The 70,225-nt window shown below is 46.2% G+C and overlaps 6 protein-coding genes across 7 annotated transcripts; all 6 read right to left on the bottom strand.

Moving 5' to 3' along the window:
- Nucleotides 1-2,180: 2,180 nt before the first annotated feature.
- Nucleotides 2,181-4,678, bottom strand: LOC144596093 (gamma-crystallin M2-like). The gene is made up of 2 exons (XM_078404257.1): nt 4,580-4,678; nt 2,181-2,456 (listed from the first exon to the last, which is right to left on the bottom strand). Exons 1-2 carry the CDS (start codon nt 4,676-4,678, stop codon nt 2,181-2,183), a joined length of 375 nt encoding a protein of 124 aa, XP_078260383.1.
- Nucleotides 4,679-12,668: 7,990 nt separating this feature from the next.
- LOC144596091 (gamma-crystallin M2-like) lies at nt 12,669-15,162 on the bottom strand. The gene is made up of 2 exons (XM_078404254.1): nt 15,064-15,162; nt 12,669-12,944 (listed from the first exon to the last, which is right to left on the bottom strand). Exons 1-2 carry the CDS (start codon nt 15,160-15,162, stop codon nt 12,669-12,671), a joined length of 375 nt encoding a protein of 124 aa, XP_078260380.1.
- Nucleotides 15,163-22,940: 7,778 nt separating this feature from the next.
- LOC144596092 (gamma-crystallin M2-like) lies at nt 22,941-25,431 on the bottom strand. The gene is made up of 2 exons (XM_078404255.1): nt 25,333-25,431; nt 22,941-23,216 (listed from the first exon to the last, which is right to left on the bottom strand). Exons 1-2 carry the CDS (start codon nt 25,429-25,431, stop codon nt 22,941-22,943), a joined length of 375 nt encoding a protein of 124 aa, XP_078260381.1.
- A 6,175-nt stretch (nt 25,432-31,606) lies between these two features.
- LOC144596089 (gamma-crystallin S-1-like) lies at nt 31,607-37,393 on the bottom strand. Of its 2 annotated transcripts, none has more exons than XM_078404252.1 (3): nt 37,376-37,393; nt 34,001-34,247; nt 31,607-31,875 (listed from the first exon to the last, which is right to left on the bottom strand). In XM_078404252.1, exons 1-3 carry the CDS (start codon nt 37,391-37,393, stop codon nt 31,607-31,609), a joined length of 534 nt encoding a protein of 177 aa, XP_078260378.1. The 2 variants fall into 2 exon arrangements, with proteins under 2 accessions (XP_078260378.1, XP_078260377.1); XM_078404251.1 differs by having other exon boundaries at nt 31,607-31,882; nt 34,005-34,247.
- A 10,291-nt stretch (nt 37,394-47,684) lies between these two features.
- Nucleotides 47,685-50,175, bottom strand: LOC144596090 (gamma-crystallin M2-like). The gene is made up of 2 exons (XM_078404253.1): nt 50,077-50,175; nt 47,685-47,960 (listed from the first exon to the last, which is right to left on the bottom strand). The coding sequence occupies exons 1-2, from the start codon at nt 50,173-50,175 to the stop codon at nt 47,685-47,687; spliced, it is 375 nt and encodes a 124-aa protein (XP_078260379.1).
- Nucleotides 50,176-58,160: 7,985 nt separating this feature from the next.
- Nucleotides 58,161-65,602, bottom strand: LOC144596087 (gamma-crystallin S-1-like). The gene is made up of 3 exons (XM_078404250.1): nt 65,594-65,602; nt 60,554-60,796; nt 58,161-58,436 (listed from the first exon to the last, which is right to left on the bottom strand). The coding sequence occupies exons 1-3, from the start codon at nt 65,600-65,602 to the stop codon at nt 58,161-58,163; spliced, it is 528 nt and encodes a 175-aa protein (XP_078260376.1).
- Between the last annotated feature and the right edge of the window lie 4,623 nt (nt 65,603-70,225).

The following is a 70,225-nucleotide window of genomic DNA, read 5'->3' as shown; positions in this document are numbered from 1 at the left end:
TAGCAATTCCCTTTTTTAAACATGTAGCAGGTGGAGCTCTGGAGCGATACAATTTCCCTTGTTGGTGGGTGTCCCCAGCAGTGAGCCCCTCAAAGTCCAGCAACAATGTCCTCTCCCACTTCAAGTCGGCTGCACCGAACTTCAGTGTGGAATTTACAAGGATGAGAGGGGATCTTATAGAAACATTTAAAATTCTTAGAGGATTGGACAGGGTAGATGCAGGAAAATGTTCCCGATGTTGGGGGGAGTCCAGAACCAGTCGTCCAGAACCAGAGTCCAGAACTATGCGTCACAGTTTAAGAATAAGGGGTAGGCCATTTAGGACTGAGATGAGGAAAAACTTTTTCACCCAGAGAGGCCAATTCACTGGATGTTTTCAAGAGTTAGTTAGATTTAGCTCTTGGGGTTTAGGGATATGGGGAGAAAGCAGGAACGAGGTATTGATTTTGGATGATCAGCCATGATCATATTGAATGGATCGAAGAGCCAAATGGCCTACTCCTGCACCTATTTTCTGTTTCGATGTCTCTCAGCACGTACTCCTGCAGTCTGGAATGTGCCAGTTGGCAACTGAAGAAGGGTCTCGACCTGAAACGTCACCCATTCCTTCTCTCCAGAGATGCTGCCTGACCCTCCACTGACTCTATCCACGTCTCACGCTACCTCAGCAAGGCCGCAAACATAATCAAGGACCCCGGTCTCACCACGGTCACTCCATCTTCTCCCATCAGGCAAGAGGTACAGAAGTTTGAAAACGTATATCTCCAGATTCAGTGACAATATCTTCCCAGCTTTCATCAGGCAACTGAACCATCCTCCCATCATCCCGAGTGCGGTCCTGACCTCCAATCTACCCATTGGAGACCTTTGAACTATCTGTAATCTGACTTCAATGACAGGAAGGGCATGGAAGATCAGTCAGGTCAGTTGCCAAAGAGCATGGCCTCACTCTTCACGCAATTTACTTTTAGTTTAGCTTAGAGATACAGCGCGGAAACGGGCCCTTCGGCCCACCGGGCCACAGCGATCCCCGCACATTAACACTCTTGTACCCACTAGGGACATTGTTTACATTTACCAAGCCAATTAACCTACAAACATGTACGTCTTTGGAGTGTCGGAGGAAACCGAAGATCTCGGAGAAAACCCACGTAGGTCACGGGGAGAAAGCACAATCTCCGTACAGACAGCACCCGTAGTCGGGATGGAACCCGGGTCTCCGGCGCTGCAATCGCTGTAAGGCGGCAACTCTACCGCTGCGCCACCGTGACTGCCGTCCTCTGTCTCACTGATCCACCTCAAACTGGTCGGAGATGCTGATCAATCTGTGACCGACCGTAGATCTGAGTAGAAGACGGCGACATTGTCCATGTACAGGGTGGTTTTGTTCTGAGTGCTCCCACTGCCTGGCAATGTCACCCCTCTTAAGCTCTCATCCTTCCTGTGTAGTGTGTGGGTAGTGTGTGGGTAGTGTGTGGGTTGTGTGTGGGTAGTGTGACTGGGCAGTGTGTGACTGGGTAGTGCGTGGGTAGTGTGTGACTGGGTAGTGTGTGTGTAGTGTGTGGGTAGTGTGTGACTGGGTAGTGTATGGGTAGTGTGTGGGTAGTGTGTGGGTAGTGTGTGGGTAGTGTGTGGGTAGTGTGTGGGTAGTGTGTGTGTAGTGTGACTGGGTAGTGTGTGGGTAGTGTGACTGGGTAGTGTGTGGGTAGTGTGTGGGTAGTGTGTGGGTAGTGTGACTGGGTAGTGAGTAGTGAGTGACTGGGTAGTGAGTAGTGAGTGACTGTGTAGTGTGTGGGTAGTGTGTGACTGGGTAGTGTGACTGGGTAGCGTGACTGGGTACCACAAAAACTAAAAACTTGCCAATGTACCTCGGTTCACGTGACAATAATAAACTATACTAAACTAATAGTACTCCCCTCTGAGAAGTGTAATTCAGATTTCATTGGACACCCGTGACCAATGCGACCATTGAAATGGAGGGGAGGGGGTGGGGGGGGCTAGGAAATGCATCATCGATCTGGCAGGATATGCAACTTCCTATTAGGATTATCATTCCCACCACTTTTCATGGAAATCGAGTTATCAATGAGGCGATTACCAAAATAAAATCAAGTGAGTAGCATTTTATTTGTGTTTCAGAAATACTTCAACGTGACAAATTCATATTTTCAGGCAACAATCTAGAAGTCCCTCATGCGCCTGAAGGACCCGATGGTGGAGTTGTAGCCGCCCCAGTCATTGTATTTCCTGTACTCTCCGGGTCTCATGAAGTACTGTCGGCCTCTGTAGTTGGGCTGTTCATAGAAGGTCCAGTAACCATCCATCACGTGACAGGAGTGGATGTCACGGTTACGGAAACGATCGTAGACGGAGGGACAGTCGTCCATGAATTCCATCATCTGCCCTCCAAAGTCAGGCCTCTCGTAAATCTTCATCCTGTAGTTGCCCCCTCGGTACTGGAATGGAAAGGCAACAAATCAAAGCATTCGGCAAAAAGTATTTTTATTTATGCTCGTGATTGTATCTATCTCCCGTTAGGTTATTACAGTTGCAGGTGAGATCTAAGCCCAAGAGCATTCAATAAGTGGACAATCCAGAATGATAATACATCAATGGAGATAGAAGCTAAGTTGCATTTGACAGTGGATTATTATTCATTCATTAAACGCAAAACCTCTAAGATAAAATTGAAAGTAATTTGGAAATGTTGTAAACTGTAATTGTTTTCTCGAAGGTGCGTAGATTATCAGTAAGATTACAACTAGAACACTATTAATGGTTCTCAGGTTGTATTGTCCAGATATTTGAAATGCTTTGGCGAGCTTTCAGAAGAAAGTGGAAGCTTTCATTGCCGAACCTGGGCATGGAGAAAGGCATCCCAAACCGAATATAGAAAGAGATGACTTCTTCGAGCTTTAAAGGATCAATCATTACAGATCCTCCCATGTTACGACCGGGAGCAATCTCAATGCAACCAGTTCACATCGGTGATGGAGCAGGTAATATATTTAAAGGAAACATAGGCCAACCAAGGGCAACTAGGGTGTTTAATTCAACCTTCAGGATATTGGTGTCAACCAAATTTCCAGCAAGTGGAAGAAGCTTTGTTGCCCAGCCACTGTCTGCAGATCCATCCCAGTTCTCTCAACAACACTGAGTTGGATCCTGATGTTTTCGAGAGAGTGATAGATATAGATCTTAGGGCCAAGGGATGGGGGGAGAAAGCAGGAACGGGAAAGACTGGAGCAACTAGGCTTGTATACACTGGAATTTAGAAGGAATTTGAGAGGAGATCTTATCGAAACGTATAAGATTATTAAGGGGTTGGACACGTTAGAGGCAGGAAACATGTTCCCAATGTTGGGGGAGTCCAGAACAAGGGGCCACAGTTTAAGAATAAGGGGTAGGCCATTTAGAACTGAAATGAGGAAAAACTTTTTCAGTCAGAGAGTTGTGAATCTGTGGAATTCTCTGCCTCAGTAAGGCAGTGGAGGCCAATTCTCTGAATGCATTCAAGAGAGAGCTAGATAGAGCTCTTAATGATAGCGGAGTCAGGGGGTATGGGGAGAAGGCAGGAACGGGGTGCTGATTGAGAATGATCAGCCATGATCACATTGAATGGCGGTGCTGGCTCAAAGGGCCGAATAGCCTCCTCCTACACCTATTGTCTATTGTCTATTGTCTATTATCAGTCATGGTCACATTGAATGGGAGTGTTGGCTCGAAGGGCCAAATGGCCTACTCCTGCACCTATTTTCTATGTTTCTATGTTGTGTTGTGCATTGTAACACTCCTCAACACACCTATACACATCAATGTAGAGGGGCTGCACATAAATCAGGCATCCATTACCTGGGAAGGACCTGTATTCCAATATTATCTTGGGAATCGGGGGGAATCTGCTATTTAGATTCAGTCTATTTAGTGAATAGAAACTTTGATTTAGTTCCAAGCAGAATGTGCACAAGGGTTAGATGGCATAATAATTTCAAATAATTTCAACACTTGCTAATTCTAAAAGCCCATCCAAAATAGGATTTGTAGGACAATATTTGCAGCTCTGCATGTCCATGACAAGAGTACAAACCCACCCAGTACTGTCCATGCCAAGGGAAATGCCAGTTAAATCTGCCCCAAATGTGAAAACTCCACATGAATGCAATAAACACTTGTGCAACGTTTAAAGAGAAGTGTGTAGGAGGGAACTGGTTTAAACCGAAGATAGACCCAAAAAGCTGGAGTAACTCAGGAGGTCAGGCAGCATCTCTGGAGAGAAGGAATGGGTGACGTTTCGGGTCGAGACCCTTCTTCAGAAGAGAACCCCAGCTAAGAAGCGAGAAGTGTTTTAGTGAAGCCTGCTGTTTCATGCTTCATTTCAAACTTACACCAAAATTTGAAATAGCATAAAGCAGGAAGATTAAAGTCACGAACGACAGAAAAAAGGAAGAACAATAAAAACCTTAACTTTGATATAAAAAATAGTTTAGTGATGGAGATTAATCTCCAAGAAAGAACATTGTTAACAGGTCCCAACACAACGGAGTTACAGTACATTAAAGTTTATGTGTCTTCCACTCACCTGAGGGTAGGTGCGGCAGGACCTGATGTTGTCGTTGAATCCCATCCAGCGCTGGTAGTCAGGATACTCCCCCCTGTTCAGGACATACTGGTACCCCATGTAGTTGGGTCTCTCGTACGCCACCCACCAGTCACTGTCCACACGGATGGAGTTACAGCGGCTGAAGTAAGGAGACAGATCAGCACAGTCAGTGCTGCACTCATAGTGCCGGCCCTGGAAGTTCCTGTCCTCGTAGAAGATGATCTGTGGGGAAATTAAACAGGTGAGTTATTATTTTTCATCTGGTTGAAACATTATTGGCAAATCCTGAACACATGGGGAGCTGCCTTGCCTTTCCCATTTTGAGCTTCAGTCTGGAGATCCACCTGTATACAACACTGCCTCATGCAGCAGGGTATTTATATGCTGAACCAAAATGCCACTGTTGGAAATACCTTTGTTATTCTAATGGTTTCAGTAGTATATATCAGCAAAAAGACAAAGTTAACATAAAACCTTCTAGCACGGCAGACAAAGGCCCCTGATTTCAGGTTTTTAGATGACCTCAGATCCTTTTTCATTCTGCTTTGACTCTGTTTAAATGTTCTGGGCCAAATTGGTGAGACCACACCTGGAGCATAGCTTACAGTTTTGGTCTCCTAATCTGAGGAAAGACATTCTTGCCATAAAGGGAGTACAGAGAAGGTTCACCAGATTGATTCCTGGGATGGCAGGACTTTCATATGAAGAAAGATTGGATAGACTCGGCTTGTACTCGCTGGAATTTAGAAGATTGAGGGTGGATCTTATAGAAACTTACAAATTTCTTAAGGGGTTGGACAGGCTAGATGCAGGAAGATTGTTCCCGATGTTGGGGAAGTCCAGAACAAGGGGTCACAGTTTAAGTATGGTTTAAGGATAGTTTAAGGATGGCTGCAGAGGGTATGAGGCGTGAATTGTCAAGGGTATGTGGCGTGAATTGTCCAAGATAGACTGGCAATTGATGCTGAAAGGGTTGACGGTGGACATGCAATGGAAGGCATTTAAAGGTCGCATGGATGAACTACAACAAGTGTTCATCCCATTTTGGCAAAAGAACAAACCAGGAAAGGTAGTGCATCCGTGGCTAACAAGGGAAATCAAGGATAGTATTAAAACAAAAGATGCAGCATACAGATTAGCCAGAAAAAGTAGCATACCAGAGGACTGGGAGAAATTCAGAGACCAGCAGAGGAGGAGAAAGGGCTTAATTAGGAAAGGGAAAATAGATTATGAGGGAAAACTGGCAAGGAACATAAAAACTGACTGCAAAAGCTTTTATAGATATGTCAAGAGAAAAAGATTAGTTAAGACAAATGTAGGTCCCTTGCAGTCGGAAACAAGTGAATTGATCATAGGGAACAAGGAGATGGCAGACCAATTGAACATATACTTTGGTTCTGTCTTCACTAAGGAAGACATAAACCGTCTGCCGGAAATAGCGGGGGACCGGGGGTCTAATGAGATGGAGGAACTGAGGGAAATCCAGGTTAGTCGGGAAGTGGTGTTAGGTAAATTAAATGGATTAAAGGCAGATAAATCCCTAGGGCCAGATAGGCTGCATCCCAGAGTGCTTAAGGAAGTAGCCACAGAAATAGTGGATGCATTAGTGATAATTTTTCAAAACTCCTTAGATTCTGGAGTAGTTCTGAGGACTGGAGGGTAGCTAATGTAACCCCACTTTTTAAAAAGGGAGGGAGAGAGAAAACGGGGAATTATAGACCAGTTAGCCTAACATCGGTAGTGGGGAAAATGCTAGAGTCAGTTATTAAAGATGGGATAGCATCACATTTGGAAAGTGGTGAAATCATCGGACAAAGTCAGCATGGATTTACAAAAGGCAAATCATGTCTGACGAATCTTATAGAATTTTTCGAGGATGTAACTAGTAGAGTGGATAAGGGAGAACCAGTCGATGTGTTATATCTGGACTTTCAGAAGGCCTTCGACAAGGTCCCACATAGGAGATTGGTGTACAAACTTAAAGCACACGGTATTGAGGGTTCAGTGTTGAGGTGGATAGAAAATTGGTTGGTCGACAGGAAGCAAAGAGTAGGAATATACGGGTCCTTTTCGGAATGGCAGGCAGTGACTAGTGGGGTACCGCAAGGCTCAGTGCTGGGACCCCAGTTATTTACAGTGTATATTAATGATTTGGACGAGGGAATTGAATGCGCATCTCTAAGTTTGCGGATGACACGAAGCTGGGTGGCAGTGTTAGCTGCGAGGAGGATGCTAGGAGGCTGCAGAGTGACTTGGATAGATTAGGCGAGTGGGCAAATGCATGGCAGATGCAATATAATGTGGATAAATGTGAGGTTATCCACTTTGGCGGCAAGAACAGGAAAGCAGAGTATTACCTGAATGGTGAACGATTAGGAGAAGGGGAGATGCAACGTGACCTGGGTGTCATGGTGCACCAGTCAATGAAAGCAAGCATGCAGGTGCAGCAGGCAGTGAAGAAAGCGAATGGTATGTTGGCATTCATAGCAAGAGGATTTGAGTTTAGGAGCAGGGAGGTTCTACTGCAGTTGTACAGGGCCTTGGTGAGACCGCACCTGGAGTATTGTGTGCAGTTTTGTGCTCCTAATCTGAGGAAAGATGTTCTTGCCTTAGAGGGAGTACAGAGAAGGTTCACTAGATTGATCCCTGGGATGGCGGGACTTTCATATGAAGAAAGACTGGATAGACTAGGCTTGTACTCGCTGGAATTTAGACGACTGAGGGGGGATCTTATAGAAACATATAAAATTCTTAAGGGGTTTGAGAGACTAGATGTGGGAAGACTGTTCCCGATGTTGGGGGAGTCCAGAACCAGGGGTCACAGCTTAAGGATAAGGGGGAAGTCTTTTAGGACCGAGATGAGAAAACATTTCTTCACTCAGAGAGTGGTGAGTCTGTGGAATTCTCTGCCACAGAAGGTAGTTGAGGCCAGTTCATTGGCTATATTTAAGAGGGAGTTAGATTTGGCCCTTTTTGCTAAAGGGATCAGGGGGTATGGAGAGAAGGCAGGTACAGGTTACTGAGCTGGATGATCAGCCATGATCATATTGAATGGCGGTGCAGGCTGGAAGGGCCGAATGGCCTACTCCTGCACCTATTTTCTATGTTTCTATGTTTCTAAGGATAAGGGGGAAGTCTTTTAGGACCGAGATGAGAAAGTATTTCTTCACAGAGAGAGTGGTGAATCTGTGGAATTCTCTGCCACAGAAGGTAGTTGAGGCCAGTTCATTGGCTATATTTAAGAGGGAGTTAGATGTGGCCCTTGTGGCTAAAGGGATCAGGGGGTATGGAGAGAAGGCAGGTACGGGATACTGAGTTGGATCAGCCATGATCAAATTGAATGGCCGTGCAGGCTCGAAGGGCCGAATGGCCTACTCCTGCACCTATTTTCTATGTTTCTATGTCTATGTTTCTATTATTAACACATTTTTATTGCTGATCCTTTTTACAGAAGATGAAATATGACTTTGTCCTGGATTTCAAAGACAGTGTCCGGGCCTTCAGTGTCCGGGCCTACAGTGTCTGGGCCTACAGTGTTCGGGCCTACAGTGTCCGGGCCTACAGTGTCCGGGCCTACAGTGTCCGGGCCTACAGTGTCCGGGCCTACAGTGTCTGGGCCTACAGTGTCCGGGCCTACAGTGTCCGGGCCTACAGTGTCGGGGCCTACATTGTCCGGGCCTACAGTGTCCGGGCCTACAGTGTCCGGGCCTACAGTGTCTGGGCCTACAGTGTTCGGGCCTACTGCGCTGTCCGGGCCTAATATGGGACAAGGGTCCCATACGGGACAAACCAATTTATCCCAAAATACGGTATGTCCCATCTAATAAGGGACAGTTGGCAACCCTAGTTCTCAGGATTGTGGTGTGGCAGTTCCAGAGACAAAGTCCAGAGATCACAATGACAAATTTTGGACAATCTGCGAGTTCTCTAATTTATGTGGAATTGCGGTGCATTTATTGACCTGTCTTTTGGAGGTGTATGAATTATAATTGTTATAAGTCCATTCGGAAGAAGGCAACATGTTTAAGTAACTGCTACAGTAAACAACACATCAAAGGAAAATTGTGGATATAAGGAGCAGATGGATGTTTGTTATGGGAATACTCTCAGTGATCACTGTAATTGACACTCTTTAATAAAGTCTTGATTGTCTTACCCGATCTTTGTGTTGCCATAAGTCATAAGGTCATAAGGAATAGGAGTAGAATAAGGCCATTCGGCCCATCAAGTCTACTCCGCCATTCAATCATGGCTGATCTATCTCTTCCTCCTAACCCCTTTCTCCCGCCTTCTCCCCATAACTGCTGACACTTGTACTAATCAAGAATCTATCTATCTCTGCCTTAAAAATGTCCACTGACTTGACCTCCACAGCCTTCTGTGGCAATGAATTCCACAGATTCACCACCCTCTGACTACAGAAATTTCTCCCCATCTCTTTCCTAAAAGAACGTTCTTTAATCCTTTAATTGGAGTGAAATTGTGTGCGGTTTTGGACACCCAACTGTAAGACGGTTGTCATTAAGTTGGAAAGGGTGCAGAAAATTTTCACCGGGATGTTACTGGGCTTCAGTTACAGGAAGAAGTTGGATAGACTAGTACTTTATAAGAGTGAAAGAGGTTGAGGCAAGACCTTACTCAAATATAGACAAAAATATGAGGAGCATGGATGAATTGGAATCTGCCTTTTTCACAGTCGAGGATTCTAAAACTAGAGTGAATGGGCTTTGTGTGAGAGGGGGGAGAGATTTAAGAGAGATATCGGGGAGCTTTTCGACTCTGGGGGTTGCCCAGATGTTGCCCACATCTGGAATGACGTGCCACAGGAGGTTACAGTAGTGGACAAAATTATGACTTTCAACAAATATTTGGACACATTTCTGGAAAGGAAGGGTTCAGAGGCATAATGGCCAAATACAGGCAAATGGGATTAGACAGTAGCCAATAGGCCCGGACTAGCCCAGAAAGACAACTTGGGCAACATGGGCAATTTCCCATTCTCCTATACACTATGACTCTATGGAACATAGACACCAGGCCTACGATTGTAGATAATCCATTGTTTTCCATGCTCTCCTGATGGGCTGGTTGGATTATCTAGTGCATTGTCAAGTGAACAACAAGCTTATTACTTGGAGACCTGTGACACGTATTAGAGAGAGCTCTAGGGGCTAGTGGAATCAAGGGACATGGGGAGAAGGCAGGCACTGGTTACTGATTGTGGATGATCAGCCATGATCACAATGAATGGCGGTGCTGGCTCGAAGGGCCAAATGGCCTCCTCCTGCACCTATTTTCTATGTTTTCTATGTTTTCTTCCAGGCGTGGCAGTGGCTAAGTTAGTATGATAATAGATGTCCCTAAATGGTTCAACTATGCATATTTGGGGTGGAAATAAGAAATGGACAATTGTTTATTTCAAAAATAGTTTATTTTGCAAAAGAAATGTGGAAAACCAAAACCGTGCAAAAATGTTAATACATTTCTGGTGTCATTATATTTAATATTGCTCGTGTTACACACAGCAGTGTTAGCAATTCCCTTTTTTAAACATGTAGCATGTGGAGCTCTGGAGCGATACAATTTCCCTTGTTGGTGGGTGTCCCCAGCAGTGAGCCCCTCAAAGTCCAGCAACAATGTCCTCTCCCACTTCAAGTCGGCTGCACCGAACTTCAGTGTGGAATTTACAAGGATGAGAGGGGATCTTATAGAAACATTTAAAATTCTTAGAGGATTGGACAGGGTAGATGCAGGAAAATGTTCCCGATGTTGGGGGGAGTCCAGAACCAGTCGTCCAGAACCAGAGTCCAGAACTATGCGTCACAGTTTAAGAATAAGGGGTAGGCCATTTAGGACTGAGATGAGGAAAAACTTTTTCACCCAGAGAGGCCAATTCACTGGATGTTTTCAAGAGTTAGTTAGATTTAGCTCTTGGGGTTTAGGGATATGGGGAGAAAGCAGGAACGAGGTATTGATTTTGGATGATCAGCCATGATCATATTGAATGGATCGAAGAGCCAAATGGCCTACTCCTGCACCTATTTTCTGTTTCGATGTCTCTCAGCACGTACTCCTGCAGTCTGGAATGTGCCAGTTGGCAACTGAAGAAGGGTCTCGACCTGAAACGTCACCCATTCCTTCTCTCCAGAGATGCTGCCTGACCCTCCACTGACTCTATCCACGTCTCACGCTACCTCAGCAAGGCCGCAAACATAATCAAGGACCCCGGTCTCACCACGGTCACTCCATCTTCTCCCATCAGGCAAGAGGTACAGAAGTTTGAAAACGTATATCTCCAGATTCAGTGACAATATCTTCCCAGCTTTCATCAGGCAACTGAACCATCCTCCCATCATCCCGAGTGCGGTCCTGACCTCCAATCTACCCATTGGAGACCTTTGAACTATCTGTAATCTGACTTCAATGACAGGAAGGGCATGGAAGATCAGTCAGGTCAGTTGCCAAAGAGCATGGCCTCACTCTTCACGCAATTTACTTTTAGTTTAGCTTAGAGATACAGCACGGAAACGGGCCCTTCGGCCCACCGGGCCACAGCGATCCCCGCACATTAACACTCTTGTACCCACTAGGGACATTGTTTACATTTACCAAGCCAATTAACCTACAAACCTGTACGTCTTTGGAGTGTCGGAGGAAACCGAAGATCTCGGAGAAAACCCACGTAGGTCACGGGGAGAACGCACAATCTCCGTACAGACAGCACCCGTAGTCGGGATGGAACCCGGGTCTCCGGCGCTGCAATCGCTGTAAGGCGGCAACTCTACCGCTGCGCCACCGTGACTGCCGTCCTCTGTCTCACTGATCCACCTCAAACTGGTCGGAGATGCTGATCAATCTGTGACCGACCGTAGATCTGAGTAGAAGACGGCGACATTGTCCATGTACAGGGTGGTTTTGTTCTGAGTGCTCCCACTGCCTGGCAATGTCACCCCTCTTAAGCTCTCATCCTTCCTGTGTAGTGTGACTGGGTAGTGTGTGGGTAGTGTGTGGGTAGTGTGTGGGTAGTGTGTGGGTAGTGTGACTGGGCAGTGTGTGACTGGGTAGTGCATGGGTAGTGTGTGGGTAGTGTGTGACTGGGTAGTGTGTGACTGGGTAGTGTGTGGGTAGTGTGTGGGTAGTGTGTGGGTAGTGTGTGGGTAGTGTGTGGGTAGTGTGTGGGTAGTGTGTGGGTAGTGTGTGGGTAGTGTGTGGGTAGTGTGTGGGTAGTGTGTGGGTAGTGTGTGGGTAGTGTGACTGGGCAGTGTGTGACTGGGTAGTGCGTGGGTAGTGTGTGACTGGGTAGTGTGTGGGTAGTGTGTGGGTAGTGTGTGGGTAGTGTGTGTGTAGTGTGACTGGGTAGTGTGTGGGTAGTGTGACTGGGTAGTGTGTGGGTAGTGTGTGGGTAGTGTGTGGGTAGTGTGTGGGTAGTGTGACTGGGTAGTGTGTGGGTAGTGTGTGACTGGGTAGTGTGTGGGTAGTGTGTGACTGGGTAGTGTGTGACTGGGTAGTTGTGACTGGGTAGTGTGTGGGTAGTGACTGTGTAGAGTGTGGGTAGTGAGTGTGACTGTGTAGTGTGTGGGTAGTGTGTGGGTAGTGTGTGACTGGGTAGTTGTGACTGGGTAGTGTGTGGGTAGTGACTGTGTAGAGTGTGGGTAGTGAGTGTGACTGTGTAGTGTGTGGGTAGTGTGTGACTGGGTAGTGTGTGACTGGGTATTGTGACTGGGTAGCACACAAACTAAAATCTTGCCAATGTACCTCGGTTCACGTGACAATAATAAACTATACTAAACTAATAGTACTCCCCTCTGAGAAGTGTAATTCAGATTTCATTGGACACCCGTGACCAATGCGACCATTGAAATGGAGGGGAGGGGATGGAGGGGGGCTAGGAAATGCATCATCGATCTGGCAGGATATGCAACTTCCTATTAGGATTATCATTCCCACCACTTTTCATGGAAATCGAGTTATCAATGAGGCGATTACCAAAATAAAATCAAGTGAGTAGCATTTTATTTGTGTTTCAGAAATACTTCAACATGACAAATTCATATTTTCGGGCAACAATCTAGAAGTCCCTCATGCGCCTGAAGGACCCGATGGTGGAGTTGTAGCCGCCCCAGTCATTGTATTTCCTGTACTCTCCGGGTCTCATGAAGTACTGTCGGCCTCTGTAGTTGGGCTGTTCATACAAGGTCCAGTAACCATCCATCACGTGACAGGAGTGGATGTCACGGTTACGGAAACGATCGTAGACGGAGGGACAGTCGTCCATGAATTCCATCATCTGCCCTCCAAAGTCAGGCCTCTCGTAAATCTTCATCTTGTAGTTGCTCCCTCGGTACTGGAATGGAAAGGCAACAAATCAAAGCATTCGGCAAAAAGGATTTTTATTTATGCTCGTGATTGTATCTATCTCCCGTTAGGTTATTACAGTTGCAGGTGAGATCTAAGCCCAGGAGCATTCAATAAGTGGACAATCCAGAATAATGATACATCAATGGAGATAGAAGCTAAGTTGCATTTGACAGTGGATTATTATTCATTCATTAAACGCAAAACCTCTAAGATAAAATTGAAAGGAATTTGGAAATGTTGTAAACCGTTATTGTTTTCTCGAAGGTGCATAGATTATCAGTAAGATTACAACTAGAACACTATTAATGGTTCTCAGGTTGTATTGTCCAGATATTTGAAATGCTTTGGCGAGCTTTCAGAAGGAAGTGGAAGCTTTCATTGCCGAACCTGGGAATGGCGAAAGCCATCCCAAACCGAATATAGAAAGAGATGACTTCTTCGAGCTTTAAAGGATCAATCATTACAGATCCTCTCATGTTTCGACCGGGAGCAATCTCAATGCAACCAGTTCACATCGGTGATGGAGCAGGTAATATATTTAAAGGAAACATAGGCCAACCAAGGGCAACTAGGGTGTTTAATTCAACCTTCAGGATATTGGTGTCAACCAAATTTCCAGCAAGTGGAAGAAGCTTTGTTGCCCAGCCACTGTCTGCAGATCCATCCCAGTTCTCTCAACAACACTGAGTTGTATCCTGATGTTTTCGAGAGAGTGATAGATATAGATCTTAGGGCCAAGGGATAGGGGGAGAAAGCAGGAACGGGAAAGACTGGAGCGACTAGGCTTGTATACACTGGAATTTAGAAGGAATTTGAGAGGAGATCTTATCGAAACGTATAAGATTATTAAGGGGTTGGGCACGCTAGAGGCAGGAAACATGTTCCCAATGTTGGGGGAGGCCAGAACAAGGGGCCACAGTTTAAGAATAAAGGGTAGGCCATTTAGAACTGAGATGAGGAAAAACTTTTTCAGTCAGAGAGTTGTGAATCTGGAATTCTTTGCCTCAGAAGGCAGTGGAGGCCAATTCTCTGAATGCATTCAAGAGAGAGCTAGATAGAGCTCTTAAGGATAGCGGAGTCAGGGGGTATGGGGAGAAGGCAGGAACGGGGAACTGATTGAGAATGATCAGCCATGATCACATTGAATGGCGGTGCTGGCTCGAAGGGCCGAATGGCCTCCTCCTGCACCTATTGTCTATTGTCTATTGTCTATTATCAGTCATGGTCACATTGAATGGCAGTGTTGGCTCGAAGGGCCGAATGGCCTACTCCGGCACCTATTTTCTATGTTTCTATGTTGTGTTGTGCATTGTAACACTCCTCAACACACCTATACACATCAATGTAGAGGGGCTGCACATAAATCAGGCATCCATTACCTGGGAAGGACCTGTATTCCAATATTATCTTGGGAATCGGGGGGAATCTGCTATTTAGATTCAATATATTTAGTGAATAGAAGCTTTGATTTAGTTCCAAGCAGAATGGCACAAGGGTTAGATGACATAATAATTTCAAATAATTTCAACACTTGCTAATTCTAAAAGCCCTTCCAAAATAGTATTTGTAGGACAATATTTGCAGCTCTGCATGTCCATGACAAGAGTACAAACCCACCCAGTACTGTCCATGCCAAGGGAAATGCCAGTTAAATCTGCCCCAAATGTGAAAACTCCACATGAATGCAATAAACACTTGTGCAACGTTTAAAGAGAAGTGTGTAGGAGGGAACTGGTTTAAACCGAAGATAGACCCAAAAAGCTGGAGTAACTCAGGAGGTCAGGCAGCATCTCTGGAGAGAAGGAATGGGTGACGTTTCGGGTCGAGACCCTTCTTCAGAAGAGAACCCCAGCTAAGAAGCGAGAAGTGTTTTAGTGAAGCCTGCTGTTTCATGCTTCATTTCAAACTTACACCAAAATTTGAAATAGCATAAAGCAGGAAGATTAAAGTCACGAACGACAGAAAAAAGGAAGAACAATAAAAACCTTAACTTTGATATAAAAAATAGTTTAGTGATGGAGATTAATCTCCAAGAAAGAACATTGTTAACAGGTCCCAACACAACGGAGTTACAGTACATTAAAGTTTATGTGTCTTCCACTCACCTGAGGGTAGGTGCGGCAGGACCTGATGTTGTCGTTGAATCCCATCCAGCGCTGGTAGTCAGGATACTCCCCCCTGTTCAGGACATACTGGTACCCCATGTAGTTGGGTCTCTCGTACGCCACCCACCAGTCACTGTCCACACGGATGGAGTTACAGCGGCTGAAGTAAGGAGACAGATCAGCACAGTCAGTGCTGCACTCATAGTGCCGGCCCTGGAAGTTCCTGTCCTCGTAGAAGATGATCTGTGGGGAAATTAAACAGGTGAGTTATTATTTTTCATCTGGTTGAAACATTATTGGCAAATCCTGAACACATGGGGAGCTGCCTTGCCTTTCCCATTTTGAGCTTCAGTCTGGAGATCCACCTGTATACAACACTGCCTCATGCAGCAGGGTATTTATATGCTGAACCAAAATGCCACTGTTGGAAATACCTTTGTTATTCTAATGGTTTCAGTAGTATATATCAGCAAAAAGACAAAGTTAACATAAAACCTTCTAGCACGGCAGACAAAGGCCCCTGATTTCAGGTTTTTAGATGACCTCAGATCCTTTTTCATTCTGCTTTGACTCTGTTTAAATGTTCTGGGCCAAATTGGTGAGACCACACCTGGAGCATAGCTTACAGTTTTGGTCTCCTAATCTGAGGAAAGACATTCTTGCCATAAAGGGAGTACAGAGAAGGTTCACCAGATTGATTCCTGGGATGGCAGGACTTTCATATGAAGAAAGATTGGATAGACTCGGCTTGTACTCGCTGGAATTTAGAAGATTGAGGGTGGATCTTATAGAAACTTACAAATTTCTTAAGGGGTTGGACAGGCTAGATGCAGGAAGATTGTTCCCGATGTTGGGGAAGTCCAGAACAAGGGGTCACAGTTTAAGTATGGTTTAAGGATAGTTTAAGGATGGCTGCAGAGGGTATGAGGCGTGAATTGTCAAGGGTATGTGGCGTGAATTGTCCAAGATAGACTGGCAATTGATGCTGAAAGGGTTGACGGTGGACATGCAATGGAAGGCATTTAAAGGTCGCATGGATGAACTACAACAAGTGTTCATCCCATTTTGGCAAAAGAACAAACCAGGAAAGGTAGTGCATCCGTGGCTAACAAGGGAAATCAAGGATAGTATTAAAACAAAAGATGCAGCATACAGATTAGCCAGAAAAAGTAGCATACCAGAGGACTGGGAGAAATTCAGAGACCAGCAGAGGAGGAGAAAGGGCTTAATTAGGAAAGGGAAAATAGATTATGAGGGAAAACTGGCAAGGAACATAAAAACTGACTGCAAAAGCTTTTATAGATATGTCAAGAGAAAAAGATTAGTTAAGACAAATGTAGGTCCCTTGCAGTCGGAAACAAGTGAATTGATCATAGGGAACAAGGAGATGGCAGACCAATTGAACATATACTTTGGTTCTGTCTTCACTAAGGAAGACATAAACCGTCTGCCGGAAATAGCGGGGGACCGGGGGTCTAATGAGATGGAGGAACTGAGGGAAATCCAGGTTAGTCGGGAAGTGGTGTTAGGTAAATTAAATGGATTAAAGGCAGATAAATCCCTAGGGCCAGATAGGCTGCATCCCAGAGTGCTTAAGGAAGTAGCCACAGAAATAGTGGATGCATTAGTGATAATTTTTCAAAACTCCTTAGATTCTGGAGTAGTTCTGAGGACTGGAGGGTAGCTAATGTAACCCCACTTTTTAAAAAGGGAGGGAGAGAGAAAACGGGGAATTATAGACCAGTTAGCCTAACATCGGTAGTGGGGAAAATGCTAGAGTCAGTTATTAAAGATGGGATAGCATCACATTTGGAAAGTGGTGAAATCATCGGACAAAGTCAGCATGGATTTACAAAAGGCAAATCATGTCTGACGAATCTTATAGAATTTTTCGAGGATGTAACTAGTAGAGTGGATAAGGGAGAACCAGTCGATGTGTTATATCTGGACTTTCAGAAGGCCTTCGACAAGGTCCCACATAGGAGATTGGTGTACAAACTTAAAGCACACGGTATTGAGGGTTCAGTGTTGAGGTGGATAGAAAATTGGTTGGTCGACAGGAAGCAAAGAGTAGGAATATACGGGTCCTTTTCGGAATGGCAGGCAGTGACTAGTGGGGTACCGCAAGGCTCAGTGCTGGGACCCCAGTTATTTACAGTGTATATTAATGATTTGGACGAGGGAATTGAATGCGCATCTCTAAGTTTGCGGATGACACGAAGCTGGGTGGCAGTGTTAGCTGCGAGGAGGATGCTAGGAGGCTGCAGAGTGACTTGGATAGATTAGGCGAGTGGGCAAATGCATGGCAGATGCAATATAATGTGGATAAATGTGAGGTTATCCACTTTGGCGGCAAGAACAGGAAAGCAGAGTATTACCTGAATGGTGAACGATTAGGAGAAGGGGAGATGCAACGTGACCTGGGTGTCATGGTGCACCAGTCAATGAAAGCAAGCATGCAGGTGCAGCAGGCAGTGAAGAAAGCGAATGGTATGTTGGCATTCATAGCAAGAGGATTTGAGTTTAGGAGCAGGGAGGTTCTACTGCAGTTGTACAGGGCCTTGGTGAGACCGCACCTGGAGTATTGTGTGCAGTTTTGTGCTCCTAATCTGAGGAAAGATGTTCTTGCCTTAGAGGGAGTACAGAGAAGGTTCACTAGATTGATCCCTGGGATGGCGGGACTTTCATATGAAGAAAGACTGGATAGACTAGGCTTGTACTCGCTGGAATTTAGACGACTGAGGGGGGATCTTATAGAAACATATAAAATTCTTAAGGGGTTTGAGAGACTAGATGTGGGAAGACTGTTCCCGATGTTGGGGGAGTCCAGAACCAGGGGTCACAGCTTAAGGATAAGGGGGAAGTCTTTTAGGACCGAGATGAGAAAACATTTCTTCACTCAGAGAGTGGTGAGTCTGTGGAATTATCTGCCACAGAAGGTAGTTGAGGCCAGTTCATTGGCTATATTTAAGAGGGAGTTAGATTTGGCCCTTTTTGCTAAAGGGATCAGGGGGTATGGAGAGAAGGCAGGTACAGGTTACTGAGCTGGATGATCAGCCATGATCATATTGAATGGCGGTGCAGGCTGGAAGGGCCGAATGGCCTACTCCTGCACCTATTTTCTATGTTTCTATGTTTCTAAGGATAAGGGGGAAGTCTTTTAGGACCGAGATGAGAAAGTATTTCTTCACAGAGAGAGTGGTGAATCTGTGGAATTCTCTGCCACAGAAGGTAGTTGAGGCCAGTTCATTGGCTATATTTAAGAGGGAGTTAGATGTGGCCCTTGTGGCTAAAGGGATCAGGGGGTATGGAGAGAAGGCAGGTACGGGATACTGAGTTGGATCAGCCATGATCAAATTGAATGGCCGTGCAGGCTCGAAGGGCCGAATGGCCTACTCCTGCACCTATTTTCTATGTTTCTATGTCTATGTTTCTATTATTAACACATTTTTATTGCTGATCCTTTTTACAGAAGATGAAATATGACTTTGTCCTGGATTTCAAAGACAGTGTCCGGGCCTTCAGTGTCCGGGCCTACAGTGTCTGGGCCTACAGTGTTCGGGCCTACAGTGTCCGGGCCTACAGTGTCCGGGCCTACAGTGTCCGGGCCTACAGTGTCCGGGCCTACAGTGTCTGGGCCTACAGTGTCCGGGCCTACAGTGTCCGGGCCTACAGTGTCGGGGCCTACATTGTCCGGGCCTACAGTGTCCGGGCCTACAGTGTCCGGGCCTACAGTGTCTGGGCCTACAGTGTTCGGGCCTACTGCGCTGTCCGGGCCTAATATGGGACAAGGGTCCCATACGGGACAAACCAATTTATCCCAAAATACGGTATGTCCCATCTAATAAGGGACAGTTGGCAACCCTAGTTCTCAGGATTGTGGTGTGGCAGTTCCAGAGACAAAGTCCAGAGATCACAATGACAAATTTTGGACAATCTGCGAGTTCTCTAATTTATGTGGAATTGCGGTGCATTTATTGACCTGTCTTTTGGAGGTGTATGAATTATAATTGTTATAAGTCCATTCGGAAGAAGGCAACATGTTTAAGTAACTGCTACAGTAAACAACACATCAAAGGAAAATTGTGGATATAAGGAGCAGATGGATGTTTGTTATGGGAATACTCTCAGTGATCACTGTAATTGACACTCTTTAATAAAGTCTTGATTGTCTTACCCGATCTTTGTGTTGCCATAAGTCATAAGGTCATAAGGAATAGGAGTAGAATAAGGCCATTCGGCCCATCAAGTCTACTCCGCCATTCAATCATGGCTGATCTATCTCTTCCTCCTAACCCCTTTCTCCCGCCTTCTCCCCATAACTGCTGACACTTGTACTAATCAAGAATCTATCTATCTCTGCCTTAAAAATGTCCACTGACTTGACCTCCACAGCCTTCTGTGGCAATGAATTCCACAGATTCACCACCCTCTGACTACAGAAATTTCTCCCCATCTCTTTCCTAAAAGAACGTTCTTTAATCCTTTAATTGGAGTGAAATTGTGTGCGGTTTTGGACACCCAACTGTAAGACGGTTGTCATTAAGTTGGAAAGGGTGCAGAAAATTTTCACCGGGATGTTACTGGGCTTCAGTTACAGGAAGAAGTTGGATAGACTAGTACTTTATAAGAGTGAAAGAGGTTGAGGCAAGACCTTACTCAAATATAGACAAAAATATGAGGAGCATGGATGAATTGGAATCTGCCTTTTTCACAGTCGAGGATTCTAAAACTAGAGTGAATGGGCTTTGTGTGAGAGGGGGGAGAGATTTAAGAGAGATATCGGGGAGCTTTTCGACTCTGGGGGTTGCCCAGATGTTGCCCACATCTGGAATGACGTGCCACAGGAGGTTACAGTAGTGGACAAAATTATGACTTTCAACAAATATTTGGACACATTTCTGGAAAGGAAGGGTTCAGAGGCATAATGGCCAAATACAGGCAAATGGGATTAGACAGTAGCCAATAGGCCCGGACTAGCCCAGAAAGACAACTTGGGCAACATGGGCAATTTCCCATTCTCCTATACACTATGACTCTATGGAACATAGACACCAGGCCTACGATTGTAGATAATCCATTGTTTTCCATGCTCTCCTGATGGGCTGGTTGGATTATCTAGTGCATTGTCAAGTGAACAACAAGCTTATTACTTGGAGACCTGTGACACGTATTAGAGAGAGCTCTAGGGGCTAGTGGAATCAAGGGACATGGGGAGAAGGCAGGCACTGGTTACTGATTGTGGATGATCAGCCATGATCACAATGAATGGCGGTGCTGGCTCGAAGGGCCAAATGGCCTCCTCCTGCACCTATTTTCTATGTTTTCTATGTTTTCTTCCAGGCGTGGCAGTGGCTAAGTTAGTATGATAATAGATGTCCCTAAATGGTTCAACTATGCATATTTGGGGTGGAAATAAGAAATGGACAATTGTTTATTTCAAAAATAGTTTATTTTGCAAAAGAAATGTGGAAAACCAAAACCGTGCAAAAATGTTAATACATTTCTGGTGTCATTATATTTAATATTGCTCGTGTTACACACAGCAGTGTTAGCAATTCCCTTTTTTAAACATGTAGCATGTGGAGCTCTGGAGCGATACAATTTCCCTTGTTGGTGGGTGTCCCCAGCAGTGAGCCCCTCAAAGTCCAGCAACAATGTCCTCTCCCACTTCAAGTCGGCTGCACCGAACTTCAGTGTGGAATTTACAAGGATGAGAGGGGATCTTATAGAAACATTTAAAATTCTTAGAGGATTGGACAGGGTAGATGCAGGAAAATGTTCCCGATGTTGGGGGGAGTCCAGAACCAGTCGTCCAGAACCAGAGTCCAGAACTATGCGTCACAGTTTAAGAATAAGGGGTAGGCCATTTAGGACTGAGATGAGGAAAAACTTTTTCACCCAGAGAGGCCAATTCACTGGATGTTTTCAAGAGTTAGTTAGATTTAGCTCTTGGGGTTTAGGGATATGGGGAGAAAGCAGGAACGAGGTATTGATTTTGGATGATCAGCCATGATCATATTGAATGGATCGAAGAGCCAAATGGCCTACTCCTGCACCTATTTTCTGTTTCGATGTCTCTCAGCACGTACTCCTGCAGTCTGGAATGTGCCAGTTGGCAACTGAAGAAGGGTCTCGACCTGAAACGTCACCCATTCCTTCTCTCCAGAGATGCTGCCTGACCCTCCACTGACTCTATCCACGTCTCACGCTACCTCAGCAAGGCCGCAAACATAATCAAGGACCCCGGTCTCACCACGGTCACTCCATCTTCTCCTATCAGGCAAGAGGTACAGAAGTTTGAAAACGTATATCTCCAGATTCAGTGACAATATCTTCCCAGCTTTCATCAGGCAACTGAACCATCCTCCCATCATCCCGAGTGCGGTCCTGACCTCCAATCTACCCATTGGAGACCTTTGAACTATCTGTAATCTGACTTCAATGACAGGAAGGGCATGGAAGATCAGTCAGGTCAGTTGCCAAAGAGCATGGCCTCACTCTTCACGCAATTTACTTTTAGTTTAGCTTAGAGATACAGCGCGGAAACGGGCCCTTCGGCCCACCGGGCCACAGCGATCCCCGCACATTAACACTCTTGTACCCACTAGGGACATTGTTTACATTTACCAAGCCAATTAACCTACAAACCTGTACGTCTTTGGAGTGTCGGAGGAAACCGAAGATCTCGGAGAAAACCCACGTAGGTCACGGGGAGAACGCACAATCTCCGTACAGACAGCACCCGTAGTCGGGATGGAACCCGGGTCTCCGGCGCTGCAATCGCTGTAAGGCGGCAACTCTACCGCTGCGCCACCGTGACTGCCGTCCTCTGTCTCACTGATCCACCTCAAACTGGTCGGAGATGCTGATCAATCTGTGACCGACCGTAGATCTGAGTAGAAGACGGCGACATTGTCCATGTACAGGGTGGTTTTGTTCTGAGTGCTCCCACTGCCTGGCAATGTCACCCCTCTTAAGCTCTCATCCTTCCTGTGTAGTGTGACTGGGTAGTGTGTGGGTAGTGTGTGGGTAGTGTGTGGGTAGTGTGTGGGTAGTGTGACTGGGCAGTGTGTGACTGGGTAGTGCGTGGGTAGTGTGTGACTGGGTAGTGTGTGGGTAGTGTGTGGGTAGTGTGTGGGTAGTGTGTGTGTAGTGTGACTGGGTAGTGTGTGGGTAGTGTGACTGGGTAGTGTGTGGGTAGTGTGTGGGTAGTGTGTGGGTAGTGTGTGGGTAGTGTGACTGGGTAGTGTGTGGGTAGTGTGTGACTGGGTAGTGTGTGGGTAGTGTGTGACTGGGTAGTGTGTGACTGGGTAGTTGTGACTGGGTAGTGTGTGGGTAGTGACTGTGTAGAGTGTGGGTAGTGAGTGTGACTGTGTAGTGTGTGGGTAGTGTGTGGGTAGTGTGTGACTGGGTAGTTGTGACTGGGTAGTGTGTGGGTAGTGACTGTGTAGAGTGTGGGTAGTGAGTGTGACTGTGTAGTGTGTGGGTAGTGTGTGACTGGGTAGTGTGTGACTGGGTATTGTGACTGGGTAGCACAAAAACTAAAAACTTGCCAATGTACCTCGGTTCACGTGACAATAATAAACTATACTAAACTAATAGTACTCCCCTCTGAGAAGTGTAATTCAGATTTCATTGGACACCCGTGACCAATGCGACCATTGAAATGGAGGGGAGGGGATGGAGGGGGGCTAGGAAATGCATCATCGATCTGGCAGGATATGCAACTTCCTATTAGGATTATCATTCCCACCACTTTTCATGGAAATCGAGTTATCAATGAGGCGATTACCAAAATAAAATCAAGTGAGTAGCATTTTATTTGTGTTTCAGAAATACTTCAACATGACAAATTCATATTTTCGGGCAACAATCTAGAAGTCCCTCATGCGCCTGAAGGACCCGATGGTGGAGTTGTAGCCGCCCCAGTCATTGTATTTCCTGTACTCTCCGGGTCTCATGAAGTACTGTCGGCCTCTGTAGTTGGGCTGTTCATACAAGGTCCAGTAACCATCCATCACGTGACAGGAGTGGATGTCACGGTTACGGAAACGATCGTAGACGGAGGGACAGTCGTCCATGAATTCCATCATCTGCCCTCCAAAGTCAGGCCTCTCGTAAATCTTCATCTTGTAGTTGCTCCCTCGGTACTGGAATGGAAAGGCAACAAATCAAAGCATTCGGCAAAAAGGATTTTTATTTATGCTCGTGATTGTATCTATCTCCCGTTAGGTTATTACAGTTGCAGGTGAGATCTAAGCCCAGGAGCATTCAATAAGTGGACAATCCAGAATAATGATACATCAATGGAGATAGAAGCTAAGTTGCATTTGACAGTGGATTATTATTCATTCATTAAACGCAAAACCTCTAAGATAAAATTGAAAGGAATTTGGAAATGTTGTAAACCGTTATTGTTTTCTCGAAGGTGCATAGATTATCAGTAAGATTACAACTAGAACACTATTAATGGTTCTCAGGTTGTATTGTCCAGATATTTGAAATGCTTTGGCGAGCTTTCAGAAGGAAGTGGAAGCTTTCATTGCCGAACCTGGGAATGGCGAAAGGCATCCCAAACCGAATATAGAAAGAGATGACTTCTTCGAGCTTTAAAGGATCAATCATTACAGATCCTCTCATGTTTCGACCGGGAGCAATCTCAATGCAACCAGTTCACATCGGTGATGGAGCAGGTAATATATTTAAAGGAAACATAGGCCAACCAAGGGCAACTAGGGTGTTTAATTCAACCTTCAGGATATTGGTGTCAACCAAATTTCCAGCAAGTGGAAGAAGCTTTGTTGCCCAGCCACTGTCTGCAGATCCATCCCAGTTCTCTCAACAACACTGAGTTGTATCCTGATGTTTTCGAGAGAGTGATAGATATAGATCTTAGGGCCAAGGGATAGGGGGAGAAAGCAGGAACGGGAAAGACTGGAGCGACTAGGCTTGTATACACTGGAATTTAGAAGGAATTTGAGAGGAGATCTTATCGAAACGTATAAGATTATTAAGGGGTTGGGCACGCTAGAGGCAGGAAACATGTTCCCAATGTTGGGGGAGGCCAGAACAAGGGGCCACAGTTTAAGAATAAAGGGTAGGCCATTTAGAACTGAGATGAGGAAAAACTTTTTCAGTCAGAGAGTTGTGAATCTGGAATTCTTTGCCTCAGAAGGCAGTGGAGGCCAATTCTCTGAATGCATTCAAGAGAGAGCTAGATAGAGCTCTTAAGGATAGCGGAGTCAGGGGGTATGGGGAGAAGGCAGGAACGGGGAACTGATTGAGAATGATCAGCCATGATCACATTGAATGGCGGTGCTGGCTCGAAGGGCCGAATGGCCTCCTCCTGCACCTATTGTCTATTGTCTATTGTCTATTATCAGTCATGGTCACATTGAATGGCAGTGTTGGCTCGAAGGGCCGAATGGCCTACTCCGGCACCTATTTTCTATGTTTCTATGTTGTGTTGTGCATTGTAACACTCCTCAACACACCTATACACATCAATGTAGAGGGGCTGCACATAAATCAGGCATCCATTACCTGGGAAGGACCTGTATTCCAATATTATCTTGGGAATCGGGGGGAATCTGCTATTTAGATTCAATATATTTAGTGAATAGAAGCTTTGATTTAGTTCCAAGCAGAATGGCACAAGGGTTAGATGACATAATAATTTCAAATAATTTCAACACTTGCTAATTCTAAAAGCCCTTCCAAAATAGTATTTGTAGGACAATATTTGCAGCTCTGCATGTCCATGACAAGAGTACAAACCCACCCAGTACTGTCCATGCCAAGGGAAATGCCAGTTAAATCTGCCCCAAATGTGAAAACTCCACATGAATGCAATAAACACTTGTGCAACGTTTAAAGAGAAGTGTGTAGGAGGGAACTGGTTTAAACCGAAGATAGACCCAAAAAGCTGGAGTAACTCAGCAGGTCAGGCAGCATCTCTGGAGAGAAGGAATGGGTGATGTTTCGGGTCGAGACCCTTCTTCAGAAGAGAAGCTCCAGCTAAGAAGCGAGAAGTGTTTTAGTGAAGCCTGCTGTTTCATGCTTCATTTCAAACTTACACCAAAATTTGAAATAGCATAAAGCAGGAAGATTAAAGTCACGAACGACAGAAAAAAGGAAGAACAATAAAAACCTTAACTTATAAAAAATAGTTTAGTGATGGAGATTAATCTCCAAGAAAGAACATTGTTAACAGGTCCCAACACAACGGAGTTACAGTACATTAAAGTTTACGTGTCTTCCACTCACCTGAGGGTAGGTGCGGCAGGACCTGATGTTGTCGTTGAATCCCATCCAGCGCTGGTAGTCAGGATACTCCCCCCTGTTCAGGACATACTGGTACCCCATGTAGTTGGGTCTCTCGTACGCCACCCACCAGTCACTGTCCACACGGATGGAGTTACAGCGGCTGAAGTAAGAGGACAGATCAGCACAGTCAGTGCTGCACTCATAGTGCCGGCCCTGGAAGTTCCTGTCCTCGTAGAAGATGATCTGTGGGGAAATTAAACAGATGAGTTATTATTTTTCATCTGGTTGAAACATTATTGGCAAATCCTGAACACATGGGGAGCTGCCTTGCCTTTCCCATTTTGAGCTTCAGTCTGGAGATCCACCTGTATACAACACTGCCTCATGCAGCAGGGTATTTATATGCTGAACCAAAATGCCACCGTTGGAAATACCTTTGTTATTCTAATGGTTTCAGTAGTATATATCAGCAAAAAGACAAAGTTAACATAAAACCTTCTAGCACGGCAGACTATGCCCCCTGATTCAGGTTTTTAGATGAGCTCAGATTCTTTTTCATTCTGCTTTGACAATGTTTAATTGTTCTGGGCCAAATGTTCATGAACAAGTGCTGAAGGTGCCTCCATGGGCAGCCTAGTCGTGGCATTAGTGACTTGGATAGGTTAGGTGAGTGGGCAAATGCATGGCAGATGCAGTATAATGTGGATAAATGTGAGGTTATCCACTTTGGTAGCAAGAACAGGAAAGCAGACTATTATCTGAATGGTGGCCGATTAGGAAAAGGGGAGATGCAACGAGACCTGGGTGTCGTGGTGCACCAGTCATTGAAAGTAGGCATGCAGGTGCAGCAGGCAGTGAAGAAAGCGAATGGTATGTTGGCATTCATAGCGAGGGGATTTGATTATAAGAGCAGGGAGGTTCTGCTGCAGTTGTACAGGGCATTGGTGAGACCACACCTGGAGCATTGCGTACAGTTTTGGTCTCCTAATCTGAGGAAAGACATTCTTGCCATAGAGGGAGTACAGAGAAGGTTCACCAGATTGATTCCTGGGATGGCAGGACATTCATATGAAGAAAGACTGGATAGACTCGGCTTGTACTCGCTGGAATTTAGAAGATTGAGGGGGGATCTTATAGAAACTTACAAAATTCTCTAGGGGTTGGACAGGCTAGATGCAGGAAGATTGTTCCCGATGTTGGGGAAGTCCAGAACAAGGGGTCACAGTTTAAGGATAAGGGGGAAGTCTTTTAGGACCGAGATGAGAAAGTATTTTTTCACACAGAGAGTGGTGAATCTGTGGAATTCTCTGCCACAGAAGGTAGTTGAGGCCAGTTCATTGGCTATATTTAAGAGGGAGTTAGATGTGGTCCTTGTGGCTAAAGGGATCAGGGTGTATGGAGAGAAGGCAGGTACAGGATACTGAGTTGGATGATCAGCCATGACCATATTGAATGGCGGTGCAGGCTTGAAGGACCGAATGGCCTACTCCTGTACCTATTTTCTATGTTTCTATGTCTATGTTTCTATTATTAACACATTTTTATGCTTATCCTTTTTACAAAAGATGAAATATGACTTTGTCCTGGATTTCAAAGACAGTGTCCTGGGCCTAAAGTGTCCGGGCCTACAGAGTCTGGGCCTACAATGTTCGGGCCTACAGTGTCCGGGCCTAGAGTGTCTGGGCGTACAGTTTTCGGGCCTACAGAGTCCGGGCCTACGGTGTCCGGGCCTACAGTGTCCGGGCCGACAGTGTCTGGGCCTACAGTGTCCGGGCCTAGAGTGTCCGGGCCTAGAGTGTCCGGGCGTACAGTGTCTGGGCCTACAGTGTCAGTGCCTACAGTGTCCGGGCCTACTGTGTCCGGGCCTACAGTGTCCGGGCCTACAGTGTCCGGGCCTACAGTGTCCGGGCCTACAGTGTCCAGGCCGACAGTGTCCAGGACTACAGTGTCCAGGCCTACAGTGTCCAGGCCTACAATGTCCTGGTCTACAGTATCCGGTCTTACAGTGTCCGGGCCTAATGTGTCCAGGCCTACAGTGTCCAGGCCTACAGTGTCCGGGCCGACAATGTCCGGGCCGACAGAGTCCGGGCCTAATGTGTCCGGGCCTACAGTGTCCGGGCCTACTGTTTTCGGACCTAGAGTGGCATCCGGGCCTATAGTGTCTGGGCCTACAGTGTCCGGGCCTACAGTGTCCGGGCCTACAGTGTCCGGGTCTACAGCGTCGTCCGGGCCTAATATGGGACAAGGGTCCCATACGGGACAAACCAATTTATCCCAAAATATGGTATGTCCCGTCTAATAAGGGACAGTTGGCAACCCTAGTTGTCAGGATTGTGGTGTGGCAATTCCAGAGATAAAGTTCAGAGTTCACAATGACAAATTTTGGACAATCTGCGTGTTCTCTAATTTATGTGGAATTGCGGTGCATTTATTGACCTGTCTTTTGGAGGTGTATGAATTATAATTGTTATAAGTCCATTCGGAAGAAGGAAACATGCTTAAGTAACTGCTACAGTAAACAACACATCAAAGGAAAATTGTGGATATAAGGAGCAGATGAATCTTTGTTATGGGAATACTCTCAGTGATCACTGTAATTGACACTCTTTAATAAAGTCTTGATTGTCTTACCCGATCTTTGTGTTGCCATAAGTCATAAGGTCATAAGGAATAGGAGTAGAATTAGGCCATTCGGCCCATCAAGTCTACTCCGCCATTCAATCATGGCTGATCTATCTCTCCCTCCTAACCCCTTTCTCCTGCCTTCTCCCCATAACTGCTGGCACTTGTACTAATCAAGTATCTATCTATCTCTGCCTTAAAAATGTCCACTGACTTGGCCTCCACAGCCTTCTGTGACAATGAATTCCACAGATTCACCACCCTCTGACTACAGAAAATTCTCCCCATCTCTTTCCTAAATGAACATCCTTTAATCCTTTAATTTGAGTGAAATTGTGTGCGGTTTTGGACACCCAACTGTAAGACGATTGTCATTAAGTTGGAAAGGGTGCAGAAAATTTTCACCGGGATGTTACTGGGCTTCAGTTACAGGAAGAAGTTGGATAGACTAGTACTTTATAAGAGTGAAAGAGGTTGAGGCAAGACCTTACTCAAATATAGACAAAAATATGAGGAGCATGGATGAATTGGAATCTGCCTTTTTCACAGTCGAGGATTCTAAAACTAGAGTGAATGGGCTTTGTGTGAGATTTAAGAGGGACATCGGGGAGCTTTTCCACTCTGGGGGTTGCCCAGATGTTGCCCACATCTGGAATGACGTGCCACAGGAGTGGATAAAATTATGACTTTCAACAAATATTTGGACACATTTCTGGAAAGGAAGGGTTCAGAGGCATAATGGGCCAAATACAGACAAATGGGACTAGACAGTAGCCAATAGGCCCGGACTAGCCCAGAAAGGCAACTTGGGCAACATGGGCAATTGTCCATTCTCTATACACTATGACTCTATGGAACATAGACACCAGGCCTATGATTTGTAGATAATCCATAGTTTTCCATGCTCTCCTGATGGGCTGGTTGGATTATCTAGTGCATTGTCAAGTGAACAACAAGCTTATTACTTGGAGACCTATAACACATATTAGATAGAGATCTAGGGGCTAGTGGAATCAAGGGATATGGGGAGAAGGCAGGCACGGGTTACTGATTGTGGATGATCAGCCATGATCATAATGAATGGCGGTGCGTACAGGCTCGAAGGGCCGAATGGCCTCCTCCTGCACCTATTTTCTATGTTTTCTATGTTTTCTTCCAGGCGTGGCAGTGGCTACGTTAGTATGATAGTAGATGTCCCAAAATGGTTCAACTATGTATATTTGGGGTGGAAATAAGAAATGGACAATTGTTTATTTCAAAAATAGTTTATTTGCAAAAAAAATGTAGAAAACCAAAACCGTGCAAAAATATTAATACATTTCCGGTGTCATTATATTTAATATTGCTCGTGTTACACACAGCAGTGTTAGGGACTCCCTTTTTTAAACAGGTAGCATGTGGAGCTCTGGAGTGATACAATTTCCCTTGTTGGTGGGTGTCCCCACCAGAGAGCCCCTCAAAGTCCAGTAACAATGTCCTCTCCCACTTCAAGTCGGCTGAACCGAACTTCAGTGTGGAATTTAGAAGGATGAGAGGGGTTTTTATAGAAACATATAAAATTCTTATAGGATTGGACAGGGTAGATGCAGGAAGAATGTTCCCGATGTTGAGGGGAGTCCAGAACCAGAGTCCAGAACTATGCGTCACAGTTTAAGAATAAGGGATAGGCCATTTAGGACTGAGATGAGGAAAGACCTTTTCACCCAGAGAGGCCAATTCACTGGATGTTTTCAAGAGAGAGTTAGATTTAGCTCTTGGGGCTAATGGAATCAAGGGAAACGGGGAGAAAGCAGGAACGGGGTACTGATTTTGGATGATCAGCCATGATCATATTGAATGGATCGAAGAGCCAAATGGCCTACTCCTGCACCTATTTTCTGTTTCGATGTCTCTCAGCACGTACTCCTGCAGTCTGGAATGTGCCAGTTGGCAACTGAAGAAGGGTCTCGACATGAAACGTCACCCATTCCTTCTCTCCAGAGATGCTGCCTGACCCTCCACTGAATCTACCCACATCTCACACTACCCCAGCAAACATAATCAAGGGCCGGTCTCACCACGGTCACTCCATCTTCTCCCATCATGCAAGAGGTACAGAAGTTTGAAAACGTATATCTCCAGATTCAGTGACAGTACCTTCCCAGCTTTTGTCAGGCAACTGAACCATCCTTCCATCACCCCGTGTGCGGTCCTGACTTCCCAGATACAGCGCGGAAACAGGCCCTTCGGCCCACCGGGTCCGCGCCGACCAGCGATCCCCACACATTAACACTATCCTACACCCACTAGGGACATTGTTTACATTTGCCAAGCCAATTAACCTACATACCTGTACGTCTTTGGAGTGTGGGAGGAAACTGAAGATCTCGGAGAAAACCCAGGCAGGTCAAGGGGAGAACGTACAAACTCCGTACAGACAGCACCCGTAGTCGGGATCGAACCCGGGTCTCCGGCGCTGCATTCGCTGTAAGGCGGCAACTCTACCGCTGCGCCACCGTGACCGCCCTCCTCTGGCTCACTGAACCACCTCAAACTGGTCGGAGATGCTGATCACTCTGTGACCGACCGTAGATCTGAGTAGAAGACGGCGACATCGTCCATGTACAGGGTGGTTTTGTTCTGAGTGCTCCCACTGCCTGGCAATGTCACCCCTCTTAAGCTCTCATCCTTCCTGTGTAGTGTGACTGGGTAGTGTGTGGGTAGTGTGTGGGTAGTGTGTGGGTAGTGTGTGGGTAGTGTGTGGGTAGTGTGTGGGTAGTGTGTGGGTAGTGTGAGGGTAGTGTGTGGGTAGTGTGTGGGTAGTGTGTGGGTAGTGTGTGGGTAGTGTGTGGGTAGTGTGTGGGTAGTGTGTGGGTAGTGTGTGGGTAGTGTGACTGGGCAGTGTGTGACTGGGTAGTGCTTGGGTAGTGTGTGACTGGGTAGTGTGTGGGTAGTATGTGGGTAGTGTGTGTGTAGTGTGACTGGGTAGTGTGTGGGTAGTGTGACTGGGTAGTGTGTGGGTAGTGTGTGGGTAGTGTGTGGGTAGTGTGACTGGGTAGTGTGTGACTGTGTAGTGTGTGGGTAGTGTGTGACTGGGTAGTGTGTGACTGGGTAGTTGTGACTGGTTAGTGTGTGGGTAGTGACTGTGTAGAGTGTGGGTAGTGAGTGTGACTGTGTAGTGTGTGGGTAGTGTGTGACTGGGTAGTTGTGACTGGGTAGTGTGTGGGTAGTGACTGTGTAGAGTGTGGGTAGTGAGTGTGACTATGTAGTGTGTGGGTAGTGTGTGACTGGGTAGTGTGTGACTGGGTAGCGTGACTGGGTAGCACACAAACTAAAAACTTGCCAATGTACCTCGGTTCACGTGACAATAATAAACTATACCAAACTAATAGTACTCCCCTTTGAGAAGTGTAATTCAGATTTCATTGGACACCCGTGACCAATGCGACCATTGAAATGGAGGGGAGGGGGTGGGGGGGGGGGGGGGGGGCTAGGAAATGCATCATCGATCTGGCAGGATATGCAACTTCCTATTAGGATTATCATTCCCACCACTTTTCATGGAAATCGAGTTATCAATGAGGCGATTACCAAAATAAAATCAAGTGAGTAGCATTTTATTTGTGTTTCAGAAATACTTCAACATGACAAATTCATATTTTCGGGCAACAATCTAGAAGTCCCTCATGCGCCTGAAGGACCCGATGGTGGAGTTGTAGCCGCCCCAGTCATTGTATTTCCTGTACTCTCCGGGTCTCATGAAGTACTGTCGGCCTCTGTAGTTGGGCTGTTCATAGAAGATCCAGTAACCATCCATCACGTGACAGGAGTGGATGTCACGGTTACGGAAATGATCGTAGACGGAGGGACAGTCGTCCATGAATTCCATCATCTGCCCTCCAAAGTCAGGCCTCTCGTAAATCTTCATCCTGTAGTTGCCCCCTCGGTACTGCAATGGAAAGACATCAAATCAAAGCATTCGGCAAAAAGGATTTTTATTTATGCTCGTGATTGTATCTATCTCCCGTTAGGTTATTACAGTTGCAGGTGAGATCTAAGCCCAAGAGCATTCAATAAGTGGACAATCCAGAATGATAATACATCAATGGAGATAGAAGCTAAGTTGCATTTGACAGTGGATTATTATTCATTCATTAAACGCAAAACCTCTAAGATAGAATTGAAAGGAATTTGGAAATGTTGTAAACCGTTATTGTTTTCTGGAAGGTGCGTAGATTATCAGTAAGATTACAACTAGAACACTATTAATGGTTCTCAGGTTGTATTGTCCAGATATTTGAAATGCTATGGCGAGCTTTCAGAAGAAAGTGGAAGCTTTCATTGCCGAACCTGGGTATGGAGAAAGGCATCCCAAACCGAATATAGAAAGAGATGACTTCTTCGAGCTTTAAAGGATCAATCATTACAGATCCTCTCATGTTTCGACCGGGAGCAATCTCGATGCAACCAGTTCACATCGGTGATGGAGCAGGTAATATATTTAAAGGAAACATAGGCCAACCAAGGGCAACTAGGGTGTTTAATTCAACCTTCAGGATATTGCTGTCAACCAAATTTCCAGCAAGTGGAAGAAGCTTTGTTGCCCAGCCACTGTCTGCAGATCCATCCCAGTTCTCTCAACAACACTGAGTTGTATCCTGATGTTTTCAAGAGAGTGATAGATATAGATCTTAGGGCCAAGGGATAGGGGGAGAAAGCAGGAACGGGAAAGACTGGAGTGACTAGGCTTGTATACACTGGAATTTAGAAGGAATTTGAGTGGAGATCTTATCGAAACGTATAAGAATATTAAGGGGTTGGGCACGCTAGAGGCAGGAAACATGTTCCCAATGTTGGGGGAGTCCAGAACAAGGGGCCACAGTTTAAGAATAAAGGGTAGGCCATTTAGAACTGAGATGAGGAAAAACTTTTTCAGTCAGACAGTTGTGAATCTGTGGAATTCTTTGCCTCAGAAGGCAGTGGAGGCCAATTCTCAGAATGCATTCAAGAGAGAGCTAGATAGAGCTCTTAAGGATAGCGGAGTCAGGGGGTATGGGGAGAAGGCAGGAACGGGGAACTGATTGAGAATGATCAGCCATGATCACATTGAATGGCGGTGCTGGCTCGAAGGGCCGAATGGCCTCCTCCTGCACCTATTGTCTATTGTCTATTGTCTATTATCAGTCATGGTCACATTGAATGGCAGTGTTGGCTCGAAGGGCCGAATGGCCTACTCCGGCACCTATTTTCTATGTTTCTATGTTGTGTTGTGCATTGTAACACTCCTCAACACACCTATACACATCAATGTAGAGGGGCTGCACATAAATCAGGCATCCATTACCTGGGAAGGACCTGTATTCCAATATTATCTTGGGAATCGGGGGGAATCTGCTATTTAGATTCAATATATTTAGTGAATAGAAGCTTTGATTTAGTTCCAAGCAGAATGGCACAAGGGTTAGATGGCATAATAATTTCAAATAATTTCAACACTTGCTAATTCTAAAAGCCGTTCCAAAATAGTATTTGTAGGACAATATTTGCAGCTCTGCATGTCCATGACAAGAGTACAAACCCACCCAGTACTGTCCATGCCAAGGGAAATGCCAGTTAAATCTGCCCCAAATGTGAAAACTCCACATGAATGCAATAAGCACTTGTGCAACGTTTAAAGAGAAGTGTGTAGGAGGGAACTGGTTTAAACCGAAGATAGACCCAAAAAGCTGGAGTAACTCAGCGGGTCAGGCAGCATCTCTGGAGAGAAGGAATGGGTGACGTTTCGGGTCGAGACCCTTCTTCAGAAGAGAAGCCCCAGCTAAGAAGCGAGAAGTGTTTTAGTGAAGCCTGCTGTTTCATGCTTCATTTCAAACTTACACCAAAATTTGAAATAGCATAAAGCAGGAAGATTAAAGTCACGAACGACAGAAAAAAGGAAGAACAATAAAAACCTTAACTTTGATATAAAAAATAGTTTAGTGATGGAGATTAATCTCCAAGAAAGAACATTGTTAACAGGTCCCAACACAACGGAGTTACAGTACATTAAAGTTTACGTGTCTTCCACTCACCTGAGGGTAACTGCGGCAGGACCTGATGTTGTCGTTGAATCCCATCCAGCGCTGGTAGTCAGGATACTCCCCCCTGTTCAGGACATACTGGTACCCCATGTAGTTGGGTCTCTCATACGCCACCCACCAGTCACTGTCCACACGGATGGAGTTACAGCGGCTGAAGTAAGGAGACAGATCAGCACAGTCAGTGCTGCACTCATAGTGCCGGCCCTGGAAGTTCCTGTCCTCGTAGAAGATGATCTGTGGGGAAATTAAACAGGTGAGTTATTATTTTTCATCTGGTTGAAACATTATTGGCAAATCCTGAACACACGGGGAGCTGCCTTGCCTTTCCCATTTTGAGCTTCAGTCTGGAGATCCACCTGTATACAACACTGCCTCATGCAGCAGGGTATTTATATGCTGAACCAAAATGCCACTGTTGGAAATACCTTTGTTATTCTAATGGTTTCAGTAGTATATATCAGCTAAAAGACAAAGTTAACATAAAACCTTCTAGCACGGCAGACTATGCCCCATGATTCAGGTTTTTAGTTGAGCTCAGATTCTTTTTCATTCTGCTTTGACAATGTTTAATTGTTCTGGGCCAAATGTTCATGAACAAGTGCTGAAGGTGCCTCCATGGGCAGCCTAGTCGTGGCATTAGTGACTTGGATAGGTTAGGTGAGTGGGCAAATGCATGGCACATGCAGTATAATGTGGATAAATGTGAGGTTATCCACTTTGGTAACAAGAACAGGAAAGCAGACTATTATCTGAATGGTGGCCGATTAGGAAAAGGGGAGATGCAACGAGACCTGGGTGTCGTGGTGCACCAGTCATTGAAAGTAGGCATGCAGGTGCAGCAGGCAGTGAAGAAAGCGAATGGTATGTTGGCATTCATAGCGAGGGGATTTGATTATAAGAGCAGGGAGGTTCTGCTGCAGTTGTACAGGGCATTGGTGAGACCACACCTGGAGCATTGCGTACAGTTTTGGTCTCCTAATCTGAGGAAAGACATTCTTGCCATAGATGGAGTACAGAGAAGGTTCACCAGATTGATTCCTGGGATGGCAGGACATTCATATGAAGAAAGACTGGATAGACTCAGCTTGTACTCGCTGGAATTTAGAAGATTGAGGGGGGATCTTATAGAAACTTACAAAATTCTTAAGGGGTTGGACAGGCTAGATGCAGGAAGATTGTTCCCGATGTTGGGGAAGTCCAGAACAAGGGGTCACAGTTTAAGGATGGTTTAAGGATGGTTTAAGGATGGCTGCACAGGGTATGAGGCGTGAATTGTCGAGGGTATGAGGCGTGAATTGTCCAAGATAGACTGGCAATTGATGCTGAAAGGGTTGACGGTGGACATGCAATGGAAGGCATTTAAATGTCGCATGAATGAACTACAACAAGTGTTCATCCCAATTTGGCAAAAGAACAAACCAGGAAAGGTAGTGCATCCGTGGCTAACAAGGGAAATCAAGGATAGTATTAAAACAAAAGATGCAGCATACAGATTAGCCAGAAAAAGTAGCATACCAGAGGACTGGGAGAAATTCAGAGACCAGCAGAGGAGGACAAAGGGCTTAATTAGGAAAGGGAAAATAGATTATGAGGGAAAATTGGCAAGGAACATAAAAACTGACTGCAAAAGCTTTTATAGATATGTCAAGAGAAAAAGATTAGTTAAGACAAATGTAGGTCCCTTGCAGTCGGAAACAGGTGAATTGATCATAGGGAACAAGGAGATGGCAGACCAATTGAACATATACTTTGGTTCTGTCTTCACTAAGGAAGACATAAACCGTTTGCCGGAAATAGCGGGGACCGGGGGTCTAATGAGATGGAGGAACTGAGGGAAATCCAGGTTAGTCGGGAAGTGGTGTTAGTTAAATTAAATGGATTAAAGGCAGATAAATCCCCAGGGCCAGATTGACTGCATCCCAGAGTGCTTAAGGAAGTAGCTACAGAAATAGTGGATGCATTAGTGATAATTTTTCAAAACTCCTTAGATTCTGGAGTAGTTCCTGAGGACTGGAGGGTAGCTAATGTAACCCCACTTTTTAAAAAGGGAGGGAGAGAGAAAACGAGGAATTATAGACCAGTTAGCCTAACATCGGTAGTGGGGAAAATGTTAGAGTCAGTTATTAAAGATGGGATAGCATCACATTTGGAAAGTGGTGAAATCATCGGACAAAGTCAGCATGGATTTACAAAAGGCAAATCATGTCTGACGAATCTTATAGAATTTTTCGAGGATGTAACTAGTAGAGTGGATAAGGGAGAACCAGTCGATGTGTTATATCTGGACTTTCAGAAGGCCTTCGACAAGGTCCCACATAGGAGATTGGTGTACAAACTTAAAGCACACGGTATTGAGGGTTCAGTGTTGAGGTGGATAGAAAATTGGTTGGCGGACAGGAAGCAAAGAGTAGGAATAAACGGGTCCTTTTCGGAATGGCAGGCAGTGACTAGTGGGGTACCGCAAGGCTCAGTGCTGGGACCCCAGTTATTTACAGTGTATATTAATGATTTGGACGAGGGAATTGAATGCAACATCTCTAAGTTTGCGGATGACACGAAGCTGGGTGGCAGTGTTAGCTGCGAGGAGGATGCTAGGAGGCTGCAGAGTGACTTGGATAGTTTAGGCGAGTGGGCAAATGCATGGCAGATGCAATATAATGTGGATAAATGTGAGGTTATCCACTTTGGCGGCAAGAACAGGAAAGCAGAGTATTACCTGAATGGTGAACGATTAGGGGAAGGGGAGATGCAACGTGACCTGGGTGTCATGGTGCACCAGTCAATGAAAGCAAGCATGCAGGTGCAGCAGGCAGTGAAGAAAGCGAATGGTATGTTGGTGTAGCGACCATAGAGAGTGGTCCTAGTCGTCGAACCCTCAGATTGGCCAGCAAGGTCACGTGTGGGCGCGACCGTAGGGATTGGTCCAGAGAGCGACATCGCTGATTGGACAGCGTTGTCATGTGCGCTTTTGGCGCCCGAAAAGAGTTAGTTAGAAGACGTCTTCGAAGAGGTCAGTGAGTTTTAATGGTTGTCTGATAACTTGTTAAGAAAACTTTGTAATCGAATATTGCTGTCGCAATAAACTTCTTCATCAAAGAACAAGTTTCCAGACTCGCCATATTGGTGACCCCGACGTGATCTGGGCGATCACCGACCATGAACGAACACGACGCCCCGTTGTTGACTGCTGTGCCTGGCACACCGGAGCTAAGCGCGGTCAGCGTTCACCTTCCGTCGTTTTGGACACATCAACCACAATCTTGGTTTGTCCACACCGAAGCCCAGTTTCATTTAAGAAGCATCTCGGCAGATGCGACAAAATACTATTACCTCGTCAGCGCTCTATCGCCGGAGACGACCACACGCGTGATGCGGTTCATCGTTAAACCTCCCGCGGAAGACAAGTACGAGGCCATGAAGGCACTGTTACTACGAACCTTCGGGTTCCATAGGCATGACCGAGCTAAAAAACTTCTGTACCTACCGGATCTCGGAGATCGGCTGCCGTCCGTTCTCATGGCTGAGATGCTAACGCTAGCAGGTGAACATACGGATTGCCTCATATTTGAGCAGGCATTCCGAGAGAAGCTTCCCGAAGATGTCAGACTTATGCTCACGGATTGTTCTTTTAAGGACCCCGAGGCATATGCAGAAAAAGCTGATGCGCTCATGGCGTCCAAATCAAAAGGAAGCGGTTCGATCAACAAGGTCTCGACATCAGCGACCACGCCACAGCGACATCAAGATGGCGCCGCGTCTCCCGCCAGTCCTCCAAAAGCTCGCCAAAAGGATCCGCACAAGCGCGGCTGGTTCTATTATCATCTACGATGGGGTAGCGAATCCCGCAACTGCCGCTCACCTTGTACTTTCGCGGGAAATGCCTCAGCCGATCGTACATAGAGGTGGTTGCGATTGGCCAGAACCGACGCCTCTACGTCCGAGACCGATTCACGGACACAGAATTTTTGGTGTCATTGTCAGTATAGTGCCGCCGACCGACCTTGAGACGAGATCGGGTAAGACAGGTCCCACCCTCATCGCGGTTAATGGCAGCCCCATCCGCACGTTTGGTACGCGGAAGATGTCCCTTGTGTTAGGCCTCCGCACATACGAATGGCCATTCATTATAGCAGACGTCAGACAAGCGATCCTAGGCGCAGATTTTCTCTGGGCCTTTTCACTGGTCCCCGATGTCCACGGTAACGACCTCCGACCCTCCGCCAGCGATGAGCCCGTCGCTCCGACAATCGCCTCCCCACCCAGCCCTACTGTCCAGGCCGTCGTCGCGGCCCCCGACTCGTATGCTGAGGTCCTGGCAGAGTTTCCAGAGCTGCTCATCCAGCGTTTTGATACTCCTTCGGCCAAGCAAGGCGTGGTCCACCACATCCGCACCGAGGGCCCTCCCATTTTCGCTCGGGCCCGGAGGCTACCGCCCGACAAACTGGTGGTGGCGCGGGCGGAATTTAGGAAGATGGAGGAAATGGGCATTGTCCGTCAGTCTGACAGCCCGTGGGCCTCGCCGTTGCATATGGTCTCCAAGGCATCTGGGGGGTGGAGATCATGTGGCGATTATCGGCGTCTCAATGCTGTCACCACGGCTGATCGCTACCCTATACCGCACCTGCAGGACTTTTCGTCTGGGCTGGAAGGTGCGGTGGTGTTTTCCAAGATCGACTTGGTACGAGGATACCACCAGATTCCTGTGCGGCCGAAGGACATACCAAAAACTGCCACGATCACTCCGTTCGGGTTGTTCGAATGGTTGCGCATGCTTTTCGGTTTAAAGAACGCGGCACAGGCTTTCCAGCGACTGATGGACCGTGTGGGTCGGGGTTTACCCTTTGTGTTTATTTATTTAGATGACATCCTGGTCGCCAGCCCCTCAGTGCAGGAACACCAGGTCCACTTGCGGACTGTGTTCCAGCTGCTCCAAGACCACGGGCTCATTATCCAACCCTCCAAGTGTCAATTCGGCCTCCCTTCTCTCGATTTTTTAGGGCACAGAATCACCCCTGCCGGCGCCTCCCCTTTGCCCGAGAAGGTGGAGGCTATCCGGGCATTTCCCAGACCCACCACAGTGAAAGGGCTGCAGGAGTTCGTAGGTATGGTTAACTTCTACCATAGGTTCGTCCCGGCAGCTGAGTGGGTCATGCGCCCGCTCTTCCAGTGCCTTGCGGGTAAACCGGTAGAGTTGATATGGTCCCCGGCCGCAGAGTCGGCTTTTACAGCAGCTAAGGCAGCTTTGGCAGACGCCACCATGTTGGTCCACCCGAGCCCCTCTGCCCCCACGGCCCTGACGGTTGATGCGTCTGACGTGGCGGTGGGTGGGGTCTTGGAACAGCAGGTCGGTGGCCGTTGGCAGCCCTTGGCGTTTTTCAGCCGGCAACTGAGTTCGGCTGAGCTGAAGTATAGCGCATTTGACCGAGAGCTTCTGGCCCTCTATTTAGCTGTTCGTCATTTCAGGTATTTCCTTGAAGGCCGTTCATTTGTGGCCTTTACGGACCATAAACCATTAACTTTTGCGTTTTTCAAATTGTCCGACCCATGGTCGGCCTGCCAGCAGCGGCACCTGACTGCCATCTCCGAATTTACCACCGATGTCCGTCATGTCGCGGGTAAGCTTAATGCCGTTGCTGACGCCCTGTCTAGACCTGCTTTTTCCCCCATTTCGGCGGTGGACTGCGAGGTGGATCCCCAGGAGCTTGCGGAGGCACAGCTTCTGGCGGATACCGCTTCGGCATACCAGTCCACCACTTCGGGGTTGAAGTTGGCTCAGGTAGCCTGCGGGTCGGAAGGCACAAAAGTCTGGTGTGATGTTTCCCTTCCCCGTCCCAGGCCGGTAGTGCCGCCCTCCCTTCAGCGCCGGGTTTTCGATGCCATTCACGGGCTGGCGCACCCGTCCATCCGCTCCACCTCTGCTTTAGTAGCCGCTCGGTTTGTCTGGCATGGCCTGGGTAAACAGGTAGTGGTTTGGGCCCGTTCCTGCGTTCCCTGCCAGACCGCTAAAGTCCAGCGCCATGTCCAGCCCCCCGTACAGGAGTTTGAGGTCCCAGCGGTCCGTTTTTTCCACATTTACGTGGATTTAGTCGGGCCCTTGCCTTCCTCCTGGGGCTACACCCATCTCCTCACGGTGGTGGATCGGTTCACCCGGTGGCCAGAGGCTTTCCCATTGTTCGATATCTCGGCAGCCTCTTGTGCCAGGACTTTGGCCCTCCATTGGGTAGCACGTTTCGGGGTTCCGGCAGTTATTACCACCGACAGGGGGCAACAGTTCACTTCGTCCCTCTGGGCCACGCTAGCAGAGCTGTACGGTTCCCGGTTACAACACACTACAGCATACCACCCCCAGGCAAATGGGCTTGTAGAGAGGTTCCACCGTCAACTCAAGGCGGCCCTCAGTGCGAGGCTAGAAGGCCCGGACTGGGTAGACCAACTCCCCTGGGTCCTTCTGGGCATCCGGACTGCTCCTAAGCAGGATCTCGGTGTTTCGTCCGCGGAGCTAGTATATGGCTCGCCACTTAGAGTACCTGGGGATTTGTTTCCGGACCCCTCCGGCCAGCTGCCTCCAGTCCCATCAGTCTTAGCATTGCTCCAGGCACGGGTGGGTTCCCTGGCCCCAGTTCCAACTTCACGTCATGGGTGTCCCATGGTACACGAACCGCCTTCCCTGAAGGACTGTGAGTTTGTATTTTTGCGTAAGGATGCCCATCGTGCCCCGTTGCAGAGGGTCTTTGAAGGGCCGTTCCGGGTTTTGCGTAAGGGGACGGTCACCTTCACCTTAGACGTGGGCGGCAGGAGTGAGCTCGTCTCGGTGTCCAGGCTTAAACCTGCGCACTTGGATCCGGACCGCCCAGTCCTGGTCGGCCAACCACCTAGGAGAGGCCGGCCTCCGGCAGTTCTGACCAGTCCAGGACCCCCCGCGCCGGCAGTTCCACCAAGTCCGGAGTCCCCTGCTCCTGTGGTTCAGGCTGCCCCTCTCCTTACTCGTTCTGGTCGCGAAATCCGGCTCCCTGCTAGGTTCCGTACCTCGGTTTCTGGGGGGGGACATGTAGCGACCATAGAGAGTGGTCCTAGTCGTCGAACCCTCAGATTGGCCAGCAAGGTCACGTGTGGGCGCGACTGTAGGGATTGGTCCAGAGAGCGACATCGCTGATTGGACAGCGTTGTCATGTGCGCTTTTGCCACCCGAAAAGAGTTAGTTAGAAGACGTCTTCGAAGAGGACAGTGAGTTTTAATGGTTGTCTGATAACTTGTTAAGAATACTTTGTAATCCAATATTGCTGTCGCAATAAACTACTTCATCAAAGAACAAGTTTCCAGACTCGCCATATTGGCATTCATAGCAAGAGGATTTGAGTTTAGGAGCAGGGAGTTTCTGCTGCAGTTGTACAGGGCCTTGGTGAGACCGCACCTGGAGTATTGTGTGCAGTTTTGGTCTCCTAATCTGAGGAAAGACGTTCTTGCCTTAGAGGGAGTACAGAGAAGGTTCACTAGATTGATCCCTGGGATGGCGGGACTTTCATATGAAGAAAGACTGGATAGACTAGGCTAGTACTCGCTGGAATTTAGACGACTGAGGGGGGGATCTTATAGAAACATATAAAATTCTTAAGGGGTTGGAGAGGCTAGATGCGGAAAGATTGTTCCCGATGTTGGGGGAGTCCAGAACCAGGGGTCACAGCTTAAGGATAAGGGGGAAGTCTTTTAGGACCGAGATGAGAAAACATTTCTTCACACAGAGTGGTGAGTCTGTGGAATTCTCTGCCACAGAAGGTAGTTGAGGCCAGTTCATTGGCTATATTTAAGAGGGGGTTAGATTTGGCCCTTTTTGCTAAAGGGATCAGGGGGGATGGAGAGAAGGCAGGTACAGGTTACTGAGCTGGATGATCAGCCATGATCATATTGAATGGCGGTGCAGGCTCGAAGGGCCGAATGGCCTACTCCTGCACCTATCTTCTATGTTTCTATGTTTCTAAGGATAAGGGGGAAGTCTTTTAGGACCGAGATGAGAAAGTATTTCTTCACAGAGAGAGTGGTGAATCTGTGGAATTCTCTGCCACAGAAGGTAGTTGAGGCCAGTTCATTGGCTATATTTAAGAGGGAGTTAGATGTGGCCCTTGTGGCTAAAGGGATCAGGGTGTATGGAGAGAAGGCAGGTACGGGATACTGAGTTGGATCAGCCATGATCATATTGAATGGCGGTGCAGGCTTGAAGGGCCGAATGGCCTACTCCTGCACCTATTTTCTATGTTTCTATGTCTATAATAATAATAATAATAATAATAATGATGCATTACATTTATATAGCGCTTTTCATACACTCAAAGACGCTTTACAGGGATTTAAAGAACATAGGGAAGTGAATAAATAGATAAATAAGTAAACGAACAGAGAAAGGAGACAGAAGGTGAGGTGACCTTCAGTGGTTGAAGGCAGTACTGAACAGGTGAGACTTCAGTGATGTTTTGAATGTGGTGAGTGTGGAGGAGTCTCTGACGGTTTGGGGTAGTGAGTTCCAGAGGGTGGGAGCAGCGATGGAGAAAGCCCTGTCCCCCCAGGATCTGAGTTTGGTCCGGATGGGGGGGGGATAGGAGATTGGCAGCAGCAGAGCGGAGGGTGCAGGTGGGAGTGTGCCTGTGGAGGAGGTCAGTCAGGTAGGATGGGGCCAGGTTATGGAGGGCTTTGTAGGTCATGAGGAGGATTTTGTACTGGATTCTCTGGGGGATGGGGAGCCAGTGGAGTTTGTAAAGGACGGGGGTGATATGGTCACGGATCGGGGTGTGGGTGAGTAGACGGGCAGCGGAGTTTTGAATGTATTGAGGTTTACTGATGATTTTTGAGGGTGAGCCATAGAGGAGGCTGTTGCAGTAGTCCTGACGGGAGGTGATGAAGGCGTGGATGAGGGTTTCTGCAGCTGTGGAGGAGAGGGATGGACGGAGACGGGCAATGTTTTTGAGGTGGAAGAAGGCTGTCTTTGTGATGTGTTTGATGTGTTTGTCGAAGGAGAGGGTTTGATCAAAGATGATTCCAAGATTCCGGATGTGAGGGGAGGTGGATACTGGGAGACCATCAATATTGAGGATGAAGTTTTGGGTGGAATTGGTGAGCGTTTTTGGACCAATGATGATGATTTCAGATTTGTTGCAGTTGAGTTTGAGGAAATTTGATTGAAGCCAAGATTTTATTTCAGTGATGCAGTTTGTCAGTGTAGAGTGTGTGGTGGTGGAGATTGACTTGGTGGAGATGAGGAGCTGGATATCATCGGCGAAGCAGTGGAAGTTGAGACCATGACGGAGGATTAATTGACCAAGGGGGAACAGGTAGAGGATGAAGAGGAGGGGGCCAAGGACTGAGCCTTGGGGGACACCTTGGGGGAGGGGAGCGGTGGGGGATTTACAGTTGTTAATGGAGATGAACTGGTGCCTGTCAGAGAGGTAAGATTTGTTTCTATTATTAACACATTTTTATTGCTGATCCTTTTTACAGAAGATGAAATATGACTTTGTCCTGGATTTCAAAGACAGTGTCCGGGCCTTCAGTGTCCGGGCCTACAGTGTACGGGCCTACAGTGTCCGGGCCTACAGTGTACGGGCCTACAGTGTCCGGGCCTACAGTGTCCGGGCCTACAGTGTCTGCGCCTACAGTGTACGGGCCTACAGTGTCGGGGCCTACATTGTCCGGGCCTACAGTGTCCGGGCCTACAGTGTCCGGGCCTACAGTGTCCGGGCCTACAGTGTCCGGGCCTAATATGGGACAAGGGTCCCATACGGGACAAACCAATTTATCCCAAAATACAGTATGTCCCGTCTAATAAGGGACAGTTGGCAACCCTAGACACAGAGTGTCGAAAATAGTTCTCAGGATTGTGGTGTGGCAGTTCCGGAGACAAAGTTCAGAGTTCACAATGACAAATTTTGAACAATCTGCGTGTTCTCTAATTTATGTGGAATTGCGGTGCATTTATTGACCTGTCTTTTGGAGGTGTATGAATTATAATTGTTATAAGTCCATTCGGAAGAAGGCAACATTTTAAGTAACTGCTACAGTAAACAACACATCAAAGGAAAATTGTGGATATAAGGAGCAGATGGATGTTTGTTATGGGAATACTCTCAGTGATCACTGTAGTTGACACTCTTTAATAAAGTCTTGATTGTCTTACCCGATCTTTGTGTTGCCATAAGTCATAAGGTCATAAGGAATAGGAGTAGAATTAGGCCATTCGGCCCATCAAGTCTACTCCGCCATTCAATCATGGCTGATCTATCTCTTCCTCCTAACCCCTTTCTCCCGCCTTCTCCCCATAACTGCTGGCACTTGTACTAATCAAGTATCTATCTATCTCTGCCTTAAAAATGCCCACTGACTTGACCTCCACAGCCTTCTGTGGCAAAGAATTCCACAGATTCATCACCCTCTGACTACAGAAATTTCTCCCCATCTCTTTCCTAAAAGAACGTTCTTTAATCCTTTAATTGGAGTGAAATTGTGTGCGGTTTTGGACACCCAACTGTAAGACGGTTGTCATTAAGTTGGAAAGGGTGCAGAAAAGTTTCACCGGGATGTTACTGGGCTTCAGTTACAGGAAGAAGTTGGATAGACTAGTACTTTATAAGGGTGAAAGAGGTTGAGGCAAGACCTTACTCAAATATAGACAAAAATATGAGGAGCATGGATGAATTGGAATCTGCCTTTTTCACAGAGTCGAGGATTCTAAAACTAGAGTGAATGGGCTTTGTGTGAGAGGGGGGAGAGATTTAAGAGGGACATCGGGGAGCTTTTCCACTCTGGGGGTTGCCCAGATGTTGCCCACATCTGGAATGACATGCCACAGGAGGTTACAGTAGTGGACAAAATTATGACTTTCAACAAATATATGGACACATTTCTGGAAAGGAAGGGTTCAGAGGCATAATGGCCAAATACAGGTAAATGGGACTAGACAGTAGCCAATAGGCCCGGACTAGCCCAGAAAGACAACTTGGGCAACATGGGCAATTGTCCATTCTCTATACAATATGACTCTATGGAACATAGACACCAGGCCTACGATTGTAGATAATCCATTGTTTTCCATGCTCTCCTGATGGGCTGGTTGGATTATCTAGTGCATTGTCAAGTGAACAACAAGCTTATTACTTGGAGACCTGTGACACGTATTAGAGAGAGCTCTAGGGGCTAGTGGAATCAAGGGACATGGGGAGAAGGCAGGCACGGGTTACTGATTGTGGATGATCAGCCATGATCACAATGAATGGCGGTGCTGGCTCGAAGGGCCAAATGGCCTCCTCCTGCACCTATTTTCTATGTTTTCTATGTTTTCTTCCAGGCGTGGCAGTGGCGAAGTTAGTATGATAGTAGATGTCCCTAAATGGTTCAACTATGTATATTTGGGGTGGAAATAAGAAATGGACAATTGTTTATTTCAAAAATAGTTTATTTTGCAAAAAAAATGTGGAAAACCAAAACCGTGCAAAAATGTTAATACATTTCTGGTGTCATTATATTTAATATTGCTCGTGTTACACACAGCAGTGTTAGCAATTCCCTTTTTTAAACATGTAGCATGTGGAGCTCTGGAGCGATACAATTTCCCTTGTTGGTGGGTGTCCCCACCAGAGAGCCCCTCAAAGTCCAGCAACAATGTCCTCTCCCACTTCAAGTCGGCTGCACCGAACTTCAGTGTGGAATTTACAAGGATGAGAGGGGATCTTATAGAAACATATAAAATTCTTAGAGGATTGGACAGGGTAGATGCAGGAAAATGTTCCCGATGTTGGGGGGAGTCCAGAACCAGTCGTCCAGAACCAGAGTCCAGAACTATGCGTCACAGTTTAAGAATAAGGGGTAGGCCATTTAGGACTGAGATGAGGAAAAACTTTTTCACCCAGAGAGGCCAATTCACTGGATGTTTTCAAGTGTTAGTTAGATTTAGCTCTTGGGGCTAATGGAATCAAGGAATACGGGGAGAAAGCAGGAACGAGGTATTGATTTTGGATGATCAGCCATGATCATATTGAATGGATCGAAGAGCCAAATGGCCTACTCCTGCACCTATTTTCTGTTTCGATGTCTCTCAGCACGTACTCCTGCAGTCTGGAATGTGCCAGTTGGCAACTGAAGAAGGGTCTCGACCTGAAACGTCACCCATTCCTTCTCTCCAGAGATGCTGCCTGACCCTCCACTGACTCTATCCACGTCTCACGCTACCTCAGCAAGGCCGCAAACATAATCAAGGACCCCGGTCTCACCACGGTCACTCCATCTTCTCCCATCAGGCAAGAGGTACAGAAGTTTGAAAACGCATATCTCCAGATTCAGTGACAATATCTTCCCAGCTTTTATCAGGCAACTGAACCATCCTCCCATCATCCCGAGTGCGGTCCTGACCTCCAATCTACCCATTGGAGACCATTGAACTACCTGTAATCGGACTTCAATGACAGGAAGGGCATGGAAGATCAGTCAGGTCAGTTGCCAAAGAGCATGGCCTCACTCTTCACGCAATTTACTTTTAGTTTAGCTTAGAGATACAGCGCGGAAACGGGCCCTTCGGCCCACCGGACCACAGCGATCCCCGCACATTAACACTCTTGTACCCACTAGGGACATTGTTTACATTTGCCAAGCCAATTAACCTACAAACCTGTACGTCTTTGGAGTGTCGGAGGAAACCGAAGATCTCGGAGAAAACCCACGCAGGTCACGGGGAGAACGCACAAACTTCGTACAGACAGCACCCGTAGTCGGGATGGAACCTGGGTCTCCGGCGCTGCAATCGCTGTAAGGCGGCAACTCTACCGCTGCGCCACCGTGACTGCCGTCCTCTGTCTCACTGATCCACCTCAAACTGGTCGGAGATACTGATCAATCTGTGACCGACCGTAGATCTGAGTAGAAGACGGCGACATTGTCCATGTACAGGGTGGTTTTGTTCTGAGTGCTCCCACTGCCTGGCAATGTCACCCCTCTTAAGCTCTCATCCTTCCTGTGTAGTGTGACTGGGTAGTGTGTGGGTAGTGTGTGGGTAGTGTGACTGGGCAGTGTGTGACTGGGTAGTGCGTGGGTAGTGTGTGACTGGGTAGTGTGTGGGTAGTGTGTGGGTAGTGTGTGTGTAGTGTGACTGGGTAGTGTGTGGGTAGTGTGACTGGGTAGTGTGTGGGTAGTGTGTGGGTAGTGTGTGGGTAGTGTGACTGGGTAGTGTGTGGGTAGTGTGACTGGGTAGTGTGTGGGTAGTGTGTGGGTAGTGTGACTGGGTAGTGTGTGACTGTGTAGTGTGTGGGTAGTGTGTGACTGGGTAGTGTGACTGGGTAGGCGTGACTGGGTACCACAAAAACTAAAAACTTGCCAATGTACCTCGGTTCACGTGACAATAATAAACTATACTAAACTAATAGTACTCCCCTCTGAGAAGTGTAATTCAGATTTCATTGGACACCCGTGACCAATGCGACCATTGAAATGGAGGGGAGGGGGTGGGGGGGGGGGCTAGGAAATGCATCATCGATCTGGCAGGATATGCAACTTCCTATTAGGATTATCATTCCCACCACTTTTCATGGAAATCGAGTTATCAATGAGGCGATTACCAAAATAAAATCAAGTGAGTAGCATTTTATTTGTGTTTCAGAAATACTTCAACATGACAAATTCATATTTTCGGGCAACAATCTAGAAGTCCCTCATGCGCCTGAAGGACCCGATGGTGGAGTTGTAGCCGCCCCAGTCATTGTATTTCCTGTACTCTCCGGGTCTCATGAAGTACTGTCGGCCTCTGTAGTTGGGCTGTTCATAGAAGATCCAGTAACCATCCATCACGTGACAGGAGTGGATGTCACGGTTACGGAAACGATCGTAGACGGAGGGACAGTCGTCCATGAATTCCATCATCTGCCCTCCAAAGTCAGGCCTCTCGTAAATCTTCATCCTGTAGTTGCCCCCTCGGTACTGGAATGGAAAGACATCAAATCAAAGCATTTGGCAAAAAGGATTTTTATTTATGCTCGTGATTGTATCTACCTCCCGTTAGGTTATTACAGTTGCAGGTGAGATCTAAGCCCAAGAGCATTCAATAAGTGGACAATCCAGAATGATAATACATCAATGGAGATAGAAGCTAAGTTGCATTTGACAGTGGATTATTATTCATTCATTAAACGCAAAACCTCTAAGATAGAATTGAAAGGAATTTGGAAATGTTGTAAACCGTTATTGTTTTCTGGAAGGTGCGTAGATTATCAGTAAGATTACAACTAGAACACTATTAATGGTTCTCAGGTTGTATTGTCCAGATATTTGAAATGCTTTGGCGAGCTTTCAGAAGAAAGTGGAAGCTTTCATTGCCGAACCTGGGTATGGAGAAAGGCATCCCAAACCGAATATAGAAAGAGATGACTTCTTCGAGCTTTAAAGGATCAATCATTACAGATCCTCCCATGTTACGACCGGGAGCAATCTCAATGCAACCAGTTCACATCGGTGATGGAGCAGGTAATATATTTAAAGGAAACATAGGCCAACCAAGGGCAACTAGGGTGTTTAATTCAACCTTCAGGATATTGGTGTCAACCAAATTTCCAGCAAGTGGAAGAAGCTTTGTTGCCCAGCCACTGTCTGCAGATCCATCCCAGTTCTCTCAACAACACTGAGTTGTATCCTGATGTCTTCGAGAGAGTGATAGATATAGATCTTAGGGCCAAGGGATAGGGGGAGAAAGCAGGAACGGGAAAGACTGGAGCGACTAGGCTTGTATACACTGGAATTTAGAAGGAATTTGAGAGGAGATCTTATCGAAACGTATAAGATTATTAAGGGGTTGGACACGTTAGAGGCAGGAAACATGTTCCCATTGTTGGGGGAGTCCAGAACAAGGGGCCACAGTTCAAGAATAAGGGATAGGCCATTTAGAACTGAAATGAGGAAAAACTTTTTCAGTCAGAGAGTTGTGAATCTGTGGAATTCTCTGCCTCAGTAAGGCAGTGGAGGCCAATTCTCTGAATGCATTCAAGAGAGAGCTAGATAGAGCTCTTAAGGATAGCGGAGTCAGGGGGTATGGGGAGAAGGCAGGAACGGGGTGCTGATTGAGAATGATCAGCCATGATCACATTGAATGGCGGTGCTGGCTCAAAGGGCCGAATAGCCTCCTCCTACACCTATTGTCTATTGTCTATTGTCTATTATCAGTCATGGTCACATTGAATGGGAGTGTTGGCTCGAAGGGCCAAATGGCCTACTCCTGCACCTATTTTCTATGCTGTGTTGTGCATTGTAACACTCCTCAACACACCTATACACATCAATGTAGAGGGGCTGCACATAAATCAGGCATCCATTACCTGGGAAGGACCTGTATTCCAATATTATCTTGGGAATCGGGGGGAATCTGCTATTTAGATTCAATATATTTAGTGAATAGAAGCTTTGATTTAGTTCCAAGCAGAATGTGCACAAGGGTTAGATGGCATAATAATTTCAAATAATTTCAACACTTGCTAATTCTAAAAGCCCTTCCAAAATAGGATTTGTAGGACAATATTTGCAGCTCTGCATGTCCATGACAAGAGTACAAACCCACCCAGTACTGTCCATGCCAAGGGAAATGCCAGTTAAATCTGCCCCAAATGTGAAAACTCCACATGAATGCAATAAACACTTGTGCAACGTTTAAAGAGAAGTGTGTAGGAGGGAACTGGTTTAAACCGAAGATAGACCCAAAAAGCTGGAGTAACTCAGCAGGTCAGGCAGCATCTCTGGAGAGAAGGAATGGGTGATGTTTCGGGTCGAGACCCTTCTTCAGAAGAGAAGCTCCAGCTAAGAAGCGAGAAGTGTTTTAGTGAAGCCTGCTGTTTCATGCTTCATTTCAAACTTACACCAAAATTTGAAATAGCATAAAGCAGGAAGATTAAAGTCACGAACGACAGAAAAAAGGAAGAACAATAAAAACCTTAACTTTGATATAAAAAATAGTTTAGTGATGGAGATTAATCTCCAAGAAAGAACATTGTTAACAGGTCCCAACACAACGGAGTTACAGTACATTAAAGTTTACGTGTCTTCCACTCACCTGAGGGTAACTGCGGCAGGACCTGATGTTGTCGTTGAATCCCATCCAGCGCTGGTAGTCAGGATACTCCCCCCTGTTCAGGACATACTGGTACCCCATGTAGTTGGGTCTCTCGTACGCCACCCACCAGTCACTGTCCACACGGATGGAGTTACAGCGGCTGAAGTAAGAGGACAGATCAGCACAGTCAGTGCTGCACTCATAGTGCCGGCCCTGGAAGTTCCTGTCCTCGTAGAAGATGATCTGTGGGGAAATTAAACAGATGAGTTATTATTTTTCATCTGGTTGAAACATTATTGGCAAATCCTGAACACATGGGGAGCTGCCTTGCCTTTCCCATTTTGAGCTTCAGTCTGGAGATCCACCTGTATACAACTCTGCCTCATGCAGCAGGGTATTTATATGCTGAACCAAAATGCCACTGTTGGAAATACCTTTGTTATTCTAATGGTTTCAGTAGTATATATCAGCTAAAAGACAAAGTTAACATAAAACCTTCTAGCACGGCAGACAAAGGCCCCTGATTCAGGTTTTTAGATGAGCTCAGATCCTTTTTCATTCTGCTTTGACTCTGTTTAAATGTTCTGGGCCAAATTGGTGAGACCACACCTGGAGCATAGCTTACAGTTTTGGTCCCCTAATCTGAGGAAAGACATTCTTGCCATAAAGGGAGTACAGAGAAGGTTCACCAGATTGATTCCTGGGATGGCAGGACTTTCATATGAAGAAAGATTGGATAGACTCGGCTTGTACTCGCTGGAATTTAGAAGATTGAGGGTGGATCTTATAGAAACTTACAAAATTCTTAAGGGGTTGGACAGGCTAGATGCAGGAAGATTGTTCCCGATGTTGGGGAAGTCCAGAACAAGGGGTCACAGTTTAAGTATGGTTTAAGGATTGTTTAAGGATGGCTGCAGAGGGTATGAGGCGTGAATTGTCAAGGGTATGAGGCGTGAATTGTCCAAGATAGACTGGCAATTGATGCTGAAAGGGTAGACGGTGGACATGCAATGGAAGGCATTTAAAGGTCGCATGGATGAACTACAACAAGTGTTCATCCCATTTTGGCAAAAGAACAAACCAGGAAAGGTAGTGCATCCGTGGCTAACAAGGGAAATCAAGGATAGTATTAAAACAAAAGATGCAGCATACAGATTAGCCAGAAAAAGTAGCATACCAGAGGACTGGGAGAAATTCAGAGACCAGCAGAGGAGGAGAAAGGGCTTAATTAGGAAAGGGAAAATAGGTTATGAGGGAAAACTGGCAAGGAACATAAAAACTGACTGCAAAAGCTTTTATAGATATGTCAAGAGAAAAAGATTAGTTAAGACAAATGTAGGTCCCTTGCAGTCGGAAACAAGTGAATTGATCATAGGGAACAAGGAGATGGCAGACCAATTGAACATATACTTTGGTTCTGTCTTCACTAAGGAAGACATAAACCGTCTGCCGGAAATAGCGGGGGACCGGGGGTCTAATGAGATGGAGGAACTGAGGGAAATCCAGGTTAGTCGGGAAGTGGTGTTAGGTAAATTAAATGGATTAAAGGCAGATAAATCCCTAGGGCCAGATAGGCTGCATCCCAGAGTGCTTAAGGAAGTAGCCACAGAAATAGTGGATGCATTAGTGATAATTTTTCAAAACTCCTTAGATTCTGGAGTAGTTCTGAGGACTGGAGGGTAGCTAATGTAACCCCACTTTTTAAAAAGGGAGGGAGAGAGAAAACGGGGAATTATAGACCAGTTAGCCTAACATCGGTAGTGGGGAAAATGCTAGAGTCAGTTATTAAAGATGGGATAGCATCACATTTGGAAAGTGGTGAAATCATCGGACAAAGTCAGCATGGATTTACAAAAGGCAAATCATGTCTGACGAATCTTATAGAATTTTTCGAGGATGTAACTAGTAGAGTGGATAAGGGAGAACCAGTCGATGTGTTATATCTGGACTTTCAGAAGGCCTTCGACAAGGTCCCACATAGGAGATTGGTGTACAAACTTAAAGCACACAGTATTGAGGGTTCAGTGTTGAGGTGGATAGAAAATTGGTTGGTGGACAGGAAGCAAAGAGTAGGAATAAACGGGTCCTTTTCGGAATGGCAGGCAGTGACTAGTGGGGTACCGCAAGGCTCAGTGCTGGGACCCCAGTTATTTACAGTGTATATTAATGATTTGGACGAGGGAATTGAATGCAACATCTCTAAGTTTGCGGATGACACGAAGCTGGGTGGCAGTGTTAGCTGCGAGGAGGATGCTAGGAGGCTGCAGAGTGACTTGGATAGATTAGGCGAGTGGGCAAATGCATGGCAGATGCAATATAATGTGGATAAATGTGAGGTTATCCACTTTGGCGGCAAGAACAGGAAAGCAGAGTATTACCTGAATGGTGAACGATTAGGAGAAGGGGAGATGCAACGTGACCTGGGTGTCATGGTGCACCAGTCAATGAAAGCAAGCATGCAGGTGCAGCAGGCAGTGAAGAAAGCGAATGGTATGTTGGCATTCATAGCAAGAGGATTTGAGTTTAGGAGCAGGGAGGTTCTACTGCAGTTGTACAGGGCCTTGGTGAGACCGCACCTGGAGTATTGTGTGCAGTTTTGGGCTCCTAATCTGAGGAAAGATGTTCTTGCCTTAGAGGGAGTACAGAGAAGGTTCACTAGATTGATCCCTGGGATGGCGGGACTTTCATATGAAGAAAGACTGGATAGACTAGGCTTGTACTCGCTGGAATTTAGACGACTGAGGGGGGATCTTATAGAAACATATAAAATTCTTAAGGGGTTGGAGAGACTAGATGTGGGAAGACTGTTCCCGATGTTGTGGGAGTCCAGAACCAGGGGTCACAGCTTAAGGATAAGGGGGAAGTCTTTTAGGACCGAGATGAGAAAACATTTCTTCACTCAGAGAGTGGTGAGTCTGTGGAATTCTCTGCCACAGAAGGTAGTTGAGGCCAGTTCATTGGCTATATTTAAGAGGGAGTTAGATTTGGCCCTTTTTGCTAAAGGGATCAGGGGGTATGGAGAGAAGGCAGGTACAGGTTACTGAGCTGGATGATCAGCCATGATCATATTGAATGGCGGTGCCGGCTGGAAGGGCCGAATGGCCTACTCCTGCACCTATTTTCTATGTTTCTATGTTTCTAAGGATAAGGGGGAAGTCTTTTAGGACCGAGATGAGAAAGTATTTCTTCACAGAGAGAGTGGTGAATCTGTGGAATTCTCTGCCACAGAAGGTAGTTGAGGCCAGTTCATTGGCTATATTTAAGAGGGAGTTAGATGTGGCCCTTGTGGCTAAAGGGATCAGGGGGTATGGAGAGAAGGCAGGTACGGGATACTGAGTTGGATCAGCCATGATCAAATTGAATGGCCGTGCAGGCTCGAAGGGCCGAATGGCCTACTCCTGCACCTATTTTCTATGTTTCTATGTCTATGTTTCTATTATTAACACATTTTTATTGCTGATCCTTTTTACAGAAGATGAAATATGACTTTGTCCTGGATTTCAAAGACAGTGTCCGGGCCTTCAGTGTCCGGGCCTACAGTGTCTGGGCCTACAGTGTTCGGGCCTACAGTGTCCGGGCCTACAGTGTCCGGGCCTACAGTGTCCGGGCCTACAGTGTCCGGGCCTACAGTGTCTGGGCCTACAGTGTCCGGGCCTACAGTGTCCGGGCCTACAGTGTCGGGGCCTACATTGTCCGGGCCTACAGTGTCCGGGCCTACAGTATCTGGGCCTACAGTGTCCGGGCCTACAGTGTCTGGGCCTACAGTGTTCGGGCCTACTGCGCTGTCCGGGCCTAATATGGGACAAGGGTCCCATACGGGACAAACCAATTTATCCCAAAATACGGTATGTCCCATCTAATAAGGGACAGTTGGCAACCCTAGTTCTCAGGATTGTGGTGTGGCAGTTCCAGAGACAAAGTCCAGAGATCACAATGACAAATTTTGGTCAATCTGCGTGTTCTCTAATTTATGTGGAATTGCGGTGCATTTATTGACCTGTCTTTTGGATGTGTATGAATTATAATTGTTATAAGTCCATTCGGAAGAAGGCAACATGTTTAAGTAACTGCTACAGTAAACAACACATCAAAGGAAAATTGTGGATATAAGGAGCAGATGGATGTTTGTTATGGGAATACTCTCAGTGATCACTGTAATTGACACTCTTTAATAAAGTCTTGATTGTCTTACCCGATCTTTGTGTTGCCATAAGTCATAAGGTCATAAGGAATAGGAGTAGAATAAGGCCATTCGGCCCATCAAGTCTACTCCGCCATTCAATCATGGCTGATCTATCTCTTCCTCCTAACCCCTTTCTCCCGCCTTCTCCCCATAACTGCTGACACTTGTACTAATCAAGAATCTATCTATCTCTGCCTTTAAAATGTCCACTGACTTGACCTCCACAGCCTTCTGTGGCAATGAATTCCACAGATTCACCACCCTCTGACTACAGAAATTTCTCCCCATCTCTTTCCTAAAAGAACGTCTTTTAATCCTTTAATTGGAGTGAAATTGTGTGCGGTTTTGGACACCCAACTGTAAGACGGTTGTCATTAAGTTGGAAAGGGTGCAGAAAATTTTCACCGGGATGTTACTGGGCTTCAGTTACAGGAAGAAGTTGGATAGACTAGTACTTTATAAGAGTGAAAGAGGTTGAGGCAAGACCTTACTCAAATATAGACAAAAATATGAGGAGCATGGATGAATTGGAATCTGCCTTTTTCACAGAGTCGAGGATTCTAAAACTAGAGTGAATGGGCTTTGTGTGAGAGGGGGGAGAGATTTAAGAGAGATATCGGGGAGCTTTTCCACTCTGGGGGTTGCCCAGATGTTGCCCACATCTGGAATGACGTGCCACAGGAGGTTACAGTAGTGGACAAAATTATGACTTTCAACAAATATTTGGACACATTTCTGGAAAGGAAGGGTTCAGAGGCATAATGGCCAAATACAGGCAAATGGGATTAGACAGTAGCCAATAGGCCCGGACTAGCCCAGAAAGACAACTTGGGCAACATGGGCAATTTCCCATTCTCCTATACACTATGACTCTATGGAACATAGACACCAGGCCTACGATTGTAGATAATCCATTGTTTTCCATGCTCTCCTGATGGGCTGGTTGGATTATCTAGTGCATTGTCAAGTGAACAACAAGCTTATTACTTGGAGACCTGTGACACGTATTAGAGAGAGCTCTAGGGGCTAGTGGAATCATGGGACATGGGGAGAAGGCAGGCACTGGTTACTGATTGTGGATGATCAGCCATGATCACAATGAATGGCGGTGCTGGCTCGAAGGGCCAAATGGCCTCCTCCTGCACCTATTTTCTATGTTTTCTATGTTTTCTTCCAGGCGTGGCAGTGGCTAAGTTAGTATGATAATAGATGTCCCAAAATGGTTCAACTATGCATATTTGGGGTGGAAATAAGAAATGGACAATTGTTTATTTCAAAAATAGTTTATTTTGCAAAAGAAATGTGGAAAACCAAAACCGTGCAAAAATGTTAATACATTTCTGGTGTCATTATATTTAATATTGCTCGTGTTACACACAGCAGTGTTAGCAATTCCCTTTTTTAAACATGTAGCATGTGGAGCTCTGGAGCGATACAATTTCCCTTGTTGGTGGGTGTCCCCAGCAGTGAGCCCCTCAAAGTCCAGCAACAATGTCCTCTCCCACTTCAAGTCGGCTGCACCGAACTTCAGTGTGGAATTTACAAGGATGAGAGGGGATCTTATAGAAACATTTAAAATTCTTAGAGGATTGGACAGGGTAGATGCAGGAAAATGTTCCCGATGTTGGGGGGAGTCCAGAACCAGTCGTCCAGAACCAGAGTCCAGAACTATGCGTCACAGTTTAAGAATAAGGGGTAGGCCATTTAGGACTGAGATGAGGAAAAACTTTTTCACCCAGAGAGGCCAATTCACTGGATGTTTTCAAGAGTTAGTTAGATTTAGCTCTTGGGGTTTAGGGATATGGGGAGAAAGCAGGAACGAGGTATTGATTTTGGATGATCAGCCATGATCATATTGAATGGATCGAAGAGCCAAATGGCCTACTCCTGCACCTATTTTCTGTTTCGATGTCTCTCAGCACGTACTCCTGCAGTCTGGAATGTGCCAGTTGGCAACTGAAGAAGGGTCTCGACCTGAAACGTCACCCATTCCTTCTCTCCAGAGATGCTGCCTGACCCTCCACTGACTCTATCCACGTCTCACGCTACCTCAGCAAGGCCGCAAACATAATCAAGGACCCCGGTCTCACCACGGTCACTCCATCTTCTCCCATCAGGCAAGAGGTACAGAAGTTTGAAAACGTATATCTCCAGATTCAGTGACAATATCTTCCCAGCTTTCATCAGGCAACTGAACCATCCTCCCATCATCCCGAGTGAGGTCCTGACCTCCAATCTACCCATTGGAGACCTTTGAACTATCTGTAATCTGACTTCAATGACAGGAAGGGCATGGAAGATCAGTCAGGTCAGTTGCCAAAGAGCATGGCCTCACTCTTCACGCAATTTACTTTTAGTTTAGCTTAGAGATACAGCGCGGAAACGGGCCCTTCGGCCCACCGGGCCACAGCGATCCCCGCACATTAACACTCTTGTACCCACTAGGGACATTGTTTACATTTACCAAGCCAATTAACCTACAAACCTGTACGTCTTTGGAGTGTCGGAGGAAACCGAAGATCTCGGAGAAAACCCACGTAGGTCACGGGGAGAACGCACAATCTCCGTACAGACAGCACCCGTAGTCGGGATGGAACCCGGGTCTCCGGCGCTGCAATCGCTGTAAGGCGGCAACTCTACCGCTGCGCCACCGTGACTGCCGTCCTCTGTCTCACTGATCCACCTCAAACTGGTCGGAGATGCTGATCAATCTGTGACCGACCGTAGATCTGAGTAGAAGACGGCGACATTGTCCATGTACAGGGTGGTTTTGTTCTGAGTGCTCCCACTGCCTGGCAATGTCACCCCTCTTAAGCTCTCATCCTTCCTGTGTAGTGTGACTGGGTAGTGTGTGGGTAGTGTGTGGGTAGTGTGTGGGTAGTGTGTGGGTAGTGTGACTGGGCAGTGTGTGACTGGGTAGTGCATGGGTAGTGTGTGGGTAGTGTGTGACTGGGTAGTGTGTGACTGGGTAGTGTGTGGGTAGTGTGTGGGTAGTGTGTGGGTAGTGTGTGGGTAGTGTGTGGGTAGTGTGTGGGTAGTGTGTGGGTAGTGTGTGGGTAGTGTGTGGGTAGTGTGTGGGTAGTGTGACTGGGCAGTGTGTGACTGGGTAGTGCGTGGGTAGTGTGTGACTGGGTAGTGTGTGGGTAGTGTGTGGGTAGTGTGTGGGTAGTGTGTGTGTAGTGTGACTGGGTAGTGTGTGGGTAGTGTGACTGGGTAGTGTGTGGGTAGTGTGTGGGTAGTGTGTGGGTAGTGTGTGGGTAGTGTGACTGGGTAGTGTGTGGGTAGTGTGTGACTGGGTAGTGTGTGGGTAGTGTGTGACTGGGTAGTGTGTGACTGGGTAGTTGTGACTGGGTAGTGTGTGGGTAGTGACTGTGTAGAGTGTGGGTAGTGAGTGTGACTGTGTAGTGTGTGGGTAGTGTGTGGGTAGTGTGTGACTGGGTAGTTGTGACTGGGTAGTGTGTGGGTAGTGACTGTGTAGAGTGTGGGTAGTGAGTGTGACTGTGTAGTGTGTGGGTAGTGTGTGACTGGGTAGTGTGTGACTGGGTATTGTGACTGGGTAGCACACAAACTAAAAACTTGCCAATGTACCTCGGTTCACGTGACAATAATAAACTATACTAAACTAATAATACTCCCCTCTGAGAAGTGTAATTCAGATTTCATTGGACACCCGTGACCAATGCGACCATTGAAATGGAGGGGAGGGGATGGAGGGGGGCTAGGAAATGCATCATCGATCTGGCAGGATATGCAACTTCCTATTAGGATTATCATTCCCACCACTTTTCATGGAAATCGAGTTATCAATGAGGCGATTACCAAAATAAAATCAAGTGAGTAGCATTTTATTTGTGTTTCAGAAATACTTCAACATGACAAATTCATATTTTCGGGCAACAATCTAGAAGTCCCTCATGCGCCTGAAGGACCCGATGGTGGAGTTGTAGCCGCCCCAGTCATTGTATTTCCTGTACTCTCCGGGTCTCATGAAGTACTGTCGGCCTCTGTAGTTGGGCTGTTCATACAAGGTCCAGTAACCATCCATCACGTGACAGGAGTGGATGTCACGGTTACGGAAACGATCGTAGACGGAGGGACAGTCGTCCATGAATTCCATCATCTGCCCTCCAAAGTCAGGCCTCTCGTAAATCTTCATCCTGTAGTTGCTCCCTCGGGACTGGAATGGAAAGGCAACAAATCAAAGCATTCGGCAAAAAGGATTTTTATTTATGCTCGTGATTGTATCTATCTCCCGTTAGGTTATTACAGTTGCAGGTGAGATCTAAGCCCAGGAGCATTCAATAAGTGGACAATCCAGAATAATGATACATCAATGGAGATAGAAGCTAAGTTGCATTTGACAGTGGATTATTATTCATTCATTAAACGCAAAACCTCTAAGATAAAATTGAAAGGAATTTGGAAATGTTGTAAACCGTTATTGTTTTCTCGAAGGTGCGTAGATTATCAGTAAGATTACAACTAGAACACTATTAATGGTTCTCAGGTTGTATTGTCCAGATATTTGAAATGCTTTGGCGAGCTTTCAGAAGGAAGTGGAAGCTTTCATTGCCGAACCTGGGAATGGCGAAAGGCATCCCAAACCGAATATAGAAAGAGATGACTTCTTCGAGCTTTAAAGGATCAATCATTACAGATCCTCTCATGTTTCGACCGGGAGCAATCTCAATGCAACCAGTTCACATCGGTGATGGAGCAGGTAATATATTTAAAGGAAACATAGGCCAACCAAGGGCAACTAGGGTGTTTAATTCAACCTTCAGGATATTGGTGTCAACCAAATTTCCAGCAAGTGGAAGAAGCTTTGTTGCCCAGCCACTGTCTGCAGATCCATCCCAGTTCTCTCAACAACACTGAGTTGTATCCTGATGTTTTCGAGAGAGTGATAGATATAGATCTTAGGGCCAAGGGATAGGGGGAGAAAGCAGGAACGGGAAAGACTGGAGCGACTAGGCTTGTATACACTGGAATTTAGAAGGAATTTGAGAGGAGATCTTATCGAAACGTATAAGATTATTAAGGGGTTGGGCACGCTAGAGGCAGGAAACATGTTCCCAATGTTGGGGGAGGCCAGAACAAGGGGCCACAGTTTAAGAATAAAGGGTAGGCCATTTAGAACTGAGATGAGGAAAAACTTTTTCAGTCAGAGAGTTGTGAATCTGGAATTCTTTGCCTCAGAAGGCAGTGGAGGCCAATTCTCTGAATGCATTCAAGAGAGAGCTAGATAGAGCTCTTAAGGATAGCGGAGTCAGGGGGTATGGGGAGAAGGCAGGAACGGGGAACTGATTGAGAATGATCAGCCATGATCACATTGAATGGCGGTGCTGGCTCGAAGGGCCGAATGGCCTCCTCCTGCACCTATTGTCTATTGTCTATTGTCTATTATCAGTCATGGTCACATTGAATGGCAGTGTTGGCTCAAAGGGCCGAATGGCCTTCTCCAGCACCTATTTTCTATGTTTCTATGCTGTGTTGTGCATTGTAACACTCCTCAACACACCTATACACATCAATGTAGAGGGGCTGCACATAAATCAGGCATCCATTACCTGGGAAGGACCTGTATTCCAATATTATCTTGGGAATCGGGGGGAATCTGCTATTTAGATTCAGTCTATTTAGTGAATAGAAGCTTTGATTTAGTTCCAAGCAGAATGTGAACAAGGGTTAGATGGCATAATAATTTCAAATAATTTCAACACTTGCTAATTCTAAAAGCCCTTCAAAAATAGGATTTGTAGGACAATATTTGCAGCTCTGCATGTCCATGACAAGAGTACAAACCCACCCAGTACTGTCCATGCCAAGGGAAATGCCAGTTAAATCTGCCCCAAATGTGAAAACTCCACATGAATGCAATAAACACTTGTGCAACGTTTAAAGAGATGTGTGTAGGAGGGAACTGGTTTAAACTGAAGATAGACCCAAAAAGCTGGAGTAACTCAGGAGGTCAGGCAGCATCTCTGGAGAGAAGGAATGGGTGACGTTTCGGGTCGAGACCCTTCTTCAGAAGAGAAGCCCCAGCTAAGAAGCGAGAAGTGTTTTAGTGAAGCCTGCTGTTTCACGCTTCATTTCAAACTTACACCAAAATTTGAAATAGCATAAAGCAGGAAGATTAAAGTCACGAACGACAGAAAAAAGGAAGAACAATAAAAACCTTAACTTATAAAAAATAGTTTAGTGATGGAGATTAATCTCCAAGAAAGAACATTGTTAACAGGTCCCAACACAACGGAGTTACAGTACATTAAAGTTTACGTGTCTTCCACTCACCTGAGGGTAGGTGCGGCAGGACCTGATGTTGTCGTTGAATCCCATCCAGCGCTGGTAGTCAGGATACTCCCCCCTGTTCAGGACATACTGGTACCCCATGTAGTTGGGTCTCTCGTACGCCACCCACCAGTCACTGTCCACACGGATGGAGTTACAGCGGCTGAAGTAAGAGGACAGATCAGCACAGTCAGTGCTGCACTCATAGTGCCGGCCCTGGAAGTTCCTGTCCTCGTAGAAGATGATCTGTGGGGAAATTAAACAGATGAGTTATTATTTTTCATCTGGTTGAAACATTATTGGCAAATCCTGAACACATGGGGAGCTGTCTTGCCTTTCCCATTTTGAGCTTCAGTCTGGAGATCCACCTGTATACAACACTGCCTCATGCAGCAGGGTATTTATATGCTGAACCAAAATGCCACTGTTGGAAATACCTTTGTTATTCTAATGGTTTCAGTAGTATATATCAGCTAAAAGACAAAGTTAACATAAAACCTTCTAGCACGGCAGACAAAGGCCCCTGATTCAGGTTTTTAGATGAGCTCAGATTCTTTTTCATTCTGCTTTGACAATGTTTAATTGTTCTGGGCCAAATGTTCATGAACAAGTGCTGAAGGTGCCTCCATGGGCAGCCTAGTCGTGGCATTAGTGACTTGGATAGGTTAGGTGAGTGGGCAAATGCATGGCAGATGCAGTATAATGTGGATAAATGTGAGGTTATCCACTTTGGTGGCAATAACAGGAAAGCAGACTATTATCTGAATGGTGGCCGATTAGGAAAAGGGGAGATGCAACGAGACCTGTGTGTCGTGGTACACCAGTCATTGAAAGTAGGCATGCAGGTGCAGCAGGCAGTGAAGAAAGCGAATGGTATGTTGGCATTCATAGCGAGGGGATTTGAGTATAGGAGCAGGGAGGTTCTGCTGCAGTTGTACAGGGCATTGGTGAGACCACACCTGGAGTATTGTGTACAGTTTTGGTCTCCTAATCTGAGGAAAGACATTCTTGTCATAGAGGGAGTACAGAGAAGGTTCACCAGATTTATTCCTGAGATGGCAGGACTTTCATATGAAGAAAGTCTGGATAGACTCGGCTTGTACTCGCTGGAATTTAGAAGAATGAGGGGGGAACTTATAGAAACTTACAAAATTCTTAAGGGGTTGGACAGGCTAGATGCAGGAAGATTGTTCCCGATGTTGGGGAAGTCCAGAACAAGGGGTCACAGTTTAAGGGGGAAGTCTTTTAGGGCCGAGATGAGAAAGTATTTTTTCACACAGAGAGTGGTGAATCTGTGGAATTCTCTGCCACAGAAGGTAGTTGAGGCCAGTTCATTGGCTACATTTAAGAGGGAGTTAGATGTGGCCCTTGTGGCTAAAGGGATCAGGGGGTATGGAGAGAAGGCAGGTATGGGATACTGAATTGGATGATCAGCCATGATCATATTGAATGGCGGTGCAGGCTCGAAGGGTCGAATGGCCTACTCCTGCACCTATTTTCTATGTTTCTATGTCTATGTTTCTATTATTAACACATTTTTATTGCTTATCCTTTTTACAGAAGATGAAATATGACTTTGTCCTGGATTTCAAAGACAGTGTCCGGGCCTACAGTGTCCGGGCCTACAGTGTTCGGGCCTACAGTGTTCGGGCCTACAGTGTCTGGGCCTACAGTGTCCGGGCCTACAGTGTCCGGGCCTACAGTGTCTGGGCCTACAGTGTTGGGCCTACAGTGTCCGGGCCTACAGTGTCTGGGCCTACAGTGTTGGGCCTACAGTGTCCGGGCCTACAGTGTTCAGGCCTAATGTGTCCGGGCCTACAGTGTCTGGGCCTACAGTGTTCGGGCCTACAGCTCCGTCCGGGCCTACAGTGTCCGGGCCTACAGTGTCCGGGCCTACAGTGTCATTTTTCATTCTGCTTTGACGCTGTTTAATTGTTCTGGGCCAAATGTTCATGAACAAGTGCTGAAGGTCCTAGTCGTGGCATTATTACCACTTTTTTATTGCTTATCCTTTTTTACAGAAGATGGAATATGACTTTGTCCTGGATTTCAAAGATTGACTGAGATGTCTTAATCTCAATGTACCTTACACCTGCATGCAACATGTGTACAATACCATAGAAAGATGCAAAAAGCTGGAGTAACTCAGCAGGACAGGCAGCATCTCTGGAGAGAAGGAATGGGTGATGTTTCAGACATTTCTCGACCCGAAACACCACCCATTTAATTTCAAACCAGAGATGCTGTCTGTCCCGCTGAGTTACTCCAACATTTTGTGTCTCTTTTCGGTTTAAACCAGCATCTGCAGTTCCTTCCTGTACAATACCAAAGGTCGGTAAATCCTGATTGTGTTTAGTTGCTCTGGCAATGTATTCCATATTTTGTATTAAATTAATATCAGTAACTGGTGGAAGGCGACACTCAGTTAATGACTCAGGTCAATGACCCAATTCTCGGAACTCTTTGCTAAAACAAAACATGGGCCTGGAGAAGTTGTGGTAGTTGTCATTTGTCATTGATGAACTATGTGCAAAGTCTAGAAGGCTGTCGTGTCTTTGATGATGTGCTGTTCCTTGACCTCATTCTCTGGAATCTTCCGGAATTCGTTGAGGATGTAACTAGGAAAATTGACAGGGGAGAGCCGGTGGATGTGGTGTACCTCGACTTTCAGAAATCCTTCGATAAGGCCCCATATAGGAGATTAGTGGGCAAAATTAGAGCACATGGTATTGGAGGTAGGGTACTGACATGCATAGAAAATTGGTTGACAGACAGAAAGCAAAGAGTGGGGATAAATAGGTCCCTTTCAGAATGGCAGGCAGTAACTAGTGGGGTACCGCAAGGCTCGGTGCTGGGACCGCAGCTATTTACAATATACGTTAATGACTTGGATGAAGGGATTATAAGTACCATTAGCAAATTTGCAGATGATGCAAAGCTGGGTGGTAGTGCGAACTGTGAGGAAGATGCTATGAGGTTGCAGGGTGACTTGGACAGGTTGTGTGAGTGGGCGGATGCAGTTTAATGTGGATAAGTGTGAGGTTATCCACTTTGGTGGTAAGAATAGGAAGGCAGATTATTATCTGAATGGTGTCAAGTTAGGAAAAGGGGATGTACAACGAGATCTGGGTGTCCTAGTGCATCAGTCACTGAAAGGAAGCATGCAGGTACAGCAGGCAGTGAAGAAAGCCAATGGAATGTTGGTCTTCATAACAAGAGGAGTTGAGTATAGGAGCAAAGAGGCCCTTCTGCAGTTGTACAGGGCCCTAGTGAGACCGCACCTGGAGTACTGTGTGCAGTTTTGGTCTCCAAATTTGAGGAAGGATATTCTTGCTATTGAGGGCATGCAGCTTAGGTTTACTAGGTTAATTCCCGGAATGGCGGGACTGTCATATGTTGAAAGACTGGAGTGACTAGGCTTGTATACACTGGAATTTAGAAGGATGAGAGGAGATCTTATCGAAACGTATAAGATTATTAAGGGGTTGGACACGTTAGAGGCAGGAAACATGTTCCCAATGTTGGGGGAGTCCAGAACAAGGGGCCACAGTTTAAGAATAAGGGGTGGGCCATTTAGAACTGGGATGAGGAAAAACATTTTCTGTCAGAGAGTTGTGAATCTGTGGAATTCTCTGCCTCAGAAGGCAGTGGAGGCCAATTCTCTGAATGCATTCAAGAGAGAGCTGGATAGAGCTCTTCAGGATAGCGGAGTCAGGGGGTATGGGGAGAAGGCAGGAACGGGGTACTGATTGAGAATGATCAGCCATGATCACATTGAATGGCGGTGCTGGCTCTTTGCCACAGAAGTTGGCAGAGATAGATAGATTTTTGATTAGTACAAATGTCAGGGGTTATGGGGTAAAGGCAGGAGAATTGGGTTGGGAGAGAGAGATAGATCTGCCATGACTGAATGGCAGAGTGGACTTGATGGGCTGAATGGCCTAATTCTGCTCATATCACATATGACCTTATAAGGGCTTGGATGGGCCGCCATGTGCTACTGACGATGGATCTCAGGATATGACAAGGACAGAGATTCAAGAACCATTTAGTTGTGTTTGATATTATCACATCTACCGATGTACAGTGAAACATGTTGTTTATGTGCTATCCAGAGAAAGAAATGACCACACATGATAACAATCAAGCTGTCTACAGTGAACAGATAAAGGATAAAGGTTACAAAATCTAGTGCAAAATACAGTCCGAGCAAGTCTGATTGAAGATGGTTGAAAGGTCTCTAATGAGATTGATGGGAAGTTAGGACTGCACTCCAGCTGATGAGAGGATCATTCAGTGGCTGAATAACAGATGGGAGGAAACTGTCCCCAGAGGTATGAATTGATTTGAATTGAATTGAATTGAATTGAATTGAATTGAATTGAATTGAATTGAATTGAATTGAATTGAATTGAATTGAATTGAATTGAATTGAATAAATTTTATTAGCCAATTATGTATACATACAAGGAATTATTCTTAATGTTTTAATGTTTAATGTTTTATGTGTTTTCAAACTTCTATGCTTCTTGCCTGATGTGTGAGGGGAGACGAAGGATGAGACTGGTCCTTAGTTATGCTGGAGTCAATGGAAGGGAGGTTGATTTGCGTCTGGGCTTAGTCCACGACTCTCTGCTATCTGCAGGGGCCACAGTTTAAGAATAAGGGGTAGGTCATTTAGAACGGAGATGAGGAAAAACTTTTTCACTCAGAGAGTTGTGATTCTGTGGAATTCTCTGCCTCAGAAGGCTGTGGAGGCCAATTCTCTTGAGGCTTTCAAGAGAGACTTAGATAGAGCTCTTAATGATAACGGAATCAGGGGGTATGGGGAGAAGGCAGGAACGGGGTACTGATTGTGGATGATCAGCCATGATCACATTGAATGGTGGTGCTGGCTTGAAGGGCCGAATGGCCTCCTCCTGCACCTATTGTCCATTGTTTATTGTCTCTTTCTTGCTGTCTTTGACAGAGATATTCCCAAGCTCTGTTGTGATGCATCCCGACGGAATACTTTCGATATGATACGATACGATATGATAAAACTTTATTCATCCGTGGGGGAGATTGATCTGCCGATGGTCACAGCACACAAGGCACACATAAACTCGAAACACAAAAGTGAAAACAAGAGAAAGAGACAAGCGGCTGTTGGCTGGCTGGCTAAACCGGAACGAACAAACAAACAAACAAACACAGCCTTATCTCCTGGGCAGAGGATTCTAAAACTAGAATCTTCACAGGTTTCAACAGCGCATCTGTGAAAGTTGGTGAGGGTTGTTGGAGGACATTACACTGGAATTTAGAAGGATGAAAGGGGATCTTATCGAAACGTGTAAGATTATTAAGGGGTTGGACACGTTAGAGGCAGGAAACATGTTCCCAATGTTGGGGCAGTCCAGAACCAGGGGCCACAGTTTAAGAATAAGGGGTAGGCCATTTAGAACGGAGATGAGGAAAAACATTTTCAGTCAGAGAGTTGTGAATCTATGGAATTCTCTGCCTCAGAAGGCAGTGGAGGCCAATTATCTGAATGCATTCAAGAGAGAGCTGGATAGAGCTCTTAAGGATAGCGGAGTCAGGGGGTATGGGGAGAAGGCATGAACAGGGTACTGATTGAGAATGATCAGCCATGATCACATTGAATGGCGGTGCTGGCTCGAAGGGCCGAAGGGCCGAATGGCCTACTCCTGCACCTTTTGTCTATTGTCTATTGTCTATTGTCTATTGTCTATTGTCTATTGACATGCAACACTTCCTAAGTCTTCTGAGGACGTAGAGTGCTTTCTTGACCATTGCTTCAATGTGGCTGGTCCAGAACAAATTGCTGGTGATTCCGAGGAACTTGAAGCTTTCGATCATTTCTACTTCGGCACCATCAATGTATACTGGAGAGTGTGTACTGCTTTACTTCCTGAAGTCAGACATAATCTCCTTTGTCTTGCCGATATTGAGGGACAGGTTGTTCTCTTGGCACCAGGTTATGAGGTTCTCAATCTCATTCCTCTTCTCCATCTCATCATTATTTGATATCTGGCCCACTACAGTGGTGTCTTCTGTGAACTTGTAAACTGAGTTGGATTGGTATTTGGCTGCACAGTTATGAATGTATAAGGCGTAGAGTCGGGGGCTGAGAACGTATCTTTGTGGGGCACCCATGTTGAGGAGTATCGTCGAGGATGATTCTTCACCGATCCTCACTGATTGTGGTCTGTTGGTCTGTTGGTCAGGAGGCCGAGGCTCCAGTTGCAGAGCAGAGTGCTGACTCCAAGTTCCACGAGTTTGGAGATGAACTAGGTTGGGATAATGGTACTGAAAGCAGAGCTGTAGTCTATGAATATGAATCTGTTGGAGGTGTCCATCCAACCCAGGTGTTCCAAGGTTGAGTGTACGACCAGGGCAGTGACATCAGTAGGTGAGAATATGACAGATGGAATATACAATGTGGAATATGTGAAGTTATCTACTTTAATGCACATAACAGCATATCGGTGGATCTGTGGAATAGTGAGAGAATGGAGTGGGGGAGTTCAAAAGGATCTGCCTATGCTTGTACAGAAGTCAACAAAGGTTACTGTGCAGGTGCAGTGAGCAATTAAAAAGATAAATGGCATGTTAACCTTGATTATTAGAAGGTGGAGTACAGGAGCAAGGACATCTTATTGCAACTTTATAGGGGCCTTTTTAGTTTAGTTTAGTTTAGTTTAGAGATACAGCACAGCAACAGGCCCTTTGGCCCACCGGGTCCGCACCGACCAGTGACCCCCGCACATTAACACTATCCTATACCCACTAGGGACAACTTTTACATTTACCAAGCCGATTAACCTACAAACCTGTACGTCTTTGGACAGTGAGAGGAAACCGAAGATCTCGGAGAAAACCCACGCAGGTCACGGGGAGAACGTACAAACTCCGTACAGACAGCACCCATAGTCGGGATGGAACCCGGGTCTCCGGCGTTGCATTCGCTGTAAGGCAGCAACTCTACCGCTGCGCCACCGTGACCGCCCTAAATATTGTGGAGATATAAGAGATTGCAGATGCATGAATCGCGAGACAAAACAAACTGCTGGACAAACTCAGCAAGTTAGACAGGGTCTGTGGGATGGACAGATAACTCATGAAGGGTCCCAACCTGAAACATCATCGGCAGGAAGGAACTGCAGATGTTGGTTCAAACCGAAGAGAGAAACAAAATGCTGGAGTAACTCAGCGGGACAGGCAGCATCTCTGGAAGAGAAGGAATGAGCGACATTTTGGGTCAAGACCCTTCTTCAGACTTCTGAGGATGGGTCTCAATCCAAAACGTCACCCATTCCTTCTCTCAAGAGCTGTGGCCTGTCCTGCTGAGTCATCATCTGTTCATTTCCCTCCACAGACGCTGCCTGGCCTGCAGAGTTCCTGAAATATTGTGTATAATTTTGGTTTCTCAACCTAAGAAAGAATGTACTTGCCATCGAGGGAGTATAGGTTCTAGGTTGGGTAGAATTGCCATATGAGGAAAGATTTAATGAATTTCAAGAGTTTAGGGAAGGAGAGGCATCCTTGTCAAAGCATACCAAATTTAGGACTCAAATGAGAAATCTCTTCACACAGAGAGTGGTGGAGCTTAGGCATTCTCTACCCTAGAGGCCAATGCAAGCTTATATCATGTGTTCATTCAAGTCACATTTCGATAGAATATTAAGGCAGTTAAGGGATAGGTAAATAGTGCTGAAGTAAAAATTCAGTCCATGGTCTTAAATAATGTTGCAGGTGGCTTGGAAATCTGAAGAAGGGTCTCGACCCGAAACGTCACCCATTCCTTCTCTCCAGAGATGCTGCCTGACCCGCTGAGTTACTCCAACATGTTGTGTCTGCCTTCAGATTTCCAAAACTGCTCCACCATTAATTAAGATTGTAGACCGATTAAAAAACAAACTAATCAGAACTTTCCAGTGTGACTTGTGCTCCAATTATACTTTTATGTTGGTCTATTTGGCCTCTGATAGAAGGAAGACTCATAGAAACATAGAAACATAAACAATGGGTGCAGGACAGGGCCATATGTCCCTTCGAGCCAGCACCGTCATTCATTGTGATCATGGCTGATCATCCACCATCAGTAACCCGTGCCTGCCTTCTCCCCATATAACATATAACATATAACATATAACAACTACAGCATGGAAACAGGCCTGTCCGGCCCTACCAGTCCACGCCGACCATTCTCCCTGACCTAGTCTCATCTACCTGCACTCAGACCATAACCCTCCAATCCCCTCCTATCCATATACCTATCCAATTTACTCTTAAATAATAAAATCGAGCCAGCCTCCACCACTTCCACCGGAAGCCCATTCCATACAGCCACAACCCTCTGAGTAAAGAAGTTCCCCCTCATTTTACCCCTAAACCTTTGTCCCTCAATTCTGAAGCTATGTCCCCTTGTTGGAATCTTCCCCACTCTCAAAGGGAAAAGCCTACCCACGTCAACTCTGTCCGTCCCTCTCAAAATTTTAAAAACCTCTATCAAGTCCCCCCTCAACCTTCTACGCTCCAAAGAATAAAGACCCAACCTGTTCAACCTCTCTCTGTAGCCTAAGTGCTGAAACCCAGGCAACATTCTAGTAAATCTCCTCTGTACCCTCTCCATTTTGTCGACATCCTTCCTATAATTTGGCGACCAGAACTGCACACCATACTCCAGATTCGGTCTTACCAATGCCCTGTACAATTTCAACATTACATCCCAACTTCTATACTCGATGCTCTGATTTATAAAGGCAAGCATACCAAACGCCTTCTTCACCACCCTATCCACATGAGATTCCACCTTCAGGGAACAATGCACAGTTATTCCCAGATCCCTCTGTTCCACTGCATTCCTCAATTCCCTACCATTTACCCTGTACGTCCTATTTTGATTTGTCCTACCAAAATGCAGCACCTCACACTTATCAGCATTAAACTCCATCTGCCATCTTTCAGCCCACCCTTCCAAAAGGCCCAAGTCTCTCTGTAGACTTTGAAAATCTACCTCACTATCAACTACTCCACCTATCTTAGTATCATCTGCATATTTACTAATCCAATTTGCCACACCATCATCCAGATCATTAATGTAAATGACAAACAACAGTGGACCCAACACAGATCCTTGGGGCACTCCACTAGACACTGGCCTCCAACCTGACATACAATTGTCAACCATTACCCTCTGGTATCTCCCATTCAGCCATTGTTGAATCCATCTTGCAACCTCACTATTAATACCCAACGATTTAACCTTCTTAATCAACCTTCCATGTGGAACCTTGTCAAATGCCTTACTGAAGTCCATATAGACAACATCCACAGCCTTGCCCTTATCAATTTCCCTGGTAACCTCTTCAAAAAATTCAAGAAGATTAGTCAAACATGACCTTCCAGGCACAAATCCATGTTGACTGTTTCTAATCAGGCCTTGATTATCCAAATAATTATATATATTGTCCCTAAGTATCTTTTCCATTAATTTTCCCACCACAGACGTCAAACTAATAGGTCTATAATTGCTAGGTTTACTTTTAGAACCTTTTTTAAACAAAGGCACAACATGCGCAATGCGCCAATCTTCCGGCACCATCCCTGTTTCTAATGACGTTTGAAATATTTCCGTCATAGCCCCTGCTATTTCTGCACTAACTTCCCTCA

The sequence above is a fragment of the Rhinoraja longicauda genome, chromosome 8 (assembly GCF_053455715.1).
Source record: "Rhinoraja longicauda isolate Sanriku21f chromosome 8, sRhiLon1.1, whole genome shotgun sequence".
NCBI classification, from domain to species: Eukaryota; Metazoa; Chordata; class Chondrichthyes; order Rajiformes; family Arhynchobatidae; genus Rhinoraja; species Rhinoraja longicauda.
The sequence above is the reverse complement of the archived record's forward strand: the minus strand, read 5'-3'. Positions and strand labels throughout refer to the sequence as shown.

What these genes read in the sequence shown, in the direction of transcription:
- LOC144596087 (XM_078404250.1), bottom strand. An exon ending in CCTGCCGCACCTACCCTCAG is followed by an intron (nt 58,437 to 60,553) that starts GTGAGTGGAAGA and finishes TTTCCATTCCAG; the next exon opens with TCCCGAGGGAGCAACTACAG.
- LOC144596089 (XM_078404251.1), bottom strand. An exon ending in CCTGCCGCAGTTACCCTCAG is followed by an intron (nt 31,883 to 34,004) that starts GTGAGTGGAAGA and finishes TTTCCATTGCAG; the next exon opens with TACCGAGGGGGCAACTACAG.
- LOC144596090 (XM_078404253.1), bottom strand. Translation starts at nt 50,175, where the DNA reads ATGGGGTACCAGTATGTCCTGAACAGGGGGGAGTATCCTGACTACCAG. An exon ending in CCTGCCGCAGTTACCCTCAG is followed by an intron (nt 47,961 to 50,076) that starts GTGAGTGGAAGA and finishes TTTCCATTCCAG; the next exon opens with TACCGAGGGGGCAACTACAG.
- LOC144596093 (XM_078404257.1), bottom strand. Translation starts at nt 4,678, where the DNA reads ATGGGGTACCAGTATGTCCTGAACAGGGGGGAGTATCCTGACTACCAG. An exon ending in CCTGCCGCACCTACCCTCAG is followed by an intron (nt 2,457 to 4,579) that starts GTGAGTGGAAGA and finishes TTTCCATTCCAG; the next exon opens with TACCGAGGGGGCAACTACAG.
- LOC144596092 (XM_078404255.1), bottom strand. Translation starts at nt 25,431, where the DNA reads ATGGGGTACCAGTATGTCCTGAACAGGGGGGAGTATCCTGACTACCAG. An exon ending in CCTGCCGCACCTACCCTCAG is followed by an intron (nt 23,217 to 25,332) that starts GTGAGTGGAAGA and finishes TTTCCATTCCAG; the next exon opens with TACCGAGGGAGCAACTACAA.
- LOC144596091 (XM_078404254.1), bottom strand. Translation starts at nt 15,162, where the DNA reads ATGGGGTACCAGTATGTCCTGAACAGGGGGGAGTATCCTGACTACCAG. An exon ending in CCTGCCGCACCTACCCTCAG is followed by an intron (nt 12,945 to 15,063) that starts GTGAGTGGAAGA and finishes TTTCCATTCCAG; the next exon opens with TACCGAGGGAGCAACTACAA.